This window comes from Schistocerca serialis, chromosome 12 (assembly GCF_023864345.2).
Source record: "Schistocerca serialis cubense isolate TAMUIC-IGC-003099 chromosome 12, iqSchSeri2.2, whole genome shotgun sequence".
In the NCBI taxonomy this organism is placed as follows: Eukaryota; Metazoa; Arthropoda; class Insecta; order Orthoptera; family Acrididae; genus Schistocerca; species Schistocerca serialis.
The window spans coordinates 160,481,404-160,553,492 of NC_064649.1; positions in this window are offsets into that span (position 1 = coordinate 160,481,404).

Genomic DNA, 72,089 nt, shown 5'->3' on the forward strand with positions numbered 1-72,089 from the left:
GTGGTTGTAACATTACGATCCCATTGAGTGCATTGTTGGAGAAAGGGACATCTGTTGCACCACAGGGCGGGGAGGAGGGTGCAGAGCACGATACATTTCCTTTCTTTGGTAAGGATTTTTTTCTGTTTTATACTTTTGGAATTTTGGTTTTTCATGTTGACATTAAATGACGTTTTTCATGTTTGAAATGTACTAACTCGTATTTTCCTCACACAGGTCAACTTGTATGTGGTTGCAACATTACGATCCCATTGAGTGCATTTTTGGAGTAAGGGACATCTGTTGCACCACAGGGCGGGAGGAGGGTGTGGAGCCCGATACATTTCCATTCTTTGGTAAGGATTTTTTTCTGTTTTATACTTTTGGAATTTTGGTTCTTCATGTTGACATTAAATGACGTTTTTCATGTTTGAAATGTACTAACTCGTTTTTTCCTCACACAGGTCAACTTGTATGTGGTTGGAACATTACGATCCCATTGAGTGCATTTTTGGAGAAAGGGACATCTGTTGCACCACAGGGCGGGAGGAGGGTGAGGAGACCGATACATTTAAATTCTTTGGTAAGGATTTTTTTCTGTTTTATACTTTTGGAATTTTGGTTTTTCATGTTGACATTAAATGACGTTTTTCATGTTTGTAATGTACTAACTCGTTTTTTCCTCACACAGGTCAACTTGTATGTGGTTGCTACATTACGATCCCATTGAGTGCATTTTTGGAGAAAGGGACATCTGTTGCACCACAGGGCGGGAGGAGGGTGAGGAGCCCAATACATTTCCTTTCTTTGGTAAGGATTTTTTTCTGTTTTATACTTCTGGAATTTTGGTTTTTCATGTTGACATTAAATGACGTTTTTCGTGTTTGAAATGTACTAACTCGTCTTTTCCTCACAGCAGGTCAACTTGTAAGTGGTTGTAACATTACGATCCCATTGAGTGCATTTTTTGAGAAAGGGACATCTGTTGCACCACAGGGCGGGGAGGAGGGTGCAGACAACGATACATTTCCTTTCTTTGGTAAGGATTTTTTTCTGTTTTATACTTTTGGAATTTTGGTATTTCTTGTTGACATTAAATGACGTTGTTCATGTTTGAAATGTACTAACTCGTTTTTTCCTCACACAGGTCAAGTTGTATGTGGTTGCAACATTACGATCCCATTGAGTGCATTTTTGGAGAAAGGGACATCTGTTGCACCACAGGGCGGGGAGGAGGGTGCAGAGCACGATACATTTCCATTCTTTGGTAAGGATCTTTTTCTGTTTTATACTTCTGGAATTTTGGTTTTTCATGTTGACATTAAATGACGTTTTTCATGTTTGAAAAGTACTAACTCGTTTTTTCCTCACAGCAGGTAAACTTGTGTGTGTTTGCAACATTACGATCCCATTGAGTGCATTTTTGGATAAAGGGACATCTGTTGCACCACACGGCGGGGAGGAGGGTGCAAAGCACGATATATTTCCATTCTTTGGTAAGGATATTTTTCTGTTTTATACTTTTGGAATTTTGGTTTTTCATGTTGACATTAAATGACGTTTTTCAATTTTGAAATGTACCAACTCGTTTTTTCCTCACAGCATGTCCACTTGTGTGTGGTTGCAACATTACGATCCCATTGAGTGCATTTTTGGAGAAAGGGACATCTGTTGCACCACAGGGCGTGGAGGAGGGTGCAGAGCACGATACATTTCCTTTCTTTGGTAAGGATTTTTTTCTGTTTTATACTTTTGGAATTTTGGTTTTTCATGTTGACATTAAATGACGTTTTTAATGTTTGAAATGTACTAACTCGTTTTTTCCTCACGCAGGTCAACTTGTATGTGGTTGCAACATTACGATCTTATTGAGTGCATTTTTGGAGAAAGGGACATCTGTTGCACCACAGGGCGGGAGGAGGGTGAGGAGACCGATACATTTCCTTTCTTTGGTAAGGATTTTTTTCTGTTTTATACTTTTGGAATTTTGGTTTTCCATGTTGACATTAAATGACGTTTTTCGTGTTTGAAATGTACTAACTCGTTTTTTCCTCGCACAGGTCAACTTGTATGTGGTTGTAACATTACGATCCCATTGAGTGCATTTTTGGAGAAAGGGATATGTGTTGCACCACAGGGCGGGGAGGAGGGTGCAGAGCACGATACATTTCCTTTCTTTGGTAAGGATTTTTTTCTGTTTTATACTTCTGGAATTTTGGTTTTTCATGTTGACATTAAATGACGTTTTTCATGTTTGAAATGTACTAACTCGTTTTTTCCTCACAGCAGGTTAACTTGTGTGTGGTTGCAACATTACGATCCCATTGAGTGCTTTTTTGGAGAAAGGGACATCTGTTGCACCACAGGGCGGGGAGGAGGGTGCAAAGCACGATATATTTCCATTCTTTGGTAAGGATATTTTTCTGTTTTATACTTTTGGAATTTTGGTTTTTCATGTTGAAATTTAATGACGTTTTTCATGTTTGAAATGTACCAACTCGTTTTTTCCTCACAGCAGGTCAACTTGTGTGTGGTTGCAACATTACGATCCCATTGAGTGCATTTTTGGATAAAGGGACATCTGTTGCACCACACGGCGGGGAGGAGGGTGCAAAGCACGATATATTTCCATTCTTTGGTAAGGATATTTTTCTGTTTTATGCTTTTGGAATTTTGGTTTTTCATGTTGACATTAAATGACGTTTTTCAATTTTGAAATGTACCAACTCGTTTTTTCCTCACAGCATGTCCACTTGTGTGTGGTTGCAACATTACGATCCCATTGAGTGCATTTTTGGAGAAAGGGACATCTGTTGCACCACAGGGCGTGGAGGAGGGTGCAGAGCACGATACATTTCCTTTCTTTGGTAAGGATTTTTTTCTGTTTTATACTTTTGGAATTTTGGTTTTTCATGTTGACATTAAATGACGTTTTTAATGTTTGAAATGTACTAACTCGTTTTTTCCTCACGCAGGTCAACTTGTATGTGGTTGCAACATTACGATCTTATTGAGTGCATTTTTGGAGAAAGGGACATCTGTTGCACCACAGGGCGGGAGGAGGGTGAGGAGACCGATACATTTCCTTTCTTTGGTAAGGATTTTTTTCTGTTTTATACTTTTGGAATTTTGGTTTTCCATGTTGACATTAAATGACGTTTTTCGTGTTTGAAATGTACTAACTCGTTTTTTCCTCACACAGGTCAACTTGTATGTGGTTGTAACATTACGATCCCATTGAGTGCATTTTTGGAGAAAGGGACATGTGTTGCACCACAGGGCGGGGAGGAGGGTGCAGAGCACGATACATTTCCTTTCTTTGGTAAGGATTTTTTTCTGTTTTATACTTTTGGAATTTTGGTTTTTCATGTTGACATTAAATGACGTTTTTCATGTTTGAAATGTACTAACTCGTTTTTTCCTCACAGCAGGTTAACTTGTGTGTGGTTGCAACATTACGATCCCATTGAGTGCTTTTTTGGAGAAAGGGACATCTGTTGCACCACAGGGCGGGGAGGAGGGTGCAAAGCACGATATATTTCCATTCTTTGGTAAGGATATTTTTCTGTTTTATACTTTTGGAATTTTGGTTTTTCATGTTGAAATTTAATGACGTTTTTCATGTTTGAAATGTACCAACTCGTTTTTTCCTCACAGCAGGTCAACTTGTGTGTGGTTGCAACATTACGATCCCATTGAGTGCATTTTTGGAGAAAGGGACATCTGTTGCACCACAGGGCGGGGAGGAGGGTGCAGAGCACGATACATTTCCTTTCTTTGGTAATGATTTTTTTCTGTTTTATACTTTTGGAATTTTGGTTTTTCATGTTGACATTAAATGACGTTTTTCATGTTTGAAATGTACTAACTCGTTTTTTCCTCACAGCAGGTCAACTTGTGTGTGGTTGCAACATTACGATCCCATTGAGTGCATTTTTGGAGAAAGGGACATCTGTTACACAACAGGGCGGGGAGGAGGGTGCAAAGCACGATATATTTCCATTCTTTGGTAAGGATATTTTTCTGTTTTATACTTTTGGAATTTTGGTTTTTCATGTTGACATTAAATGACGTTTTTCATGTTTGAAATGTACTAACTCGTTTTTTCCTCACAGCAGGTCAACTTGTATGTGGTTGTAACATTACGATCCCACTGAGTGCATTTTTGGAGAAAGGGACACCTTTTGCACCACAGGGCGGGGAGGAGGGTGCAGAGCACGATACATTTCCTTTCTTTGGTAAGGATTTTTTTCTGTTTTATACTTTTGGAATTTTGGTTTTTCATGTTGACATTAAATGACGTTTTTCATGTTTGAAATGTACTAACTCGTTTTTTCCTCACACAGGTCAACTTGTATGTGGTTGCAACATTACGATCCCATTGAGTGCATTTTTGGAGAAAGGGACATCTCTTGCACCACAGGGCGGGAGGAGGATGAGGAGCCCGATACATTTCCTTTCTTTGGTAAGGATTTTTTTCCGTTTTATACTTCTGGAATTTTGGTTTTTCATGTTGACATTAAATGACGTTTTTCATGTTTGAAATGTACTAACTCGTTTTTTCCTCACAGCAGGTCAACTTGTAAGTGGTTGTAACCTTACGATCCCATTGAGTGCATTTTTGGAGAAAGGGACATCTGTTGCACCACAGGGCGGGGAGGAGGGTGCAGAGCACGATACATTTCCTTTCTTTGGTAAGGATTTTTTTCTGTTTTATACTTTTGGAATTTTGGTTTTTCATGTTGACATTAAATGACGTTTTTCATGTTTGAAATGTACTAACTCGTTTTTTCCTCACACAGGTCAACTTGTATGTGGTTGCAACATTAGGATCCCATTGAGTGCATTTTTGGAGAAAGGGACATCTGTTGCAACACAGATCGGGAGGAGGGTGAGGAGACCGATACATTTCCTTTCTTTGGTTAGGATTTTTTTCTGTTTTATACTTTTGGAATTTTGGTTTTTCATGTTGACATTAAATGACGTTTTTCATGTTTGAAATGTACTAACTCGTTTTTTCCTCACACAGGTCAACTTGTATGTGGTTGTAACATTACGATCCCATTGAGTGCATTTTTGGAGAAAGGGACATCTGTTGCACCACAGGGCGGGGAGGAGGGTGCAGAGCACGATACATTTCCTTTCTTTGGTAAGGATTTTTTTCTGTTTTATACTTTTGGAATTTTGGTTTTTCATGTTGACATTAAATGACGTTGTTCATGTTTGAAATGTACTAACTCGTTTTTTCCTCACACAGGTCAACTTGTATGTGGTTGCAACATTACGATCCCATTGAGTGCATATTTGGAGAAAGGGACATCTGTTGCACCACAGGGCGGGGAGGAGGGTGCAGAGCACGATACATTTCCGTTCTTTGGTAAGGATCTTTTTCTGTTTTATACTTCTGGAATTTTGGTTTTTCATGTTGACATTAAATGACGTTTTTCATGTTTGAAAAGTACTAACTCGTTTTTTCCTCACAGCAGGTCAACTTGTGTGTGGTTGCAACATTACGATCCCATTGAGTGCATTTTTGGAGAAAGGGACATCTGTTGCACCACACGGCGGGGAGGAGGGTGCAAAGCACGATATATTTCCATTCTTTGGTAAGGATATTTTTCTGTTTTATACTTTTGGAATTTTGGTTTTTCATGTTGACATTAAATGACGTTTTTCAATTTTGAAATGTACCAACTCGTTTTTTCCTCACAGCATGTCCACTTGTGTGTGGTTGCAACATTACGATCCCATTGAGTGCATTTTTGGAGAAAGGGACATCTGTTGCACCACAGGGCGTGGAGGAGGGTGCAGAGCACGATACATTTCCTTTCTTTGGTAAGGATTTTTTTCTGTTTTATATTTTTTAATTTTGGTTTTTCATGTTGACATTAAATGACGTTTTTAATGTTTGAAATGTACTAACTCGTTTTTTCCTCACACAGGTCAACTTGTATGTGGTTGCAACATTACGATCTTTTTGAGTGCATTTTTGGAGAAAGGGACATCTGTTGCACCACAGGGCGGGAGGAGGGTGAGGAGACCGATACATTTCCTTTCTTTGGTAAGGATTTTTTTCTGTTTTATACTTTTGGAATTTTGGTTTTCCATGTTGACATTAAATGACGTTTTTCGTGTTTGAAATGTACTAACTCGTTTTTTCCTCACACAGGTCAACTTGTATGTGGTTGTAACATTACGATCCCATTGAGAGCATTTTTGGAGAAAGGGATATCTGTTGCACCACAGGGCGGGGAGGAGGGTGCAGAGCACGATACATTTCCTTTCTTTGGTAAGGATTTTTTTCTGTTTTATACTTCTGGAATTTTGGTTTTTCATGTTGACATTAAATGACGTTTTTCATGTTTGAAATGTACTAACTCGTTTTTTCCTCACAGCAGGTTAACTTGTGTGTGGTTGCAACATTACGATCCCATTGAGTGCTTTTTTGGAGAAAGGGACATCTGTTGCACCACAGGGCGGGGAGGAGGGTGCAAAGCACGATATATTTCCATTCTTTGGTAAGGATATTTTTCTGTTCTATACTTTTGGAATTTTGGTTTTTCATGTTGAAATTTAATGACGTTTTTCATGTTTGAAATGTACCAACTCGTTTTTTCCTCACAGCAGGTCAACTTGTGTGTGGTTGCAACATTACGATCCCATTGAGTGCATTTTTGGAGAAAGGGACATCTGTTGCACCACAGGGCGGGGAGGAGGGTGCAGAGCACGATACATTTCCTTTCTTTGGTAATGATTTTTTTCTGTTTTATACTTTTGGAATTTTGGTTTTTCATGTTGACATTAAATGACGTTTTTCATGTTTGAAATGTACTAACTCGTTTTTTCCTCACAGCAGGTCAACTTGTGTGTGGTTGCAACATTACGATCCCATTGAGTGCATTTTTGGAGAAAGGGACATCTGTTACACAACAGGGCGGGGAGGAGGGTGCAAAGCACGATATATTTCCATTCTTTGGTAAGGATATTTTTCTGTTTTATATTTTTGGAATTTTGGTTTTTCATGTTGACATTAAATGACGTTTTTCATGTTTGAAATGTACTAACTCGTTTTTTCCTCACACAGGTCAACTTGTACGTGGTTGTAACATTACGATCCCATTGAGTGCATTTTTGGAGAAAGGGACATCTGTTGCACCACAGGGCGGGGAGGAGGGTGCAGAGCACGATACATTTCCATTCTTTGGTAAGGATTTTTTTCTGTTTTATACTTCTGGAATTTTGGTTTTTCATGATGACATTAAATGACGATTTTCATGTTTGAAATGTACTAACTCGTATTTTCCTCACAGCAGGTCAACTTGTGTGTGGTTGCAACATTACGATCCCATTGAGTGCATTTTTGGAGAAAGGGACAGCTGTTGCACCACAGGGCGGGGAGGAGGGTGCAAAGCACGATATATTTCCATTCTTTGGTAAGGATATTTTTCTGTTTTATACTTTTGGAATTTTGGTTTTTCATGTTGACATTAAATGACGTTTTTCATGTTTGAAATGTACCAACTCGTTTTTTCCTCACAGCAGGTCAACTTGTGTGTGGTTGCAACATTACGATCCCATTGAGTGCATTTTTGGAGAAAGGGACATCTGTTGCACCACAGGGCGGGGAGGAGGGTGCAGAGCACGATACATTTCCTTTCTTTGGTAAGGATTTTTTTCTGTTTTATACTTTTAGAATTTTGGTTTTTCATGTTGACATTAAATGACGTTTTTCATGTTTGAAATGTAATAACTTGTTTTTTCCTCACACAGGTCAACTTGTGTGTGGTTGCAACATTACGATCCCATTGAGTGCATTTTTGGAGAAAGGGACATCTGTTGCACCACAGGGGGGAGGAGGGTGAGGAGACCGATACATTTCCTTTCTTTGGTAAGGATTTTTTTCTGTTTTATACTTTTGGAATTTTGGTTTTTCATGTTGACATTAAATGACATTTTTCATGTTTGAAATGTACTAACTCGTTTTTTCCTCACACAGGTCAACTTGTATGTAGTTGCAACATTACGATCCCATTGAGTGCATTTTTGGAGAAAGGGACATCTGTTGCACCACAGGGCGGGGAGGAGGGTGCAGAGCACGATATATTTCCATTCTTTGGTAAGGATATTTTTCTGTTTTAAACTTTTGGAATTTTGGTTTTTCATGTCGACATTAAATGACGTTTTTCATGTTTGAAATGTACTAACTCGTTTTTTCCTCACAGCAGGTCAACTTGTATGTGGTTGTAATATTATGATCCCATTGAGTGCATTTTTGGAGAAAGGGACATCTGTTGCACCACAGGGCGGGGAGGAGGGTGCAGAGCACGATACATTTCCTTTCTTTGGTAAGGATTTTTTTCTGTTTTATACTTTTGGAATTTTGGTTTTTCATGTTGACATTAAATGACATTTTTCATGTTTGAAATGTACTAACTCGTTTTTTCCTCACACAGGTCAACTTGTATGTAGTTGCAACATTACGATCCCATTGAGTGCATTTTTGGAGAAAGGGACATCTGTTGCACCACAGGGCGGGGAGGAGGGTGCAGAGCACGATATATTTCCATTCTTTGGTAAGGATATTTTTCTGTTTTAAACTTTTGGAATTTTGGTTTTTCATGTCGACATTAAAAGACGTTTTTCATGTTTGAAATGTACTAACTCGTTTTTTCCTCACAGCAGGTCAACTTGTATGTGGTTGTAATATTATGATCCCATTGAGTGCTTTTTTGGAGAAAGGGACATCTGTTGCACCACAGGGCGGGGAGGAGGGTGCAAAGCACGATATATTTCCATTCTTTGGTAAGGATATTTTTCTGTTTTATACTTTTGGAATTTTGGTTTTTCATGTTGAAATTTAATGACGTTTTTCATGTTTGAAATGTACCAACTCGTTTTTTCCTCACAGCAGGTCAACTTGTGTGTGGTTGCAACATTACGATCCCATTGAGTGCATTTTTGGAGAAAGGGACATCTGTTGCACCACAGGGCGGGGAGGAGGGTGCAGAGCACGATACATTTCCTTTCTTTGGTAAGGATTTTTTTCTGTTTTATACTTTTGGAATTTTGGTTTTTCATGTTGACATTAAATGACGTTTTTAATGTTTGAAATGTACTAACTCGTTTTTTCCTCACACAGGTCAACTTGTATGTGGTTGCAACATTACGATCTTTTTGAGTGCATTTTTGGAGAAAGGGACATCTGTTGCACCACAGGGCGGGAGGAGGGTGAGGAGACCGATACATTTCCTTTCTTTGGTAAGGATTTTTTTCTGTTTTATACTTTTGGAATTTTGGTTTTCCATGTTGACATTAAATGACGTTTTTCGTGTTTGAAATGTACTAACTCGTTTTTTCCTCACACAGGTCAACTTGTATGTGGTTGTAACATTACGATCCCATTGAGTGCATTTTTGGAGAAAGGGATATCTGTTGCACCACAGGGCGGGGAGGAGGGTGCAGAGCACGATACATTTCCTTTCTTTGGTAAGGATTTTTTTCTGTTTTATACTTCTGGAATTTTGGTTTTTCATGTTGACATTAAATGACATTTTTCATGTTTGAAATGTACTAACTCGTTTTTTCCTCACACAGGTCAACTTGTATGTGGATGTAACATTACGATCCCATTGAGTGCATTTTTGGAGAAAAGGACATCTGTTGCACCACAGGGCGGGAGGAGGGTGCAGAGCACGATACATTTCCTTTCTTTGGTAAGGAATTTTTTCTGTTTTATATTTTTGGAATTTTGGTTTTTCATGTTGACATTAAATGACGTTTTTCATGTATGAAATGTACTAACTCGTTTTTTCCTCACACAGGTCAACTTGTACGTGGTTGTAACATTACGATCCCATTGAGTGCATTTTTGGAGAAAGGGACATCTGTTGCACCACAGGGCGGGGAGGAGGGTGCAGAGCACGATACATTTCCATTCTTTGGTAAGGATTTTTTTCTGTTTTATACTTCTGGAATTTTGGTTTTTCATGATGACATTAAATGACGTTTTTCATGTTTGAAATGTACTAACTCGTATTTTCCTCACAGCAGGTCAACTTGTGTGTGGTTGCAACATTACGATCCCATTGAGTGCATTTTTGGAGAAAGGGACAGCTGTTGCACCACAGGGCGGGGAGGAGGGTGCAAAGCACGATATATTTCCATTCTTTGGTAAGGATATTTTTCTGTTTTATACTTTTGGAATTTTGGTTTTTCATGTTGACATTAAATGACGTTTTTCATGTTTGAAATGTACCAACTCGTTTTTTCCTCACAGCACGTCAACTTGTGTGTGGTTGCTACATTACGATCCCATTGAGTGCATTTTTGGAGAAAGGGACATCTGTTGCACCACAGGGCGGGGAGGAGGGTGCAGAGCACGATACATTTCCTTTCTTTGGTAAGGATTTTTTTCTGTTTTATACTTTTAGAATTTTGGTTATTCATGTTGACATTAAATGACGTTTTTCATGTTTGAAATGTAATAACTTGTTTTTTCCTCAAACAGGTCAACTTGTGTGTGGTTGCAACATTACGATCCCATTGAGTGCATTTTTGGAGAAAGGGATATCTGTTGCACCACAGGGGGGAGGAGGGTGAGGAGACCGATACATTTCCTTTCTTTGGTAAGGATTTTTTTCTGTTTTATACTTTTGGAATTTTGGTTTTTCATGTTGACATTAAATGACATTTTTCATGTTTGAAATGTACTAACTCGTTTTTTCCTCACACAGCTCAACTTGTATGTAGTTGCAACATTACGATCCCATTGAGTGCATTTTTGGAGAAAGGGACATCTGTTGCACCACAGGGCGGGGAGGAGGGTGCAGAGCACGATATATTTCCATTCTTTGGTAAGGATATTTTTCTGTTTTAAACTTTTGGAATTTTGGTTTTTCATGTCGACATTAAAAGACGTTTTTCATGTTTGAAATGTACTAACTCGTTTTTTCCTCACAGCAGGTCAACTTGTATGTGGTTGTAATATTATGATCCCATTGAGTGCATTTTTGGAGAAAGGGACATCTGTTGCACCACAGGGCGGGGAGGAGGGTGCAGAGCACGATACATTTCCTTTCTTTGGTAAGGATTTTTTTCTGTTTTATACTTTTGGAATTTTGGTTTTTCATGTTGACATTAAATGACGTTTTTCATGTTTGAAATGTACCAACTCGTTTTTTCCTCACAGCAGGTCAACTTGTGTGTGGTTGCAACATTACGATCCCATTGAGTGCATTTTTGGAGAAAGGGACATCTGTTGCACCACAGGGCGGGGAGGAGGGTGCAGAGCACGATACATTTCCTTTCTTTGGTAAGGATTTTTTTCTGTTTTATACTTTTGGAATTTTGGTTTTTCATGTTGACATTAAATGACGTTTTTAATGTTTGAAATGTACTAACTCGTTTTTTCCTCACACAGGTCAACTTGTATGTGGTTGCAACATTACGATCTTTTTGAGTGCATTTTTGGAGAAAGGGACATCTGTTGCACCACAGGGCGGGAGGAGGGTGAGGAGACCGATACATTTCCTTTCTTTGGTAAGGATTTTTTTCTGTTTTATACTTTTGGAATTTTGGTTTTCCATGTTGACATTAAATGACGTTTTTCGTGTTTGAAATGTACTAACTCGTTTTTTCCTCACACAGGTCAACTTGTATGTGGTTGTAACTTTACGATCCCATTGAGTGCATTTTTGGAGAAAGGGATATCTGTTGCACCACAGGGCGGGGAGGAGGGTGCAGAGCACGATACATTTCCTTTCTTTGGTAAGGATTTTTTTCTGTTTTATACTTCTGGAATTTTGGTTTTTCATGTTGACATTAAATGACATTTTTCATGTTTGAAATGTACTAACTCGTTTTTTCCTCACACAGGTCAACTTGTATGTGGATGTAACATTACGATCCCATTGAGTGCATTTTTGGAGAAAAGGACATCTGTTGCACCACAGGGCGGGAGGAGGGTGCAGAGCACGATACATTTCCTTTCTTTGGTAAGGAATTTTTTCTGTTTTATATTTTTGGAATTTTGGTTTTTCATGTTGACATTAAATGACGTTTTTCATGTTTGAAATGTACTAACTCGTTTTTTCCTCACACAGGTCAACTTGTACGTGGTTGTAACATTACGATCCCATTGAGTGCATTTTTGTAGAAAGGGACATCTGTTGCACCACAGGGCGGGGAGGAGGGTGCAGAGCACGATACATTTCCATTCTTTGGTAAGGATTTTTTTCTGTTTTATACTTCTGGAATTTTGGTTTTTCATGATGACATTAAATGACGTTTTTCATGTTTGAAATGTACTAACTCGTATTTTCCTCACAGCAGGTCAACTTGTGTGTGGTTGCAACATTACGATCCCATTGAGTGCATTTTTGGAGAAAGGGACAGCTGTTGCACCACAGGGCGGGGAGGAGGGTGCAAAGCACGATATATTTCCATTCTTTGGTAAGGATATTTTTCTGTTTTATACTTTTGGAATTTTGGTTTTTCATGTTGACATTAAATGACGTTTTTCATGTTTGAAATGTACCAACTCGTTTTTTCCTCACAGCACGTCAACTTGTGTGTGGTTGCTACATTACGATCCCATTGAGTGCATTTTTGGAGAAAGGGACATCTGTTGCACCACAGGGCGGGGAGGAGGGTGCAGAGCACGATACATTTCCTTTCTTTGGTAAGGATTTTTTTCTGTTTTATACTTTTAGAATTTTGGTTATTCATGTTGACATTAAATGACGTTTTTCATGTTTGAAATGTAATAACTTGTTTTTTCCTCAAACAGGTCAACTTGTGTGTGGTTGCAACATTACGATCCCATTGAGTGCATTTTTGGAGAAAGGGATATCTGTTGCACCACAGGGGGGAGGAGGGTGAGGAGACCGATACATTTCCTTTCTTTGGTAAGGATTTTTTTCTGTTTTATACTTTTGGAATTTTGGTTTTTCATGTTGACATTAAATGACATTTTTCATGTTTGAAATGTACTAACTCGTTTTTTCCTCACACAGGTCAACTTGTATGTAGTTGCAACATTACGATCCCATTGAGTGCATTTTTGGAGAAAGGGACATCTGTTGCACCACAGGGCGGGGAGGAGGGTGCAGAGCACGATATATTTCCATTCTTTGGTAAGGATATTTTTCTGTTTTAAACTTTTGGAATTTTGGTTTTTCATGTCGACATTAAAAGACGTTTTTGATGTTTGAAATGTACTAACTCGTTTTTTCCTCACAGCAGGTCAACTTGTATGTGGTTGTAATATTATGATCCCATTGAGTGCATTTTTGGAGAAAGGGACATCTGTTGCACCACAGGGCGGGGAGGAGGGTGCAGAGCACGATACATTTCCTTTCTTTGGCAAGGATTTTTTTCTGTTTTATACTTTTGGAATTTTGGTTTTTCATGTTGACATTAAATGACGTTTTTCATGTTTGAAATGTACCAACTCGTTTTTTCCTCACAGCAGGTCAACTTGTGTGTGGTTGCAACATTACGATCCCATTGAGTGCATTTTTGGAGAAAGGGACATCTGTTGCACCACAGGGCGGGGAGGAGGGTGCAGAGCACGATACATTTCCTTTCTTTGGTAAGGATTTTTTTCTGTTTTATACTTTTAGAATTTTGGTTATTCATGTTGACATTAAATGACGTTTTTCATGTTTGAAATGTAATAACTTGTTTTTTCCTCACACAGGTCAACTTGTGTGTGGTTGCAACATTACGATCCCATTGAGTGCATTTTTGGAGAAAGGGACATCTGTTGCACCACAGGGGGGAGGAGGGTGAGGAGACAGATACATTTCGTTTCTTTGGTAAGGATTTTTTTCTGTTTTATACTTTTGGAATTTTGGTTTTTCATGTTGACATTAAATGACATTTTTCATGTTTGAAATGTACTAACTCGTTTTTTCCTCACACAGGTCAACTTGTATGTAGTTGCAACATTACGATCCCATTGAGTGCATTTTTGGAGAAAGGGACATCTGTTGCACCACAGGGCGGGAGGAGGGTGAGGAGACCGATACATTTCCTTTCTTTGGTAAGGATTTTTTTCAGTTTTATACTTTTGGAATTTTGGTTTTTCATGTTGACATTATATAACATTTTTCATGTTTGAAATGTACTAACTCGTTTTTTCCTCACACAGGTCAACTTGTATGTGGTTGTAACATTACGATCCCATTGAGTGCATTTTTGGAGAAAGGGACATCTGTTGCACCACAGGGCGGGGAGGAAGGTGCAGAGCACGATACATTTCCTTTCTTTGGTAAGGATATTTTTCTGTTTTATACTTTTGGAATTTTGGTTTTTCATGTTGACACTAAATGACGTTTTTCAATTTTGAAATGTACCAACTCGTTTTTTCCTCACAGCATGTCCACTTGTGTGTGGTTGCAACATTACGATCCCATTGAGTGCATTTTTGGAGAAAGGGACATCTGTTGCACCACAGGGCGTGGAGGAGGGTGCAGAGCACGATACATTTCCTTTCTTTGGTAAGGATTTTTTTCTGTTTTATACTTTTGGAATTTTGGTTTTTCATGTTGACATTAAATGACGTTTTTAATGTTTGAAATGTACTAACTCGTTTTTTCCTCACACAGGTCAACTTGTATGTGGTTGCAACATTACGATCTTATTGAGTGCATTTTTGGAGAAAGGGACATCTGTTGCACCACAGGGCGGGAGGAGGGTGAGGAGACCGATACATTTCCTTTCTTTGGTAAGGATTTTTTTCTGTTTTATACTTTTGGAATTTTGGTTTTCCATGTTGACATTAAATGACGTTTTTCGTGTTTGAAATGTACTAACTCGTTTTTTCCTCACACAGGTCAACTTGTATGTGGTTGTAACATTACGATCCCATTGAGTGCATTTTTGGAGAAAGGGATATCTGTTGCACCACAGGGCGGGGAGGAGGGTGCAGAGCACGATACATTTCCTTTCTTTGGTAAGGATTTTTTTCTGTTTTATACTTCTGGAATTTTGGTTTTTCATGTTGACATTAAATGACGTTTTTCATGTTTGAAATGTACTAACTCGTTTTTTCCCCACAGCAGGTTAACTTGTGTGTGGTTGCAACATTACGATCCCATTGAGTGCTTTTTTGGAGAAAGGGACATCTGTTGCACCACAGGGCGGGGAGGAGGGTGCAAAGCACGATATATTTCCATTCTTTGGTAAGGATATTTTTCTGTTTTATACTTTTGGAATTTTGGTTTTTCATGTTGAAATTTAATGACGTTTTTCATGTTTGAAATGTACCAACTCGTTTTTTCCTCACAGCAGGTCAACTTGTGTGTGGTTGCAACATTACGATCCCATTGAGTGCATTTTTGGAGAAAGGGACATCTGTTGCACCACAGGGCGGGGAGGAGGGTGCAGAGCACGATACATTTCCTTTCTTTGGTAAGGATTTTTTTCTGTTTTATACATTTGGAATTTTGGTTTTTCATGTTGACATTAAATGACGTTTTTCATGTTTGAAATGAACTAACTCGTTTTTTCCTCACAGCAGGTCAACTTGTGTGTGGTTGCAACATTACGATCCCATTGAGTGCATTTTTGGAGAAAGGGACATCTGTTACACAACAGGGCGGGGAGGAGGGTGCAAAGCACGATATATTTCCATTCTTTGGTAAGGATATTTTTCTGTTTTATACTTTTGGAATTTTGGTTTTTCATGTTGACATTAAATGACGTTTTTCATGTTTGAAATGTACTAACTCGTTTTTTCCTCACAGCAGGTCAACTTGTATGTGGTTGTAACATTATGATCCCACTGAGTGCATTTTTGGAGAAAGGGACACCTTTTGCACCACAGGGCGGGGAGGAGGGTGCAGAGCACGATACATTTCCTTTCTTTGGTAAGGATTTTTTTCTGTTTTATACTTTTGGAATTTTGGTTTTTCATGTTGACATTAAATGACGTTTTTCATGTTTGAAATGTACTAACTCGTTTTTTCCTCACAGCAGGTCAACTTGTGTGTGGTTGCAACATTACGATCCCATTGAGTGCATTTTTGGAGAAAGGGACAGCTGTTGCACCACAGGGCGGGGAGGAGGGTGCAAAGCACGATATATTTCCATTCTTTGGTAAGGATATTTTTCTGTTTTATACTTTTGGAATTTTGGTTTTTCATGTTGACATTAAATGACGTTTTTCATGTTTGAAATGTACCAACTCGTTTTTTCCTCACAGCAGGTCAACTTGTGTGTGGTTGCAACATTATGATCCCATTGAGTGCATTTTTGGAGAAAGGGACATCTGTTGCACCACAGGGCGGGGAGGAGGGTGCAGAGCACGATACATTTCCTTTCTTTGGTAAGGATTTTTTTCTGTTTTATACTTTTATAATTTTGGTTATTCATGTTGACATTAAATGACGTTTTTCATGTTTGAAATGTAATAACTTGTTTTTTCCTCACACAGGTCAACTTGTGTGTGGTTGCAACATTACGATCCCATTGAGTGCATTTTTGGAGAAAGGGACATCTGTTGCACCACAGGGGGGAGGAGGGTGAGGAGACCGATACATTTCCTTTCTTTGGTAAGGATTTTTTTCTGTTTTATACTTTTGGAATTTTGGTTTTTCATGTTGACATTAAATGACATTTTTCATGTTTGAAATGTACTAACTCGTTTTTTCCTCACACAGGTCAACTTGTATGTGGTTGCAACATTACGATCCCATTGAGTGCATTTTTGGAGAAAGGGATATCTGTTGCACCACAGGGCGGGGAGGAGGGTGCAGAGCACGATATATTTCCATTCTTTGGTAAGGATATTTTTCTGTTTTAAACTTTTGGAATTTTGGTTTTTCATGTCGACATTAAAAGACGTTTTTCATGTTTGAAATGTACTAACTCGTTTTTTCCTCACAGCAGGTCAACTTGTATGTGGTTGTAATATTATGATCCCATTGAGTGCATTTTTGGAGAAAGGGACATCTGTTGCACCACAGGGCGGGGAGGAGGGTGCAGAGCACGATACATTTCCTTTCTTTGGTAAGGATTTTTTTCTGTTTTATACTTTTGGAATTTTGGTTTTTCATGTTGACATTAAATGACGTTTTTCATGTTTGAAATGTACTAACTCGTTTTTTCCTCACGCAGGTCAACTTGTATGTGGTTGCAACATTACGATCCCATTGAGTGCATATTTGGAGAAAGGGACATCTGTTGCACCACAGGGCGGGAGGAGGGTGAGGAGACCGATACATTTCCTTTCTTTGGTAAGGATTTTTTTCAGTTTTATACTTTTGGAATTTTGGTTTTTCATGTTGACATTATATAACATTTTTCATGTTTGAAATGTACTAACTCGTTTTTTCCTCACACAGGTCAACTTGTATGTGGTTGTAACATTACGATCCCATTGAGTGCATTTTTGGAGAAAGGGACATCTGTTGCACCACAGGGCGGGGAGGAGGGTGCAGAGCACGATACATTTCCTTTCTTTGGTAAGGATTTTTTTCTGTTTTATACTTTTTGAATTTTGGTCTTTCATGTTGACATTAAATGACGTTTTTCATGTTTGAAATGTACTAACTCGTTTTTTCCTCACACAGGTCAACTTGTATGTGGTTGTAACATTACGATCCCATTGAGTGCATTTTTGGAGAAAGGGACATCTGTTGCACCACAGGGCGGGGAGGAGGGTGCAGAGCACGATAGATTTCCTTTCTTTGGTAAGGATTTTTTTCTGTTTTATACTTCTGGAATTTTGGTTTTTCATGTTGACATTAAATGACGTTTTTCATGTTTGAAATGTACTAACTCGTTTTTTCCTCACAGCAGGTCAACTTGAGTGTGGTTGCAACATTACGATCCCATTGAGTGCATTTTTGGAGAAAGGGACATCAGTTGCAACACAGGGCGGGGAGGAGGATACAAAGCACGATATATTTCCATTCTTTGGTAAGGATATTTTTCTGTTTTATACTTTTGGAATTTTGGTTTTTCATGTTGACATTAAATGACGTTTTTCATGTTTGAAATGTACCAACTCGTTTTTTCCTCACAGCAGGTCAACTTGTGTGTGGTTGCAACATTACGATCCCATTGAGTGCATTTATGGAGAAAGGGACATCTGTTGCGCCACAGGGTGGGGAGGAGGGTGCAGAGCACGATACATTTCCTTTCTTTGGTAAGGATTTTTTTCTGTTTTATACTTTTGGAATTTTGGTTTTTCATGTTGACATTAAATGACGTTTTTCATGTTTGAAATGTACTAACTCGTTTTTTCCTCACACAGGTCAACTTGTATGTGGTTGCAACATTACGATCCCATTGAGTGCATTTTTGGAGAAAGGGACATCTGTTGCACCACAGGGCGGGAGGAGGGTGAGGAGACCGATACATTTCCTTTCTTTGGTAAGGATTTTTTTCAGTTTTATACTTTTGGAATTTTGGTTTTTCATGTTGACATTAAATGACATTTTTCATGTTTGAAATGTACTAACTCGTTTTTTCCTCACACAGGTCAACTTGTATGTGGTTGTAACATTACGATCCCATTGAGTGCATTTTTGGAGAAAGGGACATCTGTTGCACCACAGGGCTGGGAGGAGGGTGCAGAGCACGATAAATTTCCTTTCTTTGGTAAGGATTTTTTTCTGTTTTATACTTCTGGAATTTTCGATTTTCATGTTGACATTAAATGACGTTTTTCATGTTTGAAATGTACTAACTCGTTTTTTCCTCACAGCAGGTCAACTTGTGTGTGGTTGCAACATTACGATCCCATTGAGTGCATTTTTGGAGAAAGGGACAGCTGTTGCACCACAGGGCGGGGAGGAGGGTGCAAAGCACGATATATTTCCATTCTTTGGTAAGGATATTTTTCTGTTTTATACTTTTGGAATTTTGGTTTTCCATGTTGACATTAAATGACGTTTTTCATGTTTGAAATGTACCAACTCGTTTTTTCCTCACAGCAGGTCAACTTGTGTGTGGTTGCAACATTACGATCCCATTGAGTGCATTTTTGGAGAAAGGGACATCTGTTGCACCACAGGGCGGAGAGGAGGGTGCAGAGCACGATACATTTCCTTTCTTTGGTAAGGATTTTTTTCTGTTTTATACTTCTGGAATTTTGGTTTTTCATGTTGACATTAAATGACGTTTTTCATGTTTGAAATGTAATAACTCGTTTTTTCCTCACAGCAGGTCAACTTGTGTGTGGTTGCAACATTACGATCCCATTGAGTGCATTTTTGGAGAAAGGGACATCTGTTGCACCACAGGGCGGGAGGAGGGTGAGGAGACCGATACATTTCCTTTATTTGGTAAGGTTTATTTTCTGTTTTATACTTTTGGAATTTTGGTTTTTCATGTTGATATTAAATGACATTTTTCATGTTTGAAATGTACTAACTCGTTTTTTCCTCACACAGGTCAACTTGTATGTGGTTGCTACATTACGATCCCATTGAGTGCATTTTTGGAGAAAGGGACATCTGTTGCACCACAGGGCGGGGAGGAGGGTGCAAAGCACGATATATTTCCAATCTTTGGTAAGGATATTTTTCTGTTTTATACTTTTGGAATTTTGGTTTTTCATGTTGACATTAAATGACGTTTTTCATGTTTGAAATGTAATAACTCGTTTTTTTCTCACAGCGGGTCAACTTGTGTGTGGTTGCAACATTACGATCCCATTGAGTGCATTTTTGGAGAAAGGGACATCTGTTGCACCACAGGGCGGGGAGCAGGGTGCAAATCACGATATATTTCCATTCTTTGGTAAGGATATATTTCTGTTTTATACTTTTGGAATTTTGGTTTTTCATGTTGCATTAAATGACGTTTTTCATGTTTGAAATGTACTAACTCGTTTTTTCATCACAGCAGGTCAACTTGTATGTGGTTGTAACATTACGATCCCATTGAGTGCATTTTTGGAGAAAGGGACATCTGTTGCACCACATGTTGGGGAGGAGGGTGCAGAGCACGATACATTTCCTTTCTTTGGTATGGATTTTTTTCGGTTTTATAATTTTGGAATTTTGGTTTCTCAAGTTGACATTAAATGACGTTTTTCATGTTTGAAATGTACTAACTCGTTTTTTCCTCACACAGGTCAACTTGTATGTGTTTGCAACATTACGATCCCATTGAGTGCATTTTTGGAGAAAGGGACATTTGTTGCACCACAGGGCGGGAGGAGGTTGAGGAGACCGATACATTTCCTTTCTTTGGTAAGGATTATTTTCTGTTTTATACTTTTGGAATTTTGGTTTTTCATGTTGACATTAAATGACATTTTTCATGTTTGAAATGTACTAACTCGTTTTTTCCTCACAGCAGGTCAACTTGTATGTGGTTGTAATATTATGATCCCATTGAGTGCATTTTTGGAGAAAGGGACATCTGTTGCACCACACGGCGGGGAGGAGGGTGCAGAGCACGATACATTTCCTTTCTTTGGTAAGGATTTTTTTCTGTTTTATACTTTTGGAATTTTGGTTTTTCATGTTGACATTAAATGACGTTTTTCATGTTTGAAATGTACTAACTCGTTTTTTCTTCACACAGGTCAACTTGTATGTGGTTGCAACATTACGATCCCATTGAGTGCATTTTTGGAGAAAGGGAAATCTGTTGCACCACAGGGCGGGAGGAGGGTGAGGAGACCGATACATTTCCTTTCTTTGGTAAGGATTTTTTTCTGTTTTATACTTTTGGAATTTTGGTTTTTCATGTTGACATTATATAACATTTTTCATGTTTGAAATGTACTAACTCGTTTTTTCCTCACACAGGTCAACTTGTATGTGGTTGTAACATTACGATCCCATTGAGTGCATTTTTGGAGAAAGGGACATCTGTTGCACCACAGGGCGGGGAGGAGGGTGCAGAGCACGATACATTTCCTTTCTTTGGTAAGGATTTTTTTCTGTTTTATACTTTTTGAATTTTGGTTTTTCATGTTGACATTAAATGACGTTTTTCATGTTTGAAATGTACTAACTCGTTTTTTCCTCACACAGGTCAACTTGTAAGTGGTTGTAACATTACGATCCCATTGAGTGCATTTTTGGAGAAAGGGACATCTGTTGCACCACAGGGCGGGGAGGAGGGTGCAGAGCACGATAGATTTCCTTTCTTTGGTAAGGATTTTTTTCTGTTTTATACTTCTGGAATTTTGGTTTTTCATGTTGACATTAAATGACGTTTTTCATGTTTGAAATGTACTAACTCGTTTTTTCCTCACAGCAGGTCAACTTGAGTGTGGTTGCAACATTACGATCCCATTGAGTGCATTTTTGGAGAAAGGGACATCTGTTGCACCACAGGGCGGGGAGGAGGATGCAAAGCACGATATATTTCCATTCTTTGGTAAGGATATTTTTCTGTTTTATACTTTTGGAATTTTGGTTTTTCATGTTGACATTAAATGACGTTTTTCATGTTTGAAATGTACCAACTCGTTTTTTCCTCACAGCAGGTCAACTTGTGTGTGGTTGCAACATTACGATCCCATTGAGTGCATTTATGGAGAAAGGGACATCTGTTGCACCACAGGGCGGGGAGGAGGGTGCAGAGCACGATACATTTCCTTTCTTTGGTAAGGATTTTTTTCTGTTTTATACTTTTGGAATTTTGGTTTTTCATGTTGACATTAAATGACGTTTTTCATGTTTGAAATGTACTAACTCGTTTTTTCCTCACACAGGTCAACTTGTATGTGGTTGCAACATTACGATCCCATTGAGTGCATTTTTGGAGAAAGGGACATCTGTTGCACCACAGGGCGGGAGGAGGGTGAGGAGACCGATACATTTCCTTTCTTTGGTAAGGATTTTTTTCTGTTTTATACTTTTGGAATTTTGGTTTTTCATGTTGACATTAAATGACATTTTTCATGTTTGAAATGTACTAACTCGTTTTTTCCTCACACAGGTCAACTTGTATGTGGTTGTAACATTACGATCCCATTGAGTGCATTTTTGGAGAAAGGGACATCTGTTGCACCACAGGGCTAGGAGGAGGGTGCAGAGCACGATAAATTACCTTTCTTTGGTAAGGATTTTTTTCTGTTTTATACTTCTGGAATTTTGGTTTTTCATGTTGACATTAAATGACGTTTTTCATGTTTGAAATGTACTAACTCGTTTTTTCCTCACACAGGTCAACTTGTATGTGTTTGCAACATTACGATCCCATTGAGTGCATTTTTGGAGAAAGGGACATTTGTTGCACCACAGGGCGGGAGGAGGTTGAGGAGACCGATACATTTCCTTTCTTTGGTAAGGATTATTTTCTGTTTTATACTTTTGGAATTTTGGTTTTTCATGTTGACATTAAATGACATTTTTCATGTTTGAAATGTACTAACTCGTTTTTTCCTCACACAGGTCAACTTGTATGTGGTTGTAACATTACGATCCCATTGAGTGCATTTTTGGAGAAAGGGACATCTGTTGCACCACAGGGCGGGGAGGAGGGTGCAGAGCACGATATATTTCCATTCTTTGGTAAGGATATTTTTCTGTTTTAAACTTTTGGAATTTTGGTTTTTCATGTCGACATTAAAAGACGTTTTTCATGTTTGAAATGTACTAACTCGTTTTTTCCACACAGCAGGTCAACTTGTATGTGGTTGTAATATTATGATCCCATTGAGTGCATTTTTGGAGAAAGGGACATCTGTTGCACCACAGGGCGGGGAGGAGGGTGCAGAGCACGATACATTTCCTTTCTTTGGTAAGGATTTTTTTCTGTTTTATACTTTTGGAATTTTGGTTTTTCATGTTGACATTAAATGACGTTTTTCATGTTTGAAATGTACTAACTCGTTTTTTCTTCACACAGGTCAACTTGTATTTGGTTGCATCATTACGATCCCATTGAGTGCATTTTTGGAGAAAGGGACATCTGTTGCACCACAGGGCGGGAGGAGGGTGAGGAGACCGATACATTTCCTTTCTTTGGTAAGGATTTTTTTCTGTTTTATACTTTTGGAATTTTGGTTTTTCATGTTGACATTATATAACATTTTTCATGTTTGAAATGTACTAACTCGTTTTTTCCTCACACAGGTCAACTTGTATGTGGTTGTAACATTACGATCCCATTGAGTGCATTTTTGGAGAAAGGGACATCTGTTGCACCACAGGGCGGGGAGGGGGGTGCAGAGCACGATACATTTCCTTTCTTTGGTAAGGATTTTTTTCTGTTTTATACTTTTTGAATTTTGGTTTTTCATGTTGACATTAAATGACGTTTTTCATGTTTGAAATGTACTAACTTGTTTTTTCCTCACACAGGTCAACTTGTATGTGGTTGTAACATTACGATCCCATTGAGTGCATTTTTGGAGAAAGGGACATCTGTTGCACCACAGGGCGGGGAGGAGGGTGCAGTGCACGATAGATTTCCTTTCTTTGGTAAGGATTTTTTTCTGTTTTATACTTCTGGAATTTTGGTTTTTCATGTTGACATTAAATGACGTTTTTCATGTTTGAAATGTACTAACTCGTTTTTTCCTCACAGCAGGTCAACTTGAGTGTGGTTGCAACATTACGATCCCATTGAGTGCATTTTTGGAGAAAGGGACATCTGTTGCACCACAGGGCGGGGAGGAGGATGCAAAGCACGATATATTTCCATTCTTTGGTAAGGATATTTTTCTGTTTTATACTTTTGGAATTTTGGTTTTTCATGTTGACATTAAATGACGTTTTTCATGTTTGAAATGTACCAACTCGTTTTTTCCTCACAGCAGGTCAACTTGTGTGTGGTTGCAACATTACGATCCCATTGAGTGCATTTATTGAGAAAGGGACATCTGTTGCACCACAGGGCGGGGAGGAGGGTGCAGAGCACGATACATTTCCTTTCTTTGGTAAGGATTTTTTTCTGTTTTATACTTTTGGAATTTTGGTTTTTCATGTTGACATTAAATGACGTTTTTCATGTTTGAAATGTACTAACTCGTTTTTTCCTCACACAGGTCAACTTGTATGTGGTTGCAACATTACGATCCCATTGAGTGCATTTTTGGAGAAAGGGACATCTGTTGCACCACAGGGCGGGGAGGAGGGTGCAGAGCACGATACATTTCCTTTCTTTGGTAAGGATTTTTTTCTGTTTTATACTTCTGGAATTTTGGTTTTTCATGTTGACATTAAATGACGTTTTTCATGTTTGAAATGTAATAACTCGTTTTTTCCTCACAGCAGGTCAACTTGTGTGTGGTTGCAACATTACGATCCCATTGAGTGCATTTTTGGAGAAAGGGACATCTGTTGCACCACAGGGCGGGAGGAGGGTGAGGAGACCGATACATATCCTTTCTTTGGTAAGGATTATTTTCTGTTTTATACTTTTGGAATTTTGGTTTTTCATGTTGACATTAAATGACATTTTTCATGTTTGAAATGTACTAACTCGTTTTTTCCTCACACAGGTCAACTTGTATGTGGTTGCAACATTACGGTCCCATTGAGTGCATTTTTGGAGAAAGGGACATCTGTTGCACCACAGGGCGGGGAGGAGGGTGCAAAGCACGATATATTTCCAATCTTTGGTAAGGATATTTTTCTGTTTTATACTTTTGGAATTTTGGTTTTTCATGTTGACATTAAATGACGTTTTTCATGTTTGAAATGTAATAACTCGTTTTTTCCTCACAGCAGGTCAACTTGTGTGTGGTTGCAACATTACGATCCCATTGAGTGCATTTTTGGAGAAAGGGACATCTGTTGCACCACAGGGCGGGGAGGAGGGTGCAGAGCACGATACATTTCCTTTCTTTGGTAAGGATTTTTTTCTGTTTTATACTTCTGGAATTTTGGTTTTTCATGTTGACATTAAATGACGTTTTTCATGTTTGAAATGTAATAACTCGTTTTTTCCTCACAGCAGGTCAACTTGTGTGTGGTTGCAACATTACGATCCCATTGAGTGCATTTTTGGAGAAAGGGACATCTGTTGCACCACAGGGCGGGGAGGAGGGTGCAAATCACGATATATTTCCATTCTTTGGTAAGGATATTTTTCTGTTTTATACTTTTGGAATTTTGGTTTTTCATGTTGCATTAAATGACGTTTTTCATGTTTGAAATGTACTAACTCGTTTTTTCCTCACAGCAGGTCAACTTGTATGTGGTTGTAACATTACGATCCCATAGAGTGCATTTTTGGAGAAAGGGACATCTGTTGCACCACATGTTGGGGAGGAGGGTGCAGAGCACGATACATTTCCATTCTTTGGTAAGGATTTTTTTCGGTTTTATAATTTTGGAATTTTGGTTTTTCAAGTTGACATTAAATGACGTTTTTCATGTTTGAAATGTACTAACTCGTTTTTTCCTAACACAGGTCAACTTGTATGTGGTTGCAACATTACGATCCCATTGAGTGCATTTTTGGAGAAAGGGACATCTGTTGCACCACAGGGCGGGGAGGAGGGTGCAGAGCACGATACATTTCCTTTCTTTGGTAAGGATTTTTTTCTGTTTTATACTTTTGGAATTTTGGTTTTTCATGTTGACATTAAATGACGTTTTTCATGTTTGAAATGTACTAACTCGTTTTTTCCTCACACAGGTCAACTTGTATGTGGTTGTAACATTACGATCCCATTGAGTGCATTTTTGGAGAAAGGGACATCTGTTGCACCACAGGGCGGGGAGGAGGGTGCAGAGCACGATACATTTCCTTTCTTTGGTAAGGATTTTTTTCTGTTTTATACTTTTGGAATTTTGGTTTTTCATGTTGACATTAAATGACGTTTTTCATGTTTGAAATGTACTAACTCGTTTTTTCCTCACACAGGTCAACTTGTATGTGGTTGTAACATTACGATCCCATTGAGTGCATTTTTGGAGAAAGGGACATCTGTTGCACCACAGGGCGGGAGGAGGATGAGGAGCCCGATACATTTCCTTTCTTTGGTAAGGATTTTTTTCTGTTTTATACTTCTGGAATTTTGGTTTTTCATGTTGACATTAAATGACGTTTTACATGTTTGAAATGTACCAACACGTTTTTTCCTCACAGCAGGTCAACTTGTGTGTGGTTGCAACATTATGATCCCATTGAGTGCATTTTTGGAGAAAGGGACATCTGTTGCACCACAGGGCGGGGAGGAGGGTGCAGAGCACGATACATTTCCTTTCTTTGGTAAGGATATTTTTCTGTTTTATACTTTGGAATTTTGGTATTTCATGTTGACATTAAATGACGTTTTTCATGTTTGAAATGTACCAACTCGTTTTTTCCTCACAGCAGGTCAACTTGTGTGTGGTTGCAACATTACGATCCCATTGAGTGCATTTATGGAGAAAGGGACATCTGTTGCACCACAGGGCGGGGAGGAGGGTGCAGAAGACGATACATTTCCTTTCTTTGGTAAGGATTTTTTTCTGTTTTATACTTTTGGAATTTTGGTTTTTCATGTTGACATTAAATGACGTTTTTCATGTTTGAAATGTACTAACTCGTTTTTTCCTCACACAGGTCAACTTGTATGTGGTTGCAACATTACGATCCCATTGAGTGCATTTTTGGAGAAAGGGACATCTGTTGCACCACAGGGCGGGAGGAGGTTGAGGAGACCGATACATTTCCTTTCTTTGGTAAGGATTATTTTCTGTTTTATACTTTTGGAACTTTGGTTTTTCATGTTGACATTAAATGACATTTTTCATGTTTGAAATGTACTAACTCGTTTTTTCCTCACACAGGTCAACTTGTATGTGGTTGTAACATTACGATCCCATTGAGTGCATTTTTGGAGAAAGGGACATCTGTTGCACCACAGGGCGGGGAGGAGGGTGCAGAGCACGATACATTTCCTTTCTTTGGTAAGGATTTTTTTCTGTTTTATACGTTTGGAATTTTGGTTCTTCATGTTGACACTAAATGACGTTTTTCATGTTTGAAATGTACTAACTCGTTTTTTCCTCACACAGGTCAACTTGTATGTGGTTGTAACATTACGATCCCATTGAGTGCATTTTTGGAGAAAGGGACATCTGTTGCACCACAGGGCGGGAGGAGGATGAGGAGCCCGATACATTTCCTTTCCTTGGTAAGGATTTTTTTCTGTTTTATACTTCTGGAATTTTGGTTTTTCATGTTGACATTAAATGACGTTTTACATGTTTGAAATGTACCAACACGTTTTTTCCTCACAGCAGGTCAACTTGTGTGTGGTTGCAACATTATGATCCCATTGAGTGCATTTTTGGAGAAAGGGACATCTGTTGCACCACAGGGCGGGGAGGAGGGTGCAGAGCACGATACATTTCCTTTCTTTGGTAAGGATATTTTTCTGTTTTATACTTTTGGAATTTTGGTATTTCATGTTGACATTAAATGACGTTTTTCATGTTTGAAATGTACCAACTCGTTTTTTCCTCACAGCAGGTCAACTTGTGTGTGGTTGCAACATTACGATCCCATTGAGTGCATTTATGGAGAAAGGGACATCTGTTGCACCACAGGGCGGGGAGGAGGGTGCAAAAGACGATACATTTCCTTTCTTTGGTAAGGATTTTTTTCTGTTTTATACTTTTGGAATTTTGGTTTTTCATGTTGACATTAAATGACGTTTTTCATGTTTGAAATGTACTAACTCGTTTTTTCCTCACACAGGTCAACTTGTATGTGGTTGCAACATTACGATCCCATTGAGTGCATTTTTGGAGAAAGGGAAATCTGTTGCACCACAGGGCGGGAGGAGGGTGAGGAGACCGATACATATCCTTTCTTTGGTAAGGATTATTTTCTGTTTTATACTTTTGGAATTTTGGTTTTTCATGTTGACATTAAATGACATTTTTCATGTTTGAAATGTACTAACTCGTTTTTTCCTCACACAGGTCAACTTGTATGTGGTTGCAACATTACGGTCCCATTGAGTGCATTTTTGGAGAAAGGGACATCTGTTGCACCACAGGGCGGGGAGGAGGGTGCAAAGCACGATATATTTCCAATCTTTGGTAAGGATATTTTTCTGTTTTATACTTTTGGAATTTTGGTTTTTCATGTTGACATTAAATGACGTTTTTCATGTTTGAAATGTAATAACTCGTTTTTTCCTCACAGCAGGTCAACTTGTGTGTGGTTGCAACATTACGATCCCATTGAGTGCATTTTTGGAGAAAGGGACATCTGTTGCACCACAGGGCGGGGAGGAGGGTGCAGAGCACGATACATTTCCTTTCTTTGGTAAGGATTTTTTTCTGTTTTATACTTCTGGAATTTTGGTTTTTCATGTTGACATTAAATGACGTTTTTCATGTTTGAAATGTAATAACTCGTTTTTTCCTCACAGCAGGTCAACTTGTGTGTGGTTGCAACATTACGATCCCATTGAGTGCATTTTTGGAGAAAGGGACATCTGTTGCACCACAGGGCGGGGAGGAGGGTGCAAATCACGATATATTTCCATTCTTTGGTAAGGATATTTTTCTGTTTTATACTTTTGGAATTTTGGTTTTTCATGTTGCATTAAATGACGTTTTTCATGTTTGAAATGTACTAACTCGTTTTTTCCTCACAGCAGGTCAACTTGTATGTGGTTGTAACATTACGATCCCATAGAGTGCATTTTTGGAGAAAGGGACATCTGTTGCACCACATGTTGGGGAGGAGGGTGCAGAGCACGATACATTTCCATTCTTTGGTAAGGATTTTTTTCGGTTTTATAATTTTGGAATTTTGGTTTTTCAAGTTGACATTAAATGACGTTTTTCATGTTTGAAATGTACTAACTCGTTTTTTCCTAACACAGGTCAACTTGTATGTGGTTGCAACATTACGATCCCATTGAGTGCATTTTTGGAGAAAGGGACATCTGTTGCACCACAGGGCGGGGAGGAGGGTGCAGAGCACGATACATTTCCTTTCTTTGGTAAGGATTTTTTTCTGTTTTATACTTTTGGAATTTTGGTTTTTCATGTTGACATTAAATGACGTTTTTCATGTTTGAAATGTACTAACTCGTTTTTTCCTCACACAGGTCAACTTGTATGTGGTTGTAACATTACGATCCCATTGAGTGCATTTTTGGAGAAAGGGACATCTGTTGCACCACAGGGCGGGGAGGAGGGTGCAGAGCACGATACATTTCCTTTCTTTGGTAAGGATTTTTTTCTGTTTTATACTTTTGGAATTTTGGTTTTTCATGTTGACATTAAATGACGTTTTTCATGTTTGAAATGTACTAACTCGTTTTTTCCTCACACAGGTCAACTTGTATGTGGTTGTAACATTACGATCCCATTGAGTGCATTTTTGGAGAAAGGGACATCTGTTGCACCACAGGGCGGGAGGAGGATGAGGAGCCCGATACATTTCCTTTCTTTGGTAAGGATTTTTTTCTGTTTTATACTTCTGGAATTTTGGTTTTTCATGTTGACATTAAATGACGTTTTACATGTTTGAAATGTACCAACACGTTTTTTCCTCACAGCAGGTCAACTTGTGTGTGGTTGCAACATTATGATCCCATTGAGTGCATTTTTGGAGAAAGGGACATCTGTTGCACCACAGGGCGGGGAGGAGGGTGCAGAGCACGATACATTTCCTTTCTTTGGTAAGGATATTTTTCTGTTTTATACTTTGGAATTTTGGTATTTCATGTTGACATTAAATGACGTTTTTCATGTTTGAAATGTACCAACTCGTTTTTTCCTCACAGCAGGTCAACTTGTGTGTGGTTGCAACATTACGATCCCATTGAGTGCATTTATGGAGAAAGGGACATCTGTTGCACCACAGGGCGGGGAGGAGGGTGCAGAAGACGATACATTTCCTTTCTTTGGTAAGGATTTTTTTCTGTTTTATACTTTTGGAATTTTGGTTTTTCATGTTGACATTAAATGACGTTTTTCATGTTTGAAATGTACTAACTCGTTTTTTCCTCACACAGGTCAACTTGTATGTGGTTGCAACATTACGATCCCATTGAGTGCATTTTTGGAGAAAGGGACATCTGTTGCACCACAGGGCGGGAGGAGGTTGAGGAGACCGATACATTTCCTTTCTTTGGTAAGGATTATTTTCTGTTTTATACTTTTGGAACTTTGGTTTTTCATGTTGACATTAAATGACATTTTTCATGTTTGAAATGTACTAACTCGTTTTTTCCTCACACAGGTCAACTTGTATGTGGTTGTAACATTACGATCCCATTGAGTGCATTTTTGGAGAAAGGGACATCTGTTGCACCACAGGGCGGGGAGGAGGGTGCAGAGCACGATACATTTCCTTTCTTTGGTAAGGATTTTTTTCTGTTTTATACGTTTGGAATTTTGGTTCTTCATGTTGACACTAAATGACGTTTTTCATGTTTGAAATGTACTAACTCGTTTTTTCCTCACACAGGTCAACTTGTATGTGGTTGTAACATTACGATCCCATTGAGTGCATTTTTGGAGAAAGGGACATCTGTTGCACCACAGGGCGGGAGGAGGATGAGGAGCCCGATACATTTCCTTTCCTTGGTAAGGATTTTTTTCTGTTTTATACTTCTGGAATTTTGGTTTTTCATGTTGACATTAAATGACGTTTTACATGTTTGAAATGTACCAACACGTTTTTTCCTCACAGCAGGTCAACTTGTGTGTGGTTGCAACATTATGATCCCATTGAGTGCATTTTTGGAGAAAGGGACATCTGTTGCACCACAGGGCGGGGAGGAGGGTGCAGAGCACGATACATTTCCTTTCTTTGGTAAGGATATTTTTCTGTTTTATACTTTTGGAATTTTGGTATTTCATGTTGACATTAAATGACGTTTTTCATGTTTGAAATGTACCAACTCGTTTTTTCCTCACAGCAGGTCAACTTGTGTGTGGTTGCAACATTACGATCCCATTGAGTGCATTTATGGAGAAAGGGACATCTGTTGCACCACAGGGCGGGGAGGAGGGTGCAAAAGACGATACATTTCCTTTCTTTGGTAAGGATTTTTTTCTGTTTTATACTTTTGGAATTTTGGTTTTTCATGTTGACATTAAATGACGTTTTTCATGTTTGAAATGTACTAACTCGTTTTTTCCTCACACAGGTCAACTTGTATGTGGTTGCAACATTACGATCCCATTGAGTGCATTTTTGGAGAAAGGGACATCTGTTGCACCACAGGGCGGGAGGAGGGTGAGGAGACCGATACATTTCCTTTCTTTGGTAAGGATTTTTTTCTGTTTTATACTTTTGGAATTTTGGTTTTTCATGTTGACATTAAATGACATTTTTCATGTTTGAAATGTACTAACTCGTTTATTCCTCACACAGGTCAACTTGTATGTGGTTGTAACATTACGATCCCATTGAGTGCATTTTTGGAGAAAGGGACATCTGTTGCACCACAGGGCTAGGAAGAGGGTGCAGAGCACGATAAATTTCCTTTCTTTAATAAGGATTTTTTTCTGTTTTATACTTCTGGAATTTTGGTTTTTCATGTTGACATTAAATGACGTTTTTCATGTTTGAAATGTACTAACTCGTTTTTTCCTCACAGCAGGTCAACTTGTGTGTGGTTGCAACATTACGATCCCATTGAGTGCATTTTTGGAGAAAGGGACAGCTGTTGCACCACAGGGCGGGGAGGAGGGTGCAAAGCACGATATATTTCCATTCTTTGGTAAGGATATTTTTCTGTTTTATACTTTTGGAATTTTGGTTTTCCATGTTGACATTAAATGACGTTTTTCATGTTTGAAATTTACCAACTCGTTTTTTCCTCACAGCAGGTCAACTTGTGTGTGGTTGCAACATTACGATCCCATTGAGTGCATTTTTGGAGAAAGGGACATCTGTTGCACCACAGGGCGGGGAGGAGGGTGCAGAGCACGATACATTTCCTTTCTTTGGTAAGGATTTTTTTCTGTTTTATACTTCTGGAATTTTGGTTTTTCATGTTGACATTAAATGACGTTTTTCATGTTTGAAATGTAATAACTCGTTTTTTCCTCACAGCAGGTCAACTTGTGTGTGGTTGCAACATTACGATCCCATTGAGTGTATTTTTGGAGAAAGGGACATCTGTTGCACCACAGGGCGGGAGGAGGGTGAGGAGACCGATACATTTCCTTTCTTTGGTAAGGATTATTTTCTGTTTTATACTTTTGGAATTTTGGTTTTTCATGTTGACATTAAATGACATTTTTCATGTTTGAAATGTACTAACTCGTTTTTTCCTCACACAGGTCAACTTGTATGTGGTTGCAACATTACGGTCCCATTGAGTGCATTTTTGGAGAAAGGGACATCTGTTGCACCACAGGGCGGGGAGGAGGGTGCAAAGCACGATATATTTCCAATCTTTGGTAAGGATATTTTTCTGTTTTATACTTTTGGAATTTTGGTTTTTCATGTTGACATTAAATGACGTTTTTCATGTTTGAAATGTAATAACTCGTTTTTTCCTCACAGCAGGTCAACTTGTGTGTGGTTGCAACATTACGATCCCATTGAGTGCATTTTTGGAGAAAGGGACATCTGTTGCACCACAGGGCGGGGAGGAGGGTGCAGAGCACGATACATTTCCTTTCTTTGGTAAGGATTTTTTTCTGTTTTATACTTCTGGAATTTTGGTTTTTCATGTTGACATTAAATGACGTTTTTCATGTTTGAAATGTAATAACTCGTTTTTTCCTCACAGCAGGTCAACTTGTGTGTGGTTGCAACATTACGATCCCATTGAGTGCATTTTTGGAGAAAGGGACATCTGTTGCACCACAGGGCGGGAAGGAGGGTGCAAATCACGATATATTTCCATTCTTTGGTAAGGATATTTTTCTGTTTTATACTTTTGGAATTTTGGTTTTTCATGTTGCATTAAATGACGTTTTTCATGTTTGAAATGTACTAACTCGTTTTTTCCTCACAGCAGGTCAACTTGTATGTGGTTGTAACATTACGATCCCATAGAGTGCATTTTTGGAGAAAGGGACATCTGTTGCACCACATGTTGGGGAGGAGGGTGCAGAGCACGATACATTTCCTTTCTTTGGTAAGGATTTTTTTCGGTTTTATAATTTTGGAATTTTGGTTTTTCGAGTTGACATTAAATGACGTTTTTCATGTTTGAAATGTACTAACTCGTTTTTTCCTCACACAGGTCAACTTGTATGTGGTTGCAACATTACGATCCCATTGAGTGCATTTTTGGAGAAAGGGACATTTGTTGCACCACAGGGCGGGAGGAGGTTGAGGAGACCGATACATTTCCTTTCTTTGGTAAGGATTATTTTCTGTTTTATACTTTTGGAACTTTGGTTTTTCATGTTGACATTAAATGACATTTTTCATGTTTGAAATGTACTAACTCGTTTTTTCCTCACACAGGTCAACTTGTATGTGGTTGTAACATTACGATCCCATTGAGTGCATTTTTGGAGAAAGGGACATCTGTTGCACCACAGGGCGGGGAGGAGGGTGCAGAGCACGATACATTTCCTTTCTTTGGTAAGGATTTTTTTCTGTTTTATACTTTTGGAATTTTGGTTTTTCATGTTGACATTAAATGACGTTTTTCATGTTTGAAATGTACTAACTCGTTTTTTCCTCACACAGGTCAACTTGTATGTGGTTGTAACATTACGATCCCATTGATTGCATTTTTGGAGAAAGGGACATCTGTTGCACCACAGGGCGGGAGGAGGATGAGGAGCCCGATACATTTCCTTTCTTTGGTAAGGATTTTTTTCTGTTTTATACTTCTGGAATTTTGGTTTTTCATGTTGACATTAAATGACGTTTTACATGTTTGAAATGTACCAACACGTTTTTTCCTCACAGCAGGTCAACTTGTGTGTGGTTGCAACATTACGATCCCATTGAGTGCATTTTTGGAGAAAGGGACATCTGTTGCACCACAGGGCGGGGAGGAGGGTGCAGAGCACGATACATTTCCTTTCTTTGGTAAGGATTTTTTTCTGTTTTATACTTTTGGAATTTTGGTTTTTCATGTTGACATTAAATGACGTTTTTCATGTTTGAAATGTACTAACTCGTTTTTTCCTCACAGCAGGTCAACTTGTGTGTGGTTGCAACATTACGATCCCATTGAGAGCATTTTTGGAGAAAGGAACATCTGTTGCACCACAGGGCGGGGAGGAGGGTGCAGAGCACGATACATTTCCTTTCTTTGGTAAGGATTTTTTTCTGTTTTATACTTCTGGAATTTTGGTTTTTCATGTTGACATTAAATGACGTTTTTCATGTTTGAAATGTACTAACTCGTTTTTTCCTCACACAGGTCAACTTGTATGTGGTTGCAACATTACGATCCCATTGAGTGCATTTTTGGAGAAAGGGACATCTGTTGAACCACAGGGCAGGGAGGAGGGTGCAAAGCACGATATATTTCCTTTCTTTGGTAAGAGATTTTTCTCTTTTATACTTTTGGAAATTTGGTTTTTCGTGTTGACATTAAATGACGTTTTTCATGTTTGAAATGTACTAACTCGTTTTTTTCCTCACACAGGTCAACTTGTATGTGGTTGCAACATTACGATCCCATTGAGTGCATTTTTGGAGAAAGGGAAATCTGTTGAACCACAGGGCAGGGAGGAGGGTGCAAAGCACGATATATTTCCTTTCTTTGGTAAGGATTTTTTTCTGTTTTATACTTTTGGAATTTTGGTTTTTCATGTTGACATTAAATGACGTTTTTCATGTTTGAAATGTACTAACTCGTTTTTTTCCTCACACAGGTCAACTTGTATGTGGTTGTAACATTACGATCCCATTGAGTGCATTTTTGGAGAAAGGGACATCTGTTGCACCACAGGGCTAGGAGGAGGGTGCAGAGCACGATAAATTTCCTTTCTTTGGTAAGGATTTTTTTCTGTTTTATACTTCTGGAATTTTGGTTTTTCATGTTGACATTAAATGACGTTTTTCATGTTTGAAATGTACTAACTCGTTTTTTCCTCACAGCAGGTCAACTTGTGTGTGGTTGCAACATTACGATCCCATTGAGTGCATTTTTGGAGAAAGGGACAGCTGTTGCACCACAGGGCGGGGAGGAGGGTGCAAAGCACGATATATTTCCATTCTTTGGTAAGGATATTTTTCTGTTTTATACTTTCGGAATTTTGGTTTTCCATGTTGACATTAAATGACGTTTTTCATGTTTGAAATTTACCAACTCGTTTTTTCCTCACAGCAGGTCAACTTGTGTGTGGTTGCAACATTACGATCCCATTGAGTGCATTTTTGGAGAAAGGGACATCTGTTGCACCACAGGGCGGGGAGGAGGGTGCAGAGCACGATACATTTCCTTTCTTTGGTAAGGATTTTTTTCTGTTTTATACTTCTGGAATTTTGGTTTTTCATGTTGACATTAAATGACGTTTTTCATGTTTGAAATGTAATAACTCGTTTTTTCCTCACAGCAGGTCAACTTGTGTGTGGTTGCAACATTACGATCCCATTGAGTGCATTTTTGGAGAAAGGGACATCTGTTGCACCACAGGGCGGGACGAGGGTGAGGAGACCGATACATTTCCTTTCTTTGGTAAGGATTATTTTCTGTTTTATACTTTTGGAATTTTGGTTTTTCATGTTGACATTAAATGACATTTTTCATGTTTGAAATGTACTAACTCGTTTTTTCCTCACACAGGTCAACTTGTATGTGGTTGCAACATTACGGTCCCATTGAGTGCATTTTTGGAGAAAGGGACATCTGTTGCACCACAGGGCGGGGAGGAGGGTGCAAAGCACGATATATTTCCAATCTTTGGTAAGGATATTTTTCTGTTTTATACTTTTGGAATTTTGGTTTTTCATGTTGACATTAAATGACGTTTTTCATGTTTGAAATGTAATAACTCGTTTTTTCCTCACAGCAGGTCAACTTGTGTGTGGTTGCAACATTACGATCCCATTGAGTGCATTTTTGGAGAAAGGGACATCTGTTGCACCACAGGGCGGGGAGGAGGGTGCAGAGCACGATACATTTCCTTTCTTTGGTAAGGATTTTTTTCTGTTTTATACTTCTGGAATTTTGGTTTTTCATGTTGACATTAAATGACGTTTTTCATGTTTGAAATGTAATAACTCGTTTTTTCCTCACAGCAGGTCAACTTGTGTGTGGTTGCAACATTACGATCCCATTGAGTGCATTTTTGGAGAAAGGGACATCTGTTGCACCACAGGGCGGGGAGGAGGGTGCAAATCACGATATATTTCCATTCTTTGGTAAGGATATTTTTCTGTTTTATACTTTTGGAATTTTGGTTTTTCATGTTGCATTAAATGACGTTTTTCATGTTTGAAATGTACTAACTCGTTTTTTCCTCACAGCAGGTCAACTTGTATGTGGTTGTAACATTACGATCCCATAGAGTGCATTTTTGGAGAAAGGGACATCTGTTGCACCACATGTTGGGGAGGAGGGTGCAGAGCACGATACATTTCCTTTCTTTGGTAAGGATTTTTTTCGGTTTTATAATTTTGGAATTTTGGTTTTTCAAGTTGACATTAAATGACGTTTTTCATGTTTGAAATGTACTAACTCGTTTTTTCCTCACACAGGTCAACTTGTATGTGGTTGCAACATTACGATCCCATTGAGTGCATTTTTGGAGAAAGGGACAATTGTTGCACCACAGGGCGGGAGGAGGTTGAGGAGACCGATACATTTCCTTTCTTTGGTAAGGATTATTTTCTGTTTTATACTTTTGGAACTTTGGTTTTTCATGTTGACATTAAATGACATTTTTCATGTTTGAAATGTACTAACTCGTTTTTTCCTCACACAGGTCAACTTGTATGTGGTTGTAACATTACGATCCCATTGAGTGCATTTTTGGAGAAAGGGACATCTGTTGCACCACAGGGCGGGGAGAAGGGTGCAGAGCGCGATACATTTCCTTTCTTTGGTAAGGATTTTTTTCTGTTTTATACTTTTGGAATTTTGGTTTTTCATGTTGACATTAAATGACGTTTTTCATGTTTGAAATGTACTAACTCGTTTTTTCCTCACACAGGTCAACTTGTATGTGGTTGTAACATTACGATCCCATTGAGTGCATTTTTGGAGAAAGGGACATCTGTTGCACCACAGGGCGGGAGGAGGATGAGGAGCCCGATACATTTCCTTTCTTTGGTAAGGATTTTTTTCTGTTTTATACTTCTGGAATTTTGGTTTTTCATGTTGACATTAAATGACGTTTTACATGTTTGAAATGTACCAACACGTTTTTTCCTCACAGCAGGTCAACTTGTGTGTGGTTGCAACATTACGATCCCATTGAGTGCATTTTTGGAGAAAGGGACATCTGTTGCACCACAGGGCGGGGAGGAGGGTGCAGAGCACGATACATTTCCTTTCTTTGGTAAGGATTTTTTTCTGTTTTATACTTTTGGAATTTTGGTTTTTCATGTTGACATTAAATGACGTTTTTCATGTTTGAAATGTACTAACTCGTTTTTTCCTCACAGCAGGTCAACTTGTGTGTGGTTGCAACATTACGATCCCATTGAGAGCATTTTTGGAGAAAGGAACATCTGTTGCACCACAGGGCGGGGAGGAGGGTGCAGAGCACGATACATTTCCTTTCTTTGGTAAGGATTTTTTTCTGTTTTATACTTCTGGAATTTTGGTTTTTCATGTTGACATTAAATGACGTTTTTCATGTTTGAAATGTACTAACTCGTTTTTTCCTCACACAGGTCAACTTGTATGTGGTTGCAACATTACGATCCCATTGAGTGCATTTTTGGAGAAAGGGACATCTTTTGAACCACAGGGCAGGGAGGAGGGTGCAAAGCACGATATATTTCCTTTCTTTGGTAAGAGATTTTTCTCTTTTATACTTTTGGAAATTTGGTTTTTCGTGTTGACATTAAATGACGTTTTTCATGTTTGAAATGTACTAACTCGTTTTTTTCCTCACACAGGTCAACTTGTATGTGGTTGCAACATTACGATCCCATTGAGTGCATTTTTGGAGAAAGGGAAATCTGTTGAACCACAGGGCAGGGAGGAGGGTGCAAAGCACGATATATTTCCTTTCTTTGGTAAGGATTTTTTTCTGTTTTATACTTTTGGAATTTTGGTTTTTCATGTTGACATTAAATGACGTTTTTCATGTTTGAAATGTACTAACTCGTTTTTTCCTCACAGCAGGTCAACTTGTGTGTGGTTGCAACATTACGATCCCATTGAGTGCATTTTTGGAGAATGGGACATCTGTTGCACCACTGGGCGGGGAGGAGGGTGCAAAGCACGATATATTCCCTTTCTTTGGTAAGAGATTTTTCTGTTTTATACTTCTGGAATTTTGGTTTTTCATGTTGACATTAAATGACGTTTTTCATGTTTGAAATGTACTAACTCGTTTTTTCCTCACACAGGTCAACTTGTATGTGGTTGCAACATTACGATCCCATTGAGTGCATTTTTGGAGAAAGGGACATCTGTTGCACCACAGGGCGGGGAGGGGGTTACAAAGTACGATATATTTCCATTCTTTGGTAAGGATTTTTTTCTGTTTTAAACTTTTGGAATTATGGTTTTTCATGTTGACATTAAATGACGTTTTTCATGTTTGAAATGTACTACCTCGTTTTTTCCTCACAGCAGGTCAACTTGTATGTGGTTGCAACATTACGATCCCATTGAGTGCATTTTTGGAGAAAGGGACATCTGTTGAACCACAGGGCAGGGAGGAGGGTGCAAACACGATATATTTCCTTTCTTTGGTAAGAGATTTTTCTGTATTATACTTCTGGAATTTTGGTTTTTCATGTTGACATTAAATGACGTTTTTCATGTTTGAAATGTACTAACTCGTTTTTTCCTCACAGCAGGTCAACTTGTGTGTGGTTGCAACATTACGATCCCATTGAGTGCATTTTTGGAGAAAGGGACATCTGTTGAACCACAGGGCAGGGAGGAGGGTGCAAAGCACGATATATTTCCTTTCTTTGGTAAGGATTTTTTTCTGTTTTATACTTTTGGAATTTTGGTTTTTCATGTTGACGTTAAATGACGTTTTTCATGTTTGAAATGTACTAACTCGTTTTTTCCTCACAGCAGGTCAACTTGTGTGTGGTTGCAACATTACGATTCCATTGAGTGCATTTTTGGAGAAAGGGACATCTGTTGAGCCACAGGGCAGGGAGGAGGGTGCAAAGCACGATATATTTCCTTTCTTTGGTAAGAGATTTTTCTGTTTTACTCTTCTGGAATTTTGGTTTTTCATGTTGACATTAAATGACGTTTTTCATGTTTGAAATGTACTAACTCGTTTTTTCCTCACACAGGTCAACTTGTATGTGGTTGCAACATTACGATCCCATTGAGTGCATTTTTGGATAAAGGGACATCTATTGAACCACAGGGCAGGGAGGAGGGTGCAAAGCACGATATATTTCCTTTCTTTGGTAAGGATTTTTTTCTGTTTTATACTTCTGGAATTATGGTTTTTCATGTTGACATTAAATGACGTTTTTCATGTTTGAAATGTACTAACTCATTTTTTCCTCACAGTAGGTCAACTTGTGTGTGGTTGCAACATTACGATCCCATTGAGTGCATTTTTGGAGAAAGGGACATCTGTTGCACCACAGGGCGGGAGGAGGGTGTAGAGCACGATATATATCCTTTCTTTGGTAAGGATTTTTTACTGTTTTATACTTTTGGAATTTTGGTTTTTCATGTTGACATTAAATGACGTTTTTCATGTTTGAAATGTACTAACTCGTTTTTTCCTCACAGCAGGTCAACTTGTGTGTGGTTGCAACATTACGATCCCATTGAGTGCATTTTTGGAGAAAGAGACATCTGTTGCACCACAGGGCGGAGAGGAGGGTGCAAAGCGCGATATATTTCCTTTCTTTGGTAAGAGATTTTTCTGTTTTATACTTCTGGAATTTTGGTGTTTCATGTTGACATTAAATGACGTTTTTCATGTTTGAAATGTACTAACTCGTTTTTTCATCACAGCAGGTCAACTTGTGTGTGGTTGCAACATTACGATCCCATTGAGTGCATTTTTGGAGAAAGGGACATCTGTTGCACCACAGGGCGGGAGGAGGGTGCAGAGCACGATATATTTCCTTTCTTTGGTAAGGATTTTTTTCTGTTTTATACTTTTGGAATTTTGGTTTTCATGTTGACATTAAATAGCGTTTTTCATGTTTGAAATGAACTAACTCTTTTTTTCCTCACAGCAGGTCAACTTGTGTGTGGTTGCAACATTACGAACCCATTGAGTGCATTTTTGGAGAAAGGGACATCTGTTGCACCACAGGGCGGGCGGAGGGTGCAGAGCACGATATATTTCCTTTCTTTGGTAAGGATTTTTTACTGTTTTATACTTTTGGAATTTTGTTTTTTCATGTTGACATTAAATGACGTTTTTCATGTTTCAAATGTGCTAACTCCTTTTTTCCTCACAGCAGGTCAACTTGTGTGTGGTTGGAACATTACGATCCCATTGAGTGCATATTTGGAGAAAGGGACATCTGTTGAACCACAGGGCAGGGAGGAGGGTGCAAAGCACGATATATTTCCTTTCTTTGGTAAGGATTTTTTTCTGTTTTATACTTTTGGAATTTTGGTATTTCATGTTCACATTAAATGACGTTTTTCACGTTTGAAATGTACTAACTCGTTTTTTCCTCACACAGGTCAACTTGTGTGTGGTTGCAACATTACGATCCCATTGAGTGCATTTTTGGAGAAAAGGACATCTGTTGCACCACTGGGCGGGAGGAGGGTGCAGATCACAATATATTTCCTTTCTTTGGTAAGGATTTTTTTCTGTTTTATACTTTTGGAATTTTGGTTTTTCATGTTGACATTAAATGACGTTTTTCATGTTTGAAATGTACTAACTCGTTTTTTCCTCCCAGCTGTTCAACTTGTGTGTGGTTGCAACATTACGATCCCATTGAGTGCATTTTTGGAGAAAGGGACAGCTGTTGCACAAAAGGGCGGGAGGAGGGTGCAGAGCACGATATATTTCCTCTCTTTGGTAAGGATTTTTTTCTGTTTTACACTTTTGGAATTTTGGTTTTTCATGTTGACATTAAATTACGTATCTCATGTTTGAAATGTATTAACTCGTTTTTTCCTCACAGCAGGTCAACTTGTGTGTGGTTGCAACATTACGATCCATTTAGTGCATTTTTGGAGAAAAGGACATCTGTTGCACCACAGGGCGGGAGGAGGATGCAGAGCACAATATATTTCCTTTCTTTGGTAAGGATTTTTTTCTGTTTTATACTTTTGGAATTTTGGTTTTTCACGTTGACATTAAATGACGTTTTTCATGTTTGAAATGAACTAACTCGTTTTTTCATCACAGCAGGTCAACTTGTGTGTGTTTGCAACATTACGATCCCATTGAGTGCATTTTTGGAGAACGGGACATCTGTTGCACCACAGGGCGAGAGGAGGGTGCAGAGCACAATATATTTCCTTTCTTTGGTAAGTATTTCTTTCTATTTTATACTTTTGGAATTTTGGTTTTTCATGTTGACATTAAATGACGTTTTTCATGTTTGAAATGTACTAACTCGTTTTTTCCTCAGAGCAGGTCAACTTGTGTGTGGTTGCAACATTACGATTACATTGAGTGCATTTTTGGAGAAAGGGACATCTGTTGCGCCACAGGTCGAGAGGAGGTTGCAGAGCACGATATATTTCCTTTCTTCGGTATGGATTTTTTTCTGTTTTATACTTTTGGAATTTTGGTTTTTCATGTTTGAAATGCACTAACTCGTTTTTTTCTCACAGCAGGTCAACTTGTGTGTGGTTGCAACTTTACGATCCCATTGAGTGCATTTTTGGAGAATGGGACATCTGTTGCACCACAGGGCGGGAGGAGAGTGAGGAGCCCGATACATTTCCTTTCTTTGGTAATGCATTTTTTCTATTCTATACTTTTGGAATTTTGGTGTTTTATGTTGACATTTAATGACGTTTTTCATGTTTGAAATGTACTTACTCGTTTTTTCTCACAGCAGGTCGACGTGTGTGTGGTTGCAACATTACGATCCCATTGAGTGCATATTTGGAGAAAGGGACATCTGTTACACCACAGGGCGGGAGGAGAGTGCAGAGCACGATACATTTCCTTTCTTTGGTAAGGATTTTTTTCAGTTTTATACTTTTGGAATTTTGGTTTTTCATGTTGACATTAAATGACGTTATTAATGTTTGAAATGTACTAACTCGTTTTTTCCTCACAGCAGGTCAACTTGTGTGTGGTTGCCACATTACGATCCCATTGAGTGCATTTTTGGAGAAAGGGACATCTGTTGCACCACAGGACGGGAGGAGGGTGCAGAGCACGATATATTTCCTTTCTTTGGTAAGGATTTTTTTCTGTTTTATATCCTTTGAATTTAGGTTTTTCATGTTGACATTAAATGACCTTTTTCATGTTTGAAATGTACTAACTCGTTTTTTCCTCACAGCAGGTCAACTTGTGTGTGCTTGCAACATTACAATACCATTGAGTGCATTTTTGGAGAAAGGGACATCTGTTGCACCACAGGGCGGGAGGAGGGTGCAGATCACGATATATTTCCTTTCTTTGGTAAGGATTTTTTTCTGTTTTATACTTTTGGAATTTTGGTTTTTCATGTTGACATTAAATGACGTTTTTCATGTTTGAAATGTACTAACTCGTTTTTTCCTCACAGCTGGCAACTTTGTGTGATTGCAACATTACGGTCCCATTGACTGCATTTTTGGAGAAAGGGACATCTGTTGCACCACAGGCGGGAGGAGGGTGCAGAGCACGATATATTTCCTTTCTTTGGTAAGGATTTCTTTCTGTTTTATACTTTTGGAATTTTGGTTTTTCATGTTGACAATAAATGACGTTTTTCATGTTTGAAATGTACTAACTCGTTTTTTCCTCACAGCAGGTCAACTTGTGTGTGCTTGCAACATTACGATCCCATTGAGTGCGTTTATGGAGAAAGGGACATCTGTTGCACCACAGGGCGGGAGGAGGGTGCAGAGCACGATAAATTTCCTTTCTTTGGTAAGGATTTTTTTCACGATATGTTTCCTTTCTTTGGTAAGGTTTTTTCTCTTTTATACTTTTGGAATTTGGGTTTTTCATGTTGACATTAAATGACGTTTTTCATGTTTGAAATGTACTAACTCGTTTTTTCCTCACAGCAGGTAAACTTGTGTGTGGTTGCAACATTACGATCCCATTGAGTGCGTTTTTGGAGAAAGGGACATCTGTTGCACCACAGGGCGGGAGGAGGGTGCGTAGCACGATAAATTTCCTTTCTTTGGTAAAGATTTTTTTCCGATATATTTCTTTTCTTTGGTAAGGATTTTTTTCTGTTTCATGCTTTTGGAATTTTGGTTTTTCATGTTGACATTAAATGACGTTTTTCATTTTTGAAATGTACTAACTCGTTTTTTCCTCACAGCAGGTCAACGTATTTGTGGTTGCAACGTTACGATCCCATTGAGTGCATTTTTGGAGAAAGGGGCATCTGTTGCACCATAGGGCGGGAGGAGGGTGAGGAGCCCGATACATTTCCTTTCATTGGTAATGAATTTTTTCTATTCTATACTTTTGGAGTTTCGGTGTTTCATGTTGACATTAAATGACGTTTTTCATGTTTGAAATGTACTTACTCGTTTTTTCCTCACAGCAGGTCAACGTGTGTGTGGTTACAACATTACGATCCCATTGAGTGCATTTTTGGAGAAAGGGACATCTATTGCACCACAGGGTGGGAGGAGGGTGAAGAGCACGATACATTTCCTTTCTTTGGTAATGATTTATTTCACGATATAATTTCTTTCTTGGGTAAGGATTTTTTTCTGTTTTATACTTTTGGAATTTTGGTTTTTCATGTTGACATTAAATGACGTTTTTCATGTTTGAAATGTACTAACTCGTTTTTTCCTCACAGCAGGTCAACGTGTGTGTGGTTGCAACATTACGATCCCATTGAGTGCATTTTTGGAGAAAGGGACATGTGTTGCACCACAGGGAGGGAGGAGGGTGAGGAGCCCGATACATTTCCTTTCTTTGGTAATGAATTTTTTCTATTGTATACTTTTGGAGTTTCGGTGTTTTATGTTGACATTAAATGACGTTTTTCTTGTTTGAAATGTACTTACTCGTTTTTTCCTCACAGCAGGTTAACATGTGTGTGGTTGCAACATTACGATCCCATTGAGTGCATTTTTGGAGAAAGGGACATCTGTTGCACCACAGGGCGGGAGGAGGGTGAGGAGCCCGATAAATTTCCTTTCTTTGGTAATGAATTTTTTCTATTCTATACTTTTGGAGTTTCGGTGTTTTATGTTGACATTAAATGATATTTTTCATGTTTGAAATGTACTTACTCGTTTTTTCCTCACAGCAGGTCAACGTGTTTGTGGTTGCAACATTACGATCCCATTGAGTGCATTTTTGGAGAAAGGGACATCTGTTGCACCACAGGGTGGGAGGAGGGTGCAGAGCACGATACATTTCCTTTCTTTGGTAATGATTTATTTCACGATATATTTTCTTTCTTGGGTAAGGATTTTTTTCTGTTTTATACTTTTGGAATTTTGGTTTTTCATGTTGACATTAAATGACGTTTTTCATGTTTGAAGTGTACTAACTCGTTTTTTCCTCACAGCAGGTCAACTTGTGTGCGGTTGCAACATTACGATCCCATTGAGTGCATTTTTGGAGAAAGGGACATCTGTTGCACCACAGGGCGGGAGGAGGGTGCAGAGCACGATATATTTCCTTTCTTTGGTAAGGATTTTTTTCTGTTTTATACCTTTGGAATTTTGGTTTTTCATGTTGACATTGAATGACGTTTTTCGTGTTTGAAATGTACTAACTCGTTTATTCATCACAGCAGGTCAACTTGTGTGTGGTTGCAACATTACGATCCCATTGAGTGCATTTTTGGAGAAAGGGACATCTGTTGCACCACAGGGCTGGAAGAGGGTGCAGAGCACTATATATTTCCTTTCTTTGGTAAGGATTTTTTTCTGTTTTATACTTTTGGAATTATGGTTTTTCATGTTTGAAATGCACTAACTCGTTTTTTTCTCACAGCAGGTCAACTTGTGTGTGGTTGCAACATTACGGTCCCATTGAGTGCATTTCTGGAGAAAGTGACATCAGTTGCACCACAGGGTAAGAGGAGGGTGCAGAGCACGATATATTTCCTTCCTTTGGTACGGATTTTTTTCTGTTTTAACTTTTGGAATTTTGGTTGTTCATGTTGACATTAAATGACGTTTTTCATGTTTGAAATATACTAACTCGTTTTTTCCTCACAGCAGGTCAACTTGTGTGTGGTTGCAACATTACGATCCCATTGAGTGCATTTTTGGAGAAAGGGACATCCGTTGCACCACAGGGCGGGAGGAGGCAGCAGAGCACGATATATTTCCTTTCTTTGGTAAGGATCTCTTTCTGTTTTATACTTTTGGAATTTTGGTTTTTGATGTTGACATTAATGACGTTTTTCATTTTTGAAATGTACTAACTCGTTTTTTCCTAACAGCAGGTCAACTTGTGTGTGGTTGCAACATTATGATCCCATTGAGTGTACTTTTTAGAAAGGGACATCTGTTGCACCACAGGGGGGGAGGAGGGTGAGGAGCCCGATACATTTCCTTTCTTTGGTAAGGAATTTTTATGTGTTTTATACTTTTGGAATTTTTTTTTCATGTTGACATTAAATGACGTTTTAGATGTTTGAAACGTACTAACTCGTTTTTTCCTCACAGTAGGTCAACTTGTGTGTGGTTGCAACATTACGATCCCATTGAGTGCATTTTTGGAGAACGGGACATCTGTTGCACCACAGGGTGGGAGGAGGGTGCAGAGCACAATATATATCCCTTCTTTGGTAAGGATTTTTTTCTGTTTTATACTTTTGGAATTTTGGTTTTTCATGTTGACATTAAATGACGTTTTTCATGTTTGAAATGTACTAACTCGATTTTTCCTCACACAGGTCAACTTGCGTGTGGTTGCAACATTACGATCCCATTGAGTGCATTTTTGGAGAAAGGGACATCTGTTGCACCACTGGGCGGGAGGAGGGTGCAGAGCACGATATATTTCCTTTCTTTGGTAAGGATTTTTTTCTGTTTTATACTTTTGGAATTTTGGTTTTTCATGTTGACATTAAATGACGTTTTTCATGTTTGAAATGTACTAACTCGTTTTTTCTTTACAGCAGGTCAACTTGTGTGTGGTTGCAACATTACGATCCCATTGAGTGCATTTTTGGAGAACGGGACATCTGTAGCACCACAGGGTGGGAGGAGGGTGCAGAGCACAATATATATCCCTTCTTTGGTAAAGATTTTTTTCTGTTTTATACTTTTGGAATTTTGGTTTTTCATGTTGACATTAAATGACCTTTTTCATGTTTGAACTGTACTAACTCGTTTTTTCCTCACAGCAGGTCAACTTGTGTGTGGTTGCAACATTACGATCCCATTGAGTGCATTTTTGGAGAAAGGGACATCTGTTGCACTACAGGGCGGGAGGAGGGTGCAGAGCACGATATATTTCCTTTCTTTGGTAAGGATTTTTTTTAGTTTTATACTTTTGGAATTTTGGTTTTTCATGTTTGAAATGCAATAACTCGTTTTTTTCTCACAGCAGGTCAACTTGTGTGTGGTTGCAACATTACGATCCGATTGAGTGCAATTTTGGAGAAAGGGACATCTGTTGCACTACAGGGCAGGAGGAGGGCGCAGAGCACGATACATTTCCTTGCTTTGGTAAGGATTTTTTTAAGTTTTATACTTTTGGATTTTTGGTTTTTCATGTTGACATTAAATGACGTTTTTCATGATTGAAATGTACTAACTCGCTTTTTCCTCACAGCTGGCAACTTTGTGTGATTGCAACATTACGTTCCCATTGAGTGCATTTTTGGAGAACGGGACATCTGTTGCACCACAGGGCGGGATGAGGGTGCAGAGCACAATATATATCCCTTCTTTGGTAAGGTTTTTTTTCTGTTTTATACTTTTGGAATTTTGGTTTTTCATGTTGACATTAAATGACCTTTATCATGTTTGAAATGTACTAACTCGTTTTTTCCTCACAGCAGGTCAACTTGTGTGTGGTTGCAACATTACGATCCCATTGGGTGCATTTTTGGAGAAAGGGACATCTGTTGCACTACAGGGCGTGAGGAGGGTGCAGAGCACGATATATTTCCTTTCTTTGGTAAGGATTTTTTTGTTTTATACTTTTGGAATTTTGGTTTTTCATGTTTGAAATGCAATAACTCGTTTTTTTCTCGCAGCAGGTCAACTTGTGTGTGGTTGCAACATTACGATCCGATTGAGTGCATTTTTGGAGAAAGGGACATCTGTTGCACTACAGGGCGGGAGGAGGGCGCAGAGCACGATATATTTCCTTTCTTTGGTAAGGATTTTTTTAAGTTTTATACTTTTGGATTTTTGGTTTTTCATGTTGACATTAAATGACGTTTTTCATGATTGAAATGTACTAACTCGCTTTTTCCTCACAGCTGGCAACTTTGTGTGATTGCAACATTACGGTCCCATTGAGTGCATTTTTGGAGAAAGGGACATCTGTTGCACCACAGGCGGGAGGATGGTGCAGAGCACGATATATTTCCTTTCTTTGGTAAGGATTTCTTTTTGTTTTACACTTTTGGAATTTTGGTTTTTCATGTTGACATTAAATGACGTTTTTCATGTTTGAAATGTACTAACTCGTTTTTTCCTCACAGCAGGTCAACTTGTGTGTGGTTGCAACATTACGATCCCATTGAGTGCGACTTTGGAGAAAGGGACATCTGTTGCACCACAGGGCGGGAGGAGGGTGCAGAGCACGATAAATTTCCTTTCTTTGGTAAGGAATTTTTTCTGTTTTATACTTTTGGAATTTTGGTTTTTCATGTTTGAAATGCACTAACTCGTTTTTTTCTCACAGCAGGTCAACTTGTGTGTGGTTGCAACATTACGATCCCATTGAGTGCATTTTTGGAGAAAGGGACATCTGTTGCACTACAGGGCGGGAGGAGGGCGCAGAGCACAATATATTTCCTTTCTGTGGTAAGGATTTTTTTTAGTTTTATACTTTTGGATTTTTGGTTTTCATGTTGACATTAAATGACGTTTTTCATGATTGAAATGTACTAACTCGTTTTTTCCTCACAGCTGGCAACTTTGTGTGATTGCAACATTACGGTCCCATTGAGTGCATTTTTGGAGAAAGGGACATCTGTTGCACCACAGGCGGGAGGAGGGTGCAGAGCACGATATATTTCCTTTCTTTGGTAAGGATTTCTTTCTGTTTTATACTTTTGGAATTTTGGTTTTTCATGTTGACATTAAATGACGTTTTTCATGTTTGAAATGTACTAACTCGTTTTTTCCTCACAGCAGGTCAACTTGTGTGTGGTTGCAGCATTACGATCCCATTGAGTGCGTTTTTGGAGAACGGGACATCTGTTGCACCACAGGGCGGGAGGAGGGTGCAGAACACGATATATTTGCTTTCTTTGGTAAGGATTTTTTTAAGTTTTATACTTTTGGATTTTTGGTTTTTCATGTTGACATTAAATGACGTTTTTCATGATTGAACTGTACTAACTCGTTTTTTCCTCACAGCTGGCAACTTTGTGTGATTGCAACATTACGGTCCCATTGAGTGCATTTTTGGAGAAAGGGACATCTGTTGCACCACAGGCGGGAGGAGGGTGCAGAGCTCGATATATTTCCTTTCTTTGGTAAGGATTTCTTTCTGTTTTATACTTTTGGAATTTTGGTTTTTCATGTTGACATTAAATGACGTTCTTCATGTTTGAAATGTACTAACTCGTTTTTTCCTCACAGCAGGTCAACTTGTGTGTGGTTGCAACATTACGATCCCATTGAGTGCATTTTTGGAGAAAGGGACATCTGTTGCACCACAGGGCGGGAGGAGGGTGCAGAGCACGATATATTTCCTTTCTTTGGTAAGGATTTTTTTATGTTTTATTCTTTTGGAATTTTGGTTTTTCATGTTTGAATTGCACTAACTCGTTATTTTCTCACAGCAGGTCAACTTGTGTGTGGTTGCAACATTACGATCCCATTGAGTGCATTTTTGGAGAAAGGGACATCTGTTGCAATACAGGGCGGGAGGAGGGTGCAGAGCACGATATATTTCCTTTCTTTGGTAAGGATTTTTTTAAGTTTTATACTCTTGGATTTTTGGTTTTTCATGTTGACATTAAATGACGTTTTTCATGATTGAAATGTACTAACTCGCTTTTTCCTCACAGCTGGCAACTTTGTGTGATTGCAACATTACGGTCCCATTGAGTGCATTTTTGGAGAAAGGGACATCTGTTGCACCACAGGCGGGAGGAGGGTGCAGAGCACGATATATTTCCTTTCTTTGGTAAGGATTTTTTTCTGTTTTATCCTTTTGGAATTTTGGTTTTTCATGTTGACATTAAATGACGTTTTTCATATTTGAAATGTACTAACTCGTTTTTTCCTCACACAGGTCAACTTGTATGTGGTTAAAACATTACGATCCCATTGAGTGCATTTTTGGAGAAAGGGACATCTGTTGCACCACAGGGCGGGAGGAGGGTGCAGAGCACGGTATATTTCCTTTCTTTGGTAAGGATTATTTTCTGTTTTATACTTTTGGAGTTTTGGTTTTTCATATTGACATTAAATGACGTTTTTCATGTTTGAAATGTACTAACTCGTTTTTTCCTCACAGCAGGTCAACTTGTGAGTGGGTGCAACATTACGATCCCATTGAGTGCATTTTTGGAGAAAGGGACATATGTTGCACCACATGGCGGGAGGAGCGTGCAGAGCACGATATATTTCCTTTCTTTGGTAATGATTTTTTTCTGTTTTATACTTTTGGAATTTTGGTTTTTCATGTTGACATTAAATGACGTTTTTCATGTTTGAAATGTACTAACTCGTTTTTTCCTCACAGCAGGTCAATTTGTGTGTGGTTACAACATTACGATCCCATAGAGTGCATTTTTGGAGAAAGGGACATCTGTTGCACCACAGGCGGGAGAAGGGTGCAGAGCACGATATATTTCCTTTCTTTGGTAAGGATTTCTTTCTGTTTTATACTTTTGGAATTTTGGTTTTCCATGTTGACATTAAATGACGTTTTTCATGTTTGAAATGTACTAACTCGTTTTTTCCTCACAGCAGGTCATCTTGTGTGTGGATGCAACATTACGATCCCATTGAGTACGTTTTTGGAGAACGGGACATCTGTTGCACCACAGGGCGGGAGGAGGGTGCAGAGCACAATATATTTCCTTTCTTTGGTAAGGATTTTTTTATGTTTTATACTTTTGGAATTTTGGTTTTTCATGTTGACATTAAATGACGTTTTTCATGATTGAAATGTACTAACTCGTTTTTTCCTCACAGCTGGCAACTTTGTGTGATTGCAACATTACAGTCCCATTGAGTGCATTTTTGGAGAAAGGGACATCTGTTGCACCACAGGCGGGAGGAGGGTGCAGAGCACGATATATTTCCTTTCTTTGGTAATGATTTCTTTCTGTTTTATACTTTTGGAATTTTGGTTTTTCATGTTGACATTAAATGACGTTTTTCATGTTTGAAATGTACTAACTCGTTTTTTCCTCACAGCAGGTCAACTTGTGTGTGGTTGCAACTTTACAATCCCATTGAGTGCATTTTTGGAGAACGGGACATCTGTTGCACCACAGGGCGGGAGGAGGGTGAGAGCACAATATATATCCCTTCTTTGGTAAGGGTTTTTTTCTGTTTCATACTTTTGGAATTTTGGTTTTTCATATTGACATTAAATGACCTTTTTCATGTTTGAAATTTACTAACTCGTTTTTTCCTCAAAGCAGGTCAACTTGTGTGTGGTTGCAACATTACGATCCCATTGAGTGCATTTTTGGAGAAAGGGACATCTGTTGCACCACAGGACGGGAGGAGGGTGCAGAGCACAATATATTTCCTTTCTTTGGAAAGAATTTTTTTATGTTTTATACTTTTGGAATTTTGGTTTTTCATGTTTGAAATGCACTAACTCGTTATTTTCTCACAGCAGGTCAACTTGTGTGTGGTTGCAACATTACGATCCCATTGAATGCATTTTTGGAGAAAGGGACATCTGTTGCACTACAGGGCGGGAGGAGGGCGCAGAGCACGATATATTTCCTTTCTTTGGTAAGGATTTTTTAAGTTTTATACTTTTGGATTTTTGGTTTTTCATGTTGACATTAAATGACGTTTTTCATGATTGAAATGTACTAACTCGTTTTTTCCTCACAGCTGGCAACTTTGTGTGATTGCAACATTACGGTCCCATTGAGTGCATTTTTGGAGAAAGGGACATCTGTTGCACAACAGGCGGGAGGAGGGTGCAGACCACGATATATTTCCTTTCTTTGGTAAGGATTTCTTTCTGTTTTATACTTTTGGAATTTTGGTTTTTCATGTTGACATTAAATGACGTTTTCATGTTTGAAATGTACTAACTCGTTTTTTCCTCACAGCAGGTCAACTTGTGTGTGGTTGCAACATTACGATCCCATTGAGTGCGTTTTTGGAGAAAGGGACATCTGTTGCACCACAGGGCGGGAGGAGGGTGCAGAGCACGATAAATTTCCTTTCTTTGGTAAGGATTTTTTTCACGATATATTTCCTTTCTTTGGTAAGGATCTTTTTCTGTTTTATACTTTTGGAATTTTGGTTTTTCATGTTGACATTAAATGACGTTTTTCATGTTTGAAATGTGTTAACTCGTTTTTTCCTCACAGCAGGTCAACTTGTGTGTGGTTGCAACATTACGATCCCATTGAGTGCGTTTTTGGAGAAAGGGACATCAGTTGCACCACAGGGCGGGACGAGGGTGCAGAGCACGATAAATTTCCTTTCTTTGGTAAGGATTTTTTTCACGATATATCTCCTTTCTTTGGTAAGGACTTTTTCTGTTTTATACTTTTGAAATTTTGGTTTTTCATGTTGACATTAAATGACGTTTTTCACGTTTGAAAAGTACTAACTCGTTTTTTCCTCACAGCAGGTTAACTTGTGTGTGGTTGCAACATTACGATCCCATTGAGTGCAATTTTGGAGAAAGGGACATCTGTTGCACCACAGGGTGGGAGGAGGGTACAGAGCACGATATATTTCCTTTCTTTGGTAAGAAATTTTTTCTGTCTCATACTTTTGGAATTTTGGTTTTTCATGTTGACATTAAAGGACGCTTTTCATGTTTGAAATGTAATAACTCATTTTTTCCTCACAGCAGGTCAACTTGTGTGTGGTTGCAACATAACGACCCCATTGAGTGCATTTTTGGAGAAAGGGACATCTGTTGCACCACAGGGCGGGAGGAGGGTACAGAGCAAGATAAATTTCCTTTCTTTGGTAAGGATTTTTTTCACGATATATTTCCTTTCTTTGGTAAGGATTTTTTTCTGTTTTATACTTTTGGAATTTTGGTTTTTCAGGTTGACATTAAATGACGTTTTTCATGTTTGAAATGTACTAACTCGTTTTTTCCTCACAGCAGGTCAACTTGTGAGTGGTTGCAACATTATGATCCCATTGAGTGCATTTTTGGAGAAAGGGACATCTGTTGCGCAACAGGGCGGGAGGAGGGTGCAGAGCACGAAATATTTCCTTTCTTTGCTAAGGATTTTTTTCTGTTTTATACTTTTGGAATTTTGGTTTTTCGTGTTGAAATTAAATGACGTTTTTCATGTTTGAAATGTACTAACTCGTTTTTTCATCACAGCAGGTCAACTTGTGTGTGGTTGCAACATTACGATCCCATTGAGTGCATTTTTGGAGAAAGGGACATCTGTTGCACCACAGGGCTGGAAGAGGGTGCAGAGCACGATATATTTCCTTTCTTTGGTAAGGATTTTGGATTTTTTTCTGTTTTATACTTTTGGATATATGGTTTTTCATGTTTGAAATGCACTAACTCGTTTTTTTCTCAAAGCAGGTCAACTTGTGTGTGGTTGCAACATAACGGTCCCATTGAGTGCATTTTTGGAGAAAGGGACATCCGTTGCACCACAAGGCGTGCGGAGGCTGCAGAGCACGATATATTTCCTTTCTTTGGTAAGCATTTTTTTCTGTTTTATACTTTCGGAATTTTGGTTTTTCATGTTGACATTAATGACGTTTTTCATGTTTGAAATGTACTAACTCGTTTTTTCCTCAGAGCAGGTCAACTTGCGTGTGGTTGCAACATTACGATCCCATTGAGTGCATTTTTGGAGAAAGGGACATTTGTTGCACCACTGGGCGGGAGGAGGGTGCAGAGCACGATATATTTCCTTTCTTTGATAAGGATTTTTTTCTGTTTTATACTTTTGGAAATTTGGTTTTTCATGTTGACATTAAATTACTTATTTCATGTTTGAAATGTACTAACTCGTTTTTTCCTCACAGCAGGTCAACTTGTGTGTGGTTGTAACAATACGATCTCATTGAGTGCATTTTTGGAGAAAAGGACATCTGTTGCACCACAGGGCGGGAGGAGGGTGCAGAGCACAATATATTTCCTTTCTTTGGTAAGGATTTTTTTCTGTTTTATACTTTTGGAATTTTGGTTTTTCATGTTGACATTAAATGACGTTTTTCATGTTTGAAATGTACTAACTCGTTTTTTCTTTACAGCAGGTCAACTTGTGTGTGGTTGCAACATTACGATCCCATTGAGTGCATTTTTGGAGAACGGGACATCTGTTGCACCACAGGGTGGGAGGAGGGTGCAGAGCACAATATATATCCCTTCTTTGGTAAGGATTTTTTTCTGTTTTATACTTTTGGAATTTTGGTTTTTCATGTTGACATTAAATGACCTTTTTCATGTTTGAAATGTACTAACTCGTTTTTTCCTCACAGCAGGTCAACTTGTGCGTGGTTGCAACATTACGATCCCATTGAGTGCATTTTTGGAGAAAGGGACATCTGTTGCACTACAGGGCGGGAGGAGGGTGCAGAGCACGATATATTTCCTTTCTTTGGTAAGGATTTTTTTATGTTTTATACTTTTGGAATTTTGGTTTTTCATGTTTGAAATGCAATAACTCGTTTTTTTCTCACAGCAGGTCAACTTGTGTGTGGTTGCAACATTACGATCCGATTGAGTGCAATTTTGGAGAAAGGGACATCTGTTGCACTACAGGGCAGGAGGAGGGCGCAGAGCACGATATATTTCCTTTCTTTGGTAAGGATTTTTTTAAGTTTTATACTTTTGGATTTTTGGTTTTTCATGTTGACATTAAATGACGTTTTTCATGATTGAAATGTACTAACTCGCTTTTTCCTCACAGCTGGCAACTTTGTGTGATTGCAACATTACGTTCCCATTGAGTGCATTTTTGGAGAACGGGACATCTGTTGCACCACAGGGCGGGATGAGGGTGCAGAGCACAATATATATCCCTTCTTTGGTAAGGTTTTTTTTCTGTTTTATACTTTTGGAATTTTGGTTTTTCATGTTGACATTAAATGACCTTTATCATGTTTGAAATGTACTAACTCGTTTTTTCCTCACAGCAGGTCAACTTGTGTGTGGTTGCAACATTACGATCCCATTGGGTGAATTTTTTAGAAAGGGACATCTGTTGCCCTACAGGGCGTGAGGAGGGTGCAGAGCACGATATATTTCCTTTCTTTGGTAAGGATTTTTTTTGTTTTATACTTTTGGAATTTTGGTTTTTCATGTTTGAAATGCAATAACTCGTTTTTTTCTCGCAGCAGGTCAACTTGTGTGTGGTTGCAACATTACGATCCGATTGAGTGCATTTTTGGAGAAAGGGACATCTGTTGCACTACAGGGCGGGAGGAGGGCGCAGAGCACGATATATTTCCTTTCTTTGGTAAGGATTTTTTTAAGTTTTATACTTTTGGATTTTTGGTTTTTCATGTTGACATTAAATGACGTTTTTCATGATTGAAATGTACTAACTCGCTTTTTCCTCACAGCTGGCAACTTTGTGTGATTGCAACATTACGGTCCCATTGAGTGCATTTTTGGAGAAAGGGACATCTGTTGCACCACAGGCGGGAGGAGGGTGCAGAGCACGATATATTTCCTTTCTTTGGTAAGGATTTCTTTTTGTTTTACACTTTTGGAATTTTGGTTTTTCATGTTGACATTAAATGACGTTTTTCATGTTTGAAATGTACTAACTCGTTTTTTCCTCACAGCAGGTCAACTTGTGTGTGGTTGCAACATTACGATCCCATTGAGTGCGACTTTGGAGAAAGGGACATCTGTTGCACCACAGGGCGGGAGGAGGGTGCAGAGCACGATAAATTTCCTTTCTTTGGTAAGGAATTTTTTCTGTTTTATACTTTTGGAATTTTGGTTTTTCATGTTTGAAATGCACTAACTCGTTTTTTTCTCACAGCAGGTCAACTTGTGTGTGGTTGCAACATTACGATCCCATTGAGTGCATTTTTGGAGAAAGGGACATCTGTTGCACTACAGGGCGGGAGGAGGGCACAGAGCACAATATATTTCCTTTCTGTGGTAAGGATTTTTTTAAGTTTTATACTTTTGGATTTTTGGTTTTTCATGTTGACATTAAATGACGTTTTTCATGATTGAAATGTACTAACTCGCTTTTTCCTCACAGCTGGCAACTTTGTGTGATTGCAACATTACGTTCCCATTGAGTGCATTTTTGGAGAACGGGACATCTGTTGCACCACAGGGCGGGATGAGGGTGCAGAGCACAATATATATCCCTTCTTTGGTAAGGTTTTTTTTCTGTTTTATACTTTTGGAATTTTGGTTTTTCATGTTGACATTAAATGACCTTTATCATGTTTGAAATGTACTAACTCGTTTTTTCCTCACAGCAGGTCAACTTGTGTGTGGTTGCAACATTACGATCCCATTGGGTGAATTTTTTAGAAAGGGACATCTGTTGCCCTACAGGGCGTGAGGAGGGTGCAGAGCACGATATATTTCCTTTCTTTGGTAAGGATTTTTTTTGTTTTATACTTTTGGAATTTTGGTTTTTCATGTTTGAAATGCAATAACTCGTTTTTTTCTCGCAGCAGGTCAACTTGTGTGTGGTTGCAACATTACGATCCGATTGAGTGCATTTTTGGAGAAAGGGACATCTGTTGCACTACAGGGCGGGAGGAGGGCGCAGAGCACGATATATTTCCTTTCTTTGGTAAGGATTTTTTTAAGTTTTATACTTTTGGATTTTTGGTTTTTCATGTTGACATTAAATGACGTTTTTCATGATTGAAATGTACTAACTCGCTTTTTCCTCACAGCTGGCAACTTTGTGTGATTGCAACATTACGGTCCCATTGAGTGCATTTTTGGAGAAAGGGACATCTGTTGCACCACAGGCGGGAGGAGGGTGCAGAGCACGATATATTTCCTTTCTTTGGTAAGGATTTCTTTTTGTTTTACACTTTTGGAATTTTGGTTTTTCATGTTGACATTAAATGACGTTTTTCATGTTTGAAATGTACTAACTCGTTTTTTCCTCACAGCAGGTCAACTTGTGTGTGGTTGCAACATTACGATCCCATTGAGTGCGACTTTGGAGAAAGGGACATCTGTTGCACCACAGGGCGGGAGGAGGGTGCAGAGCACGATAAATTTCCTTTCTTTGGTAAGGAATTTTTTCTGTTTTATACTTTTGGAATTTTGGTTTTTCATGTTTGAAATGCACTAACTCGTTTTTTTCTCACAGCAGGTCAACTTGTGTGTGGTTGCAACATTACGATCCCATTGAGTGCATTTTTGGAGAAAGGGACATCTGTTGCACTACAGGGCGGGAGGAGGGCACAGAGCACAATATATTTCCTTTCTGTGGTAAGGATTTTTTTAAGTTTTATACTTTTGGATTTTTGGTTTTCATGTTGACATTAAATGACGTTTTTCATGATTGAAATGTACTAACTCGTTTTTTCCTCACAGCTGGCAACTTTGTGTGATTGCAACATTACGGTCCCATTGAGTGCATTTTTGGAGAAAGGGACATCTGTTGCACCACAGGCGGGAGGAGGGTGCAGAGCACGATATATTTCCTTTCTTTGGTAAGGATTTCTTTCTGTTTAATACTTTTGGAATTTTGGTTTTTCATGTTGACATTAAATGACGTTTTTCATGTTTGAAATGTACTAACTCGTTTTTTCCTCACAGCAGGTCAACTTGTGTGTGGTTGCAGCATTACGATCCCATTGAGTGCGTTTTTGGAGAACGGGACATCTGTTGCACCACAGGGCGGGAGGAGGGTGCAGAACACGATATATTTGCTTTCTTTGGTAAGGATTTTTTTAAGTTTTATACTGTTGGATTTTTGGTTTTTCATGTTGACATTAAATGACGTTTTTCATGATTGAAATGTACTAACTCGTTTTTTCCTCACAGCTGGCAACTTTGTGTGATTGCAACATTACGGTCCCATTGAGTGCATTTTTGGAGAAAGCGACATCTGTTGCACCACTGGCGGGAGGAGGGTGCAGAGCTCGATATATTTCCTTTCTTTGGTAAGGATTTCTTTCTGTTTTATACTTTTGGAATTTTGGTTTTTCATGTTGACATTAAATGACGTTTTTCATGTTTGAAATGTACTAACTCGTTTTTTCCTCACAGCAGGTCAACTTGTGTGTGGTTGCAACATTACGATCCCATTGAGTGCATTTTTGGAGAAAGGGACATCTGTTGCACCACAGGGCGGGAGGAGGGTGCAGAGCACGATATATTTCCTTTCTTTGGTAAGGATTTTTTTATGTTTTATTCTTTTGGAATTTTGGTTTTTCATGTTTGAAATGCACTAACTCATTATTTTCTCACAGCAGGTCAACTTGTGTGTGGTTGCAACATTACGATCCCATTGAGTGCATTTTTGGAGAAAGGGACATCTGTTGCAATACAGGGCGGGAGGAGGGTGCAGAGCACGATATATTTCCTTTCTTTGGTAAGGATTTTTTTAAGTTTTATACTCTTGGATTTTTGGTTTTTCATGTTGACATTAAATGACGTTTTTCATGATTGAAATGTACTAACTCGCTTTTTCCTCACAGCTGGCAACTTTGTGTGATTGCAACATTACGGTCCCATTGAGTGCATTTTTGGAGAAAGGGACATCTGTTGCACCACAGGCGGGAGGAGGGTGCAGAGCACGATATATTTCCTTTCTTTGGTAAGGATTTTTTTCTGTTTTATCCTTTTGGAATTTTGGTTTTTCATGTTGACATTAAATGACGTTTTTCATATTTGAAATGTACTAACTCGTTTTTTCCTCACACAGGTCAACTTGTATGTGGTTAAAACATTACGATCCCATTGAGTGCATATTTGGAGAAAGGGACATCTGTTGCACCACAGGGCGGGAGGAGGGTGCAGAGCACGGTATATTTCCTTTCTTTGGTAAGGATTATTTTCTGTTTTATACTTTTGGAGTTTTGGTTTTTCATATTGACATTAAATGACGTTTTTCATGTTTGAAATGTACTAACTCGTTTTTTCCTCACAGCAGGTCAACTTGTGAGTGGGTGCAACATTACGATCCCATTGAGTGCATTTTTGGAGAAAGGGACATATGTTGCACCACATGGCGGGAGGAGCGTGCAGAGCACGATATATTTCCTTTCTTTGGTAAGGATTTTTTTCTGTTTTATACTTTTGGAATTTTGGTTTTTCATGTTGACATTAAATGACGTTTTTCATGTTTGAAATGTACTAACTCGTTTTTTCCTCACAGCAGGTCAACTTGTGTGTGGTTACAACATTACGATCCCATAGAGTGCATTTTTGGAGAAAGGGACATCTGTTGCACCACAGGCGGGAGGAGGGTGCAGAGCACGATATATTTCCTTTCTTTGGTAAGGATTTCTTTCTGTTTTATACTTTTGGAATTTTGGTTTTTCATGTTGACATTAAATGACGTTTTTCATGTTTGAAATGTACTAACTCGTTTTTTCCTCACAGCAGGTCATCTTGTGTGTGGTTGCAACATTACGATCCCATTGAGTACGTTTTTGGAGAACGTGGCATCTGTTGCACCACAGGGCGGGAGGAGGGTGCAGAGCACAATATATTTCCTTTCTTTGGTAAGGATTTTTTTATGTTTTATACTTTTGGATTTTTGGTTTTTCATGTTGACATTAAATGACGTTTTTCATGATTGAAATGTACTAACTCGTTTTTTCCTCACAGCTGGCAACTTTGTGTGATTGCAACATTACAGTCCCATTGAGTGCATTTTTGGAGAAAGGGACATCTGTTGCACCACAGGCGGGACGAGGGTGCAGAGCACGATATATTTCCTTTCTTTGGTAATGATTTCTTTCTCTTTTATACTTTTGGAATTTTGGTTTTTCATGTTGACATTAAATGACGTTTTTCATGTTTGAAATGTACTAACTCGTTTTTTCCTCACAGCAGGTCAACTTGTGTGTGGTTGCAACTTTACGATCCCATTGAGTGCATTTTTGGAGAACGGGACAGCTGTTGCACCACAGGGCGGGAGGAGGGTGAGAGCACAATATATATCCCTTCTTTGGTAAGGGTTTTTTTCTGTTTTATACTTTTGGAATTTTGGTTTTTCATATTGACATTAAATGACCTTTTTCATGTTTGAAATTTACTAACTCGTTTTTTCCTCAAAGCAGGTCAACTTGTGTGTGGTTGCAACATTACGATCCCATTGAGTGCATTTTTGGAGAAAGGGACATCTGTTGCACCACAGGACGGGAGGAGGGTGCAGAGCACAATATATTTCCTTTCTTTGGAAAGAATTTTTTTATGTTTTATACTTTTGGAATTTTGGTTTTTCATGTTTGAAATGCACTAACTCGTTATTTTCTCACAGCAGGTCAACTTGTGTGTGGTTGCAACATTACGATCCCATTGAATGCATTTTTGGAGAAAGGGACATCTGTTGCACTACAGGGCGGGAGGAGGGCGCAGAGCACGATATATTTCCTTTCTTTGGTAAGGATTTTTTAAGTTTTATACTTTTGGATTTTTGGTTTTTCATGTTGACATTAAATGACGTTTTTCATGATTGAAATGTACTAACTCGTTTTTTCCTCACAGCTGGCAACTTTGTGTGATTGCAACATTACGGTCCCATTGAGTGCATTTTTGGAGAAAGGGACATCTGTTGCACAACAGGCGGGAGGAGGGTGCAGAGCACGATATATTTCCTTTCTTTGGTAAGGATTTCTTTCTGTTTTATACTTTTGGAATTTTGGTTTTTCATGTTGACATTAAATGACGTTTTTCATGTTTGAAATGTACTAACTCGTTTTTTCCTCACAGCAGGTCGCCTTGTGTGTGGTTGCAGCATTACGATCCCATTGAGTGCGTTTTTGGAGAACGGGATATCTGTTGCACCACAGGGCGGGAGGAGGGTGCAGAACACGATATATTTGCTTTCTTTGGTAAGGATTTTTTTAAGTTTTATACTTTTGGATTTTTGGTTTTTCATGTTGACATTAAATGACGTTTTTCATGATTGAAATGTACTAACTCGTTTTTTCCTCACAGCTGGCAACTTTGTGTGATTGCAACATTACGGTCCCATTGAGTGCATTTTTGGAGAAAGGGACATCTGTTGCACCACAGGCGGGAGGAGGGTGCAGAGCTCGATATATTTCCTTTCTTTGGTAAGGATTTCTTTCTGTTTTATACTTTTGGAATTTTGGTTTTTCATGTTGACATTAAATGACGTTTTTCATGTTTGAAATGTACTAACTCGTTTTTTCCTCACAGCAGGTCAACTTGTGTGTGGTTGCAACATTACGATCCCATTGAGTGCATTTTTGGAGAAAGGGACATCTGTTGCACCACAGGGCGGGAGGAGGGTGCAGAGCACGATATATTTCCTTTCTTTGGTAAGGATTTTTTTATGTTTTATTCTTTTGGAATTTTGGTTTTTCATGTTTGAAATGCACTAACTCGTTATTTTCTCACAGCAGGTCAACTTGTGTGTGGTTGCAACATTACGATCCCATTGAGTGCATTTTTGGAGAAAGGGACATCTGTTGCACCACAGGCGGGAGGAGGGTGCAGAGCACGATATATTTCCTTTCTTTGGTAAGGATTTTTTTCTGTTTTATCCTTTTGGAATTTTGGTTTTTCATGTTGACATTAAATGACGTTTTTCATATTTGAAATGTACTAACTCGTTTTTTCCTCACACAGGTCAACTTGTATGTGGTTAAAACATTACGATCCCATTGAGTGCATATTTGGAGAAAGGGACATCTGTTGCACCACAGGGCGGGAGGAGGGTGCAGAGCACGGTATATTTCCTTTCTTTGGTAAGGATTATTTTCGGTTTTATACTTTTGGAGTTTTGGTTTTTCATATTGACATTAAATGACGTTTTTCATGTTTGAAATGTACTAACTCGTTTTTTCCTCACAGCAGGTCAACTTGTGAGTGGGTGCAACATTACGATCCCATTGAGTGCATTTTTGGAGAAAGGGACATATGTTGCACCACATGGCGGGAGGAGCGTGCAGAGCACGATATATTTCCTTTCTTTGGTAAGGATTTTTTTCTGTTTTATACTTTTGGAATTTTGGTTTTTCATGTTGACATTAAATGACGTTTTTCATGTTTGAAATGTACTAACTCGTTTTTTCCTCACAGCAGGTCAACTTGTGTGTGGTTACAACATTACGATCCCATAGAGTGCATTTTTGGAGAAAGGGACATCTGTTGCACCACAGGCGGGAGGAGGGTGCAGAGCACGATATATTTCCTTTCTTTGGTAAGGATTTCTTTCTGTTTTATACTTTTGGAATTTTGGTTTTTCATGTTGACATTAAATGACGTTTTTCATGTTTGAAATGTACTAACTCGTTTTTTCCTCACAGCAGGTCATCTTGTGTGTGGTTGCAACATTACGATCCCATTGAGTACGTTTTTGGAGAACGTGGCATCTGTTGCACCACAGGGCGGGAGGAGGGTGCAGAGCACAATATATTTCCTTTCTTTGGTAAGGATTTTTTTATGTTTTATACTTTTGGATTTTTGGTTTTTCATGTTGACATTAAATGACGTTTTTCATGATTGAAATGTACTAACTCGTTTTTTCCTCACAGCTGGCAACTTTGTGTGATTGCAACATTACAGTCCCATTGAGTGCATTTTTGGAGAAAGGGACATCTGTTGCACCACAGGCGGGACGAGGGTGCAGAGCACGATATATTTCCTTTCTTTGGTAATGATTTCTTTCTCTTTTATACTTTTGGAATTTTGGTTTTTCATGTTGACATTAAATGACGTTTTTCATGTTTGAAATGTACTAACTCGTTTTTTCCTCACAGCAGGTCAACTTGTGTGTGGTTGCAACTTTACGATCCCATTGAGTGCATTTTTGGAGAACGGGACAGCTGTTGCACCACAGGGCGGGAGGAGGGTGAGAGCACAATATATATCCCTTCTTTGGTAAGGGTTTTTTTCTGTTTTATACTTTTGGAATTTTGGTTTTTCATATTGACATTAAATGACCTTTTTCATGTTTGAAATTTACTAACTCGTTTTTTCCTCAAAGCAGGTCAACTTGTGTGTGGTTGCAACATTACGATCCCATTGAGTGCATTTTTGGAGAAAGGGACATCTGTTGCACCACAGGACGGGAGGAGGGTGCAGAGCACAATATATTTCCTTTCTTTGGAAAGAATTTTTTTATGTTTTATACTTTTGGAATTTTGGTTTTTCATGTTTGAAATGCACTAACTCGTTATTTTCTCACAGCAGGTCAACTTGTGTGTGGTTGCAACATTACGATCCCATTGAATGCATTTTTGGAGAAAGGGACATCTGTTGCACTACAGGGCGGGAGGAGGGCGCAGAGCACGATATATTTCCTTTCTTTGGTAAGGATTTTTTAAGTTTTATACTTTTGGATTTTTGGTTTTTCATGTTGACATTAAATGACGTTTTTCATGATTGAAATGTACTAACTCGTTTTTTCCTCACAGCTGGCAACTTTGTGTGATTGCAACATTACGGTCCCATTGAGTGCATTTTTGGAGAAAGGGACATCTGTTGCACAACAGGCGGGAGGAGGGTGCAGAGCACGATATATTTCCTTTCTTTGGTAAGGATTTCTTTCTGTTTTATACTTTTGGAATTTTGGTTTTTCATGTTGACATTAAATGACGTTTTTCATGTTTGGAATGTACTAACTCGTTTTTTCCTCACAGCAGGTCGCCTTGTGTGTGGTTGCAGCATTACGATCCCATTGAGTGCGTTTTTGGAGAACGGGATATCTGTTGCACCACAGGGCGGGAGGAGGGTGCAGAACACGATATTTTTGCTTTCTTTGGTAAGGATTTTTTTAAGTTTTATACTTTTGGATTTTTGGTTTTTCATGTTGACATTAAATGACGTTTTTCATGATTGAAATGTACTAACTCGTTTTTTCCTCACAGCTGGCAACTTTGTGTGATTGCAACATTACGGTCCCATTGAGTGCATTTTTGGAGAAAGGGACATCTGTTGCACCACAGGCGGGAGGAGGGTGCAGAGCTCGATATATTTCCTTTCTTTGGTAAGGATTTCTTTCTGTTTTATACTTTTGGAATTTTGGTTTTTCATGTTGACATTAAATGACGTTTTTCATGTTTGAAATGTACTAACTCGTTTTTTCCTCACAGCAGGTCAACTTGTGTGTGGTTGCAACATTACGATCCCATTGAGTGCATTTTTGGAGAAAGGGACATCTGTTGCACCACAGGGCGGGAGGAGGGTGCAGAGCACGATATATTTCCTTTCTTTGGTAAGGATTTTTTTATGTTTTATTCTTTTGGAATTTTGGTTTTTCATGTTTGAAATGCACTAACTCGTTATTTTCTCACAGCAGGTCAACTTGTGTGTGGTTGCAACATTACGATCCCATTGAGTGCATTTTTGGAGAAAGGGACATCTGTTGCAATACAGGGCGGGAGGAGGGTGCAGAGCACGATATATTTCCTTTCTTTGGTAAGGATTTTTTTAAGTTTTATACTCTTGGATTTTTGGTTTTTCATGTTGACATTAAATGACGTTTTTCATGATTGAAATGTACTAACTCGTTTTTTCCTCACAGCTGGCAACTTTGTGTGATTGCAACATTACGGTCCCATTGAGTGCATTTTTGGAGAAAGGGACATCTGTTGCACCACAGGCGGGAGGAGGGTGCAGAGCACGATATATTTCCTTTCTTTGGTAAGGATTTTTTTCTGTTTTATCCTTTTGGAATTTTGGTTTTTCATGTTGACATTAAATGACGTTTTTCATATTTGAAATGTACTAACTCGTTTTTTCCTCACACAGGTCAACTTGTATGTGGTTAAAACATTACGATCCCATTGAGTGCATTTTTGGAGAAAGGGACATCTGTTGCACCACAGGGCGGGAGGAGGGTGCAGAGCACGGTATATTTCCTTTCTTTGGTAAGGATTATTTTCTGTTTTATACTTTTGGAGTTTTGGTTTTTCATATTGACATTAAATGACGTTTTTCATGTTTGAAATGTACTAACTCGTTTTTTCCTCACAGCAGGTCAACTTGTGAGTGGGTGCAACATTACGATCCCATTGAGTGCATTTTTGGAGAAAGGGACATATGTTGCACCACATGGCGGGAGGAGCGTGCAGAGCACGATATATTTCCTTTCTTTGGTAAGGATTTTTTTCTGTTTTATACTTTTGGAATTTTGGTTTTTCATGTTGACATTAAATGACGTTTTTCATGTTTGAAATGTACTAACTCGTTTTTTCCTCACAGCAGGTCAACTTGTGTGTGGTTACAACATTACGATCCCATAGAGTGCATTTTTGGAGAAAGGGACATCTGTTGCACCACAGGCGGGAGGAGGGTGCAGAGCACGATATATTTCCTTTCTTTGGTAAGGATTTCTTTCTGTTTTATACTTTTGGAATTTTGGTTTTTCATGTTGACATTAAATGACGTTTTTCATGTTTGAAATGTACTAACTCGTTTTTTCCTCACAGCAGGTCATCTTGTGTGAGGTTGCAACATTACGATCCCATTGAGTACGTTTTTGGAGAACGGGACATCTGTTGCACCACAGGGCGGGAGGAGGGTGCAGAGCACAATATATTTCCTTTCTTTGGTAAGGATTTTTTTATGTTTTATACTTTTGGATTTTTGGTTTTTCATGTTGACATTAAATGACGTTTTTCATGATTGAAATGTACTAACTCGTTTTTTCCTCACAGCTGGCAACTTTGTGTGATTGCAACATTACAGTCCCATTGAGTGCATTTTTGGAGAAAGGGACATCTGTTGCACCACAGGCGGGAGGAGGGTGCAGAGCACGATATATTTCCTTTCTTTGGTAATGATTTCTTTCTGTTTTATACTTTTGGAATTTTGGTTTTTCATGTTGACATTAAATGACGTTTTTCATGTTTGAAATGTACTAACTCGTTTTTTCCTCACAGCAGGTCAACTTGTGTGTGGTTGCAACTTTACGATCCCATAGAGTGCATTTTTGGAGAACGGGACATCTGTTGCACCACAGGGCGGGAGGAGGGTGAGAGCACAATATATATCCCTTCTTTGGTAAGGGTTTTTTTCTGTTTTATACTTTTGGAATTTTGGTTTTTCATATTGACATTAAATGACCTTTTTCATGTTTGAAATTTACTAACTCGTTTTTTCCTCAAAGCAGGTCAACTTGTGTGTGGTTGCAACATTACGATCCCATTGAGTGCATTTTTGGAGAAAGGGACATCTGTTGCACCACAGGACGGGAGGAGGGTGCAGAGCACAATATATTTCCTTTCTTTGGAAAGAATTTTTTTATGTTTTATACTTTTGGAATTTTGGTTTTTCATGTTTGAAATGCACTAACTCGTTATTTTCTCACAGCAGGTCAACTTGTGTGTGGTTGCAACATTACGATCCCATTGAATGCATTTTTGGAGAAAGGGACATCTGTTGCACTACAGGGCGGGAGGAGGGCGCAGAGCACGATATATTTCCTTTCTTTGGTAAGGATTTTTTAAGTTTTATACTTTTGGATTTTTGGTTTTTCATGTTGACATTAAATGACGTTTTTCATGATTGAAATGTACTAACTCGTTTTTTCCTCACAGCTGGCAACTTTGTGTGATTGCAACATTACGGTCCCATTGAGTGCATTTTTGGAGAAAGGGACATCTGTTGCACAACAGGCGGGAGGAGGGTGCAGAGCACGATATATTTCCTTTCTTTGGTAAGGATTTCTTTCTGTTTTATACTTTTGGAATTTTGGTTTTTCATGTTGACATTAAATGACGTTTTTCATGTTTGAAATGTACTAACTCGTTTTTTCCTCACAGCAGGTCAACTTGTGTGTGGTTGCAACATTACGATCCCATTGAGTGCGTTTTTGGAGAAAGGGACATCTGTTGCACCACAGGGCGGGAGGAGGGTGCAGAGCACGATAAATTTCCTTTCTTTGGTAAGGATTTTTTTCACGATATATTTCCTTTCTTTGGTAAGGATCTTTTTCTGTTTTATACTTTTGGAATTTTGGTTTTTCATGTTGACATTAAATGACGTTTTTCATGTTTGAAATGTGTTAACTCGTTTTTTCCTCACAACAGGTCAACTTGTGTGTGGTTGCAACATTACGATCCCATTGAGTGCGTTTTTGGAGAAAGGGACATCAGTTGCACCACAGGGCGGGACGAGGGTGCAGAGCACGATAAATTTCCTTTCTTTGGTAAGGATTTTTTTCACGATATATCTCCTTTCTTTGGTAAGGACTTTTTCTGTTTTATACTTTTGAAATTTTGGTTTTTCATGTTGACATTAAATGACGTTTTTCACGTTTGAAAAGTACTAACTCGTTTTTTCCTCACAGCAGGTTAACTTGTGTGTGGTTGCAACATTACGATCCCATTGAGTGCAATTTTGGAGAAAGGGACATCTGTTGCACCACAGGGTGGGAGGAGGGTACAGAGCACGATATATTTCCTTTCTTTGGTAAGAAATTTTTTCTGTCTCATACTTTTGGAATTTTGGTTTTTCATGTTGACATTAAAGGACGCTTTCATGTTTGAAATGTAATAACTCATTTTTTCCTCACAGCAGGTCAACTTGTGTGTGGTTGCAACATAACGACCCCATTGAGTGCATTTTTGGAGAAAGGGACATCTGTTGCACCACAGGGCGGGAGGAGGGTACAGAGCAAGATAAATTTCCTTTCTTTGGTAAGGATTTTTTTCACGATATATTTCCTTTCTTTGGTAAGGATTTTTTTCTGTTTTATACTTTTGGAATTTTGGTTTTTCAGGTTGACATTAAATGACGTTTTTCATGTTTGAAATGTACTAACTCGTTTTTTCCTCACAGCAGGTCAACTTGTGAGTGGTTGCAACATTACGATCCCATTGAGTGCATTTTTGGAGAAAGGGACATCTGTTGCGCCACAGGTCGGGGAAGAGGGTGCAGAGCACGATATATTTCCTTTCTTTGGTAAGGATTTTTTTCTATTTATACTTTTGGAATTTTGGTTTTTCATGTTGACATTAAATGACGTTGTTTATGTTTGAAATGTACTAACTCATTTTTTCCTCACAGCAGGTCAACTTGTGTGTGGTTGCAACATTACGATCCCATTGAGTGCACTTTTGGAGAAAGGGACATCTGTTGCACCACAGGGCGGGAGGAGGGTGCAGAGCACGATATATTTCCTTTACTTGGTAAGGATTTTTTTCTGTTTTATACTTTTGGAATTTTGGTTTTTTATGTTTGAAATGCACTAACTCGTTTTTTTCTCACAGCAGGTCAACTTGTGTGTGGTTGCAACTTTACGATCCCATTGAGTGCATTTTTGGAGAAAGGGACATCTATTGCACCACAGGGCGGGAGGAGGGTGAGGAGCCCGATACATTTCCTTTCTTTGGTAATGAATTTTTTCTATTCTATACTTTTGGAATTTTGGTGTTTTATGTTGACATTAAATGACGTTTTTCATGTTTGAAAAGTACTAACTCGTTTTTTCCTCACAGCAGGTCAACTTGTGTGTGGTTGCAACATTACGATCCCATTGAGTGCATTTTTGGAGAAAGGGACATCTGTTGCACCACAGGGCGGGAGGAGGATGCAGAGCACGATATATTTCCTTTCTTTGGTAAGAAATTTTTTCTGTTTCATACTTTTGGAATTTTGGTTTTTCATGCTGACATTAAATGACGTTTTTCATGTTTGAAAAGTACTAACTCGTTTTTTCCTCACAGCAGGTCAACTTGTGTGTGGTTGCAACATTACGATCCCATTGAGTGCATTTTTGGAGAAAGGGACATCTGTTGCACCACAGGGCGGGAGGAGGATGCCGAGCACGATATATTTCCTTTCTTTGGTAAGAAATTTTTTCTGTTTCATACTTTTGGAATTTTGGTTTTTCATGCTGACATTAAATGACGTTTTTCATGTTTGAAATGTACTAACTCGTTTTTTCCTCACAGCAGGTCAAGTTGTGTGTGGTTCCAACATTACGATCCCATTGAGTGCATTTTTGGAGAAAGGGACATCTGTTGCACCACAGGGCGGGAGGAGGGTGCAGAGCACGATATATTTCCTTTCCTTGGTAAGGATTTTTTTCTGTTTTATACTTTTGGAATTTTGGTTTTTCATGTTGACATTAAATGACGTTTTTCATGTTTGAAATGTACTAACTCGTTTTTTCCTCGCACAGGTCAACTTGTATGTGGTTGCAACATTACGATCCCATTGAGTTCATTTTTGGAGAAAGGGACATCTGTTGCACCACAGGGCGGGAGGAGGGTGCAGAGTACGATATATTTCCTTTCTTTGGTAAGGATTTTTTTCTGTTTTATACTTTTGGAATTTTGGTTTTTCATGTTGACATTAAATGACGTTTTTCATGTTTGAAATGTACTAACTCGTTTTTCCTCACAGCAGGTCAACTTGTGTGTGGTTGCAACATTACGATCCCATTGAGTGCATTTTTGGAGAAAGGGACATCTGTTGCACCACAGGGCGGGAGCAGGGTGCAGAGCACGATATATCTCCTTTCTTTGGTAAGGAATTTTTGCTGTTTTATACTTTTGGAATTTTGGTTTTTCATGTTGACGTTAAATGACGTTTTTCATGTTTGAAATGTACTAACTCGTTTTTTCCTCACAGCAGGTCAACTTGTGTGTGGTTGCAACATTACAATCCCATTGAGTGCATTTTTGGAGAAAGGGACATCTGTTGCACCACAGGGCGGGAGGAGGGTGCAGAGCACGATATATTTCCTTTCTTTGGTAAGGATTTTTTTCTGTTTTATGCTTTTGGAATTTTGGTTTTTCATGTTGACATTAAATGACGTTTTTCATATTTGAAATGTACTAACTCGTTTTTTCCTCACACAGGTCAACATGTATGTGGTTAAAACATTACGATCCCATTGAGTGCATTTTTGGAGAAAGGGACATCTGTTGCACCACAGGGCGGGAGGAGGGTGCAGAGCACGATATATTTCCTTTCTTTGGTAAGGATTATTTTCTGTTTTATACTTTTGGAGTTTTGGTTTTTCATATCGACATTAAATGACGTTTTTCATGTTTGAAATGTACTAACTCGTTTTTTCCTCACAGCAGGTCAACTTGTGTGTGGGTGCAACATTACGATCCCATTGAGTGCATTTTTGGAGAAAGGGACATATGTTGCACCACATGGCGGGAGGAGCGTGCAGAGCACGATATATTTCCTTTCTTTGGTAAGGATTTTTTTCTGTTTTATACTTTTGGAATTTTGGTTTTTCATGTTGACATTAAATGACGTTTTTCATGTTTGAAATGTACTAACTCGTTTTTTCCTCACAGCAGGTCAACTTGTGTGTGGTTACAACATTACGATCCCATAGAGTGCATTTTTGGAGAAAGGGACATCTGTTGCACCACAGGGCGGGAGGAGGGTGCAGAGCAGGATACATTTCCTTTCTTTGGTAAGGATTTTTTTCGGTTTTATACTTTTGGAATTTTGGTTTTTCATGTTGACATTAAATGACGTTTTTATGTTCGAAATATACTAACTCGTCTTTTCCTCACAGCAGGTCAACTTGTGTGTGGTTGCAATACTACGATCCAATTGAGTGCATTTTTGTAGAAAGGGACATTCGTTGCAATACAGGGTGGGAGGAGGCTGCAGAGCACGATATATTTCCTTTCTTTGGTAAGGATTTTTTTATGTTTTATACTTTTGGAATTTTGGTTTTTCATGTTGACATTAAATGACGTTTTTCATGTTTGAAATGTACTAACTCGTTTTTTCCTAACAGCAGGTCAGCTTGTGTGTGGTTGCAACATTACGATCCCATTGAGTGCATTTTTGGAGAAAGGGACATCTGTTGCACCACAGGCGGGAGGAAAGTGCAGAGCACGATATATTGCCTTTCTTTGGTAAGGATTTCTTTATGTTTTATACATTTGGAATTTTGGTTATTCATATTGACATTAAATGAGGTTTTTCATGTTTGAAATGTACTAACTCGTTTTTTCCTCACAGCAGGTCAACTTGTGTGTCTTTGCAACATTACGATCCCATTGAGAGCATTTTTGGAGAAAGGGACATCTGTTGCACCACAGGGCGGGAGGAGGGTGAGGAGCCCGATACATTTCCTTTCTTTGGTAAGGAATTTTTAGTGTTTTATACTTTTGGAATTTTGGATTTTCATGTTGACATTAAATGACGTTTTTCATGTTTGAAATGTACTAACTCGTTTTTCCTCACAGCAGGTCAACTTGTGTGTGGTTGCAACATTACGATCCCATTGAGTGCATTTTAGGAGAAAGGGACATTTGTTGCACCACAGGGCGGGAGGAGGGTGCAGAGCACGATATATCTCCTTTCTTTGGTAAGGATTTTTTTCGGTTTTATACTTCTGGAATTTTGGTTTTTCATGTTGACATTAAATGACGTTTTTCATGTTTGAAATGTACTAACTCGTTTTTTCCTCACGGCAGGTCAACTTGTGTGTGGTTGCAACATTACGATCACATTGAGTGCATTTTTGGAGAAAGGGACATCTGTTGCACCACAGGGCGGGAGGAGGGTGCAGAGCACGATATATTTCCTTTCTTTGGTAAGGTTTTTTTTCTGTTTTCTACTTTTGGAATTTTGGTTCTTCATGTTGACATTCAATGACGTTTCTCATGATTGAAATGTACTAACTCGTTTTTTCCCCACAGCAGGTCAACTTGTGTATGGTTGCAACATTACGATCCCATGGAGTGTATTTTTGGAGAAAGGGACATCTGTTGCACCACAGGGCGGGAGGAGGGTGAGGAGCCCGATACATTTCCTTTCTTTGGTAAGGAATTTTTGCTGTTTTATACTTTTGGAATTTTGGTTTTTCATGTTGACGTTAAATGACGTTTTTCATGTTTGAAATGTACTAACTCGTTTTTTCCTAACAGCAGGTCAGCTTGTGTGTGGTTGCAACATTACGATCCCATTGAGTGCATTTTTGGAGAAAGGGACATCTGTTGCACCACAGGGCGGGAGGAGGGTGCAGAGCACGATATATTGCCTTTCTTTGGTAAGGATTTCTTTATGTTTTATACATTTGGAATTTTGGTTATTCATATTGACATTAAATGACGTTTTTCATGTTTGAAATGTACTAACTCGTTTTTTCCTCACAGCAGGTCAACTTGTGTGTCTTTGCAACATTACGATCCCATTGAGAGCATTTTTGGAGAAAGGGACATCTGTTGCACCACAGGGCGGGAGGAGGGTGAGGAGCCCGATACATTTCCTTTCTTTGGTAAGGAATTTTTAGTGTTTTATACTTTTGGAATTTTGGTTTTTCATGTTGACATTAAATGACGTTTTTCATGTTTGAAATGTACTAACTCGTTTTTCCTCACAGCAGGTCAACTTGTGTGTGGTTGCAACATTACGATCCCATTGAGTGCATTTTTGGAGAAAGGGACATCTGTTGCACCACAGGGCGGGAGGAGGGTGCAGAGCACGATATATCTCCTTTCTTTGGTAAGGATTTTTTTCGGTTTTATACTTTTGGAATTTTGGTTTTTCATGTTGACATTAAATGACGTTTTTCATGTTTGAAATTTACTAACTCGTTTTTTCCTCACAGCAGGTCAACTTGTGTGTGGTTGCAACATTACGATCCCATTGAGTGCATTT